Below are 72089 nucleotides of genomic sequence, written 5' to 3' on the forward strand. Positions count from 1 at the left end.
TCCTAATCAAAGGTAGCAGCAGAAATACAATTGTTCTTTTATTGTGACATACTTGTTTTAAAATTAACAATGAGGCATTGGCTTTATGAAATCTTATTGTTTGGCTAGAATTATATTCAGCAGCATAGAAGGATAATTTGTTATTGGCTTTCATTAACTGAAAACAAAATGACTAATATATTAATCCTGGTAAGTTTCACAGGCATCCAACACCTCTTTCATATTTATTAGTTGGCCCACAGCCACTATTTAATCGACTCCTCTTGTTAGATGTGAAATTAATGCAACCTTCCATATTCACAAATGCAAATATAAAAATTGACCTAGAAAATTCACTTCTAATGTAAGCAACTGGTATAATTCCTAAATTACAGAGTTAAATAGCAAACACAGATTTTAAAGTTGACTGTAACAAATGCTGAGACATAATGCATGAAATATAATACCATGTGAGTTGAAAAGCACTAAAGCAGTTGTCATCATCACTTGTAAATGAGGTTATAGTCATCTGTTTTCAACAATGTATGGTTCCATATACTTTAATACCCTGGTTTAATCTGAAAAAATACCAGATCTTCAGTTCTTCTGCATAAGGATTACCTTCCGTGCTGGGGCTCACATCTGCAATACCTGACACATGGGACCCCAACCTTAAATCTTCCAGCCATGGGCATCATTGTATTCATAAAAAGGACTGTTACTGAAATTAGTTGATAGAGCTATTACAGTGTAAAAGATTACAGTCACTTAGACAAATAAAATATCACAATGGTGCAGAAAAAAATGCTAATGGGACACACTACTGGTCTTTCATTGTCACAAAGAAAATATGACAAACAACTACAAACACCCCCCCCCCCCCCCCCACCCCCCCCCCCCCCCCCCCCCCCCATCAGCATACAAAAAAGAAGTGCAGTTGTGGTACACTAACAGCTACTAAAAATGGAATCATTTTGCAGGATAAAAAAAGCCCTGATAAATACTTGTTCCTGCTTATTTACATCAATGAAGAAAAGATATGGTGAAGGTTTATTGACTCCACAGATCCATCTTGCTGGGTATCAATAATACAGAGTTTTTATGTATTTGAAGTATGTTCTGGGTTCTCTTGATATAATTGCAATTATGTTTAAATGCTACCGGAAATCTGGAAATCCTTGAAAGTTATGTGCATCCCATCCTGGCAGCCAGGTATTCATCTTTAAACAGGTGTTTTCTATGGGTTAATTTTCTATAGAACAAGGACAGAAAAACCATAGAATGATTCCAGAACCTTTACTGATCTAATATGAGATCACTCCTATATTTGTGGGATGAGATATAAAGAACTATTCAGAGTGGTGTTTCACCAAATCCAGGTATAGACAGTTATGTTACACATTTGAGCTACTGTGATTGACAATCTTTGACAGACTTTTGAAGTTTTACTGACTTTATGTCTCAAAGAACGGTGACTTTAAAGATTATGGAAAATTTTAAGCGAAAATAACCATTAAAGAGAACTAACCCAAAAGTGTGCTACTGCCAAATTTCCATAAAAATGAAGTATAATGCTACGTTTTTGAGGTAATAAAGTTTGTTCATGTACCCTCTGAAAAATGGCACATTTTTGGTGGAATTGTACAGTATATTTTGTGATTGCAAGAATGCCAAAAAAGGAGTTCAGAAAAGTAACGGAATCAGGTAAAAGATACTGACATGTAACATCCATCCATCCATCCATTTTCCAACCCACTGAATCCGAACACAGGGTCACGGGGGTCTGCTGGAGCCAATCCCAGCCAACACAGGGCACAAGGCAGGAACCAATCCTGGGCAGGGTGCCAACCCACCGCAGGACACACACAAACACACCCACACACCAAGCACACACTAGGGCCAATTTAGAATCACCAATCCACCTAACCTGCATGTCTTTGGACTGTGGGAGGAAACCCACGCAGACACGGGGAGAACATGCAAACTCCACGCGGGGAGGACCCGGGAAGCGAACCCGGGTCTCCTAAACGCGAGGCAGCAGTGCTACCACTGTGCCACCGTGCCGCCCTGACATGTAACAGACAAAGCTTATTTACCTTTAGAACAGCATTGGTCTTAAATCACTATATTCATTATCTGCTGGGAAATGATGTAAACAACACTGCAATAAAGTTTGGGACAGCCACCCCGTATACTTGAGAATTGCCTGTAAAAAAGGCAAAGATTAAAGCAATAGGTCTTTACAGATATCTTGCCTGAAGAAGGGGTCCGAGTTGCCTCAAAAGCTTGCATATTGTAATCTTTTTAGTTAGACAATAAAATGTGTCATTTTGCTTGGCTTTTCTCTACAGATATTAGTCTAAAATATAACAGAGGTGACAGACAAAATATGGCAGTTTTAACACCGGACAGGGGAAATTATGTCATCTCGGCAGGGGCCGGAAGTGATGTCATTGGGTCGGGAACTGGATGTGATGTCATTGGGCTCAGGCGGAATTTCCCGTAGTTGGTCTGCAGAGGAAAAAGACAAAGGATTAGTGTACTCTGCCACCCCCTGCTCCAGCATAGAATTACCCTCTTTTGAGCCCTTTGGCTGCCTCCTATGCGCACGTGTATGACACTGCATAGCTTCCTTTAGTCATGGACACTATGTGATAGTCAAAATGGCATTGCCCAAGTAATAATAATAATTAAAAAAACAAACAAGAAAAACAACATATTTTATATGGTATGTAGAGCATTTTGATGTAATTTCTATTCTTTTTCTTTTTTTAACACAGGAAATCAAAATTCTGTACTTACTTAATTACAGTCCTTATTTAACAGTTTATCTTTAATTAATGTAAGCATTCTGCTTTGACAATGAGTGCCTTGGTTTTGTGGATTCTGTTATCATGATGCAGGTCCTAGTTGCTAGGGGCATGGCCTTTAGGATCACAACATGGAGGAATCATTGGTTTAAAGGTCATCTTAACAACCATTTTGCACACAAGATTATGATAAAAACACTTCATTTTTGATCTCTGGCTTTTGAAATTACATTGTTCCTTGACTTTACTTTTTGTTTAGCAATTTTGCTTTGATCATTTATCTGTTTGACTTCTGGCTTTGACTTTCACTTTGTTTTCTGAGTTGATCAATAATGAATATATATATATTCAATATATAAAATACACCGTGAATGTGTAGACATCTTTTCAGACATTTGTTCTCAAAATGCACTGAATTAAGATGGCGGATCTTACGGCTTTGAGGACTTCTGGCAGGAAGAGGCAGGTCTAGGAGGACAGACACCGGAAGTGACGTCAATCCCCCAGTCTGAAGAGGAAGGAAGAGAATGGTTTGGTGGGGTTTTACCATTACTAGAGCTCTTAAGTTGTCCCCATGCATACATGTGTGACTTAATATATGTTTGTATATGTATATACACATATATATATATGTATATATACACACGAAAATAAAAAATAAATAGAATAAAACCTAAAATAAGATGATTCTCTGCATTATTCAAAGAAAAAGACTAGATATTACACCAAATAAGATAAGATTATCAATTATTCAGGTATTCAAAGGCCTGTAATTACAATCCTTGATTTTGATTTCTTTACATTACTGGCTATATTGTATGGTATGCCACTGCATTAATGGATTAGACTAAAGATAAACTATTACAAAAACCATATACTGTATATACCATTTGAAAACCAATAGAACACACAAGTCATTTTACATTATAATGCTAAAAATTTAGCACAAGGTTACTGAGTAACTAAGATGTGAAACTTAAAAGGTGAATGTATCCTAGTTTAACCTGAAAATATACACATAAAAATGAACAAAAAAACATTATCTTAGACTAGCTGTATACCAGACTATGTATGATATTCGCATATGTATTATATGTAATGCCCTACAGTTGTGCATGGATGTTCTTCCTAGTATAATAATTATTTCTGAATACAGAAAATTATTTTAAAAAACAGATCTACAAAAGAACACAAGATTTAATAATCGTTTTGGGTCAAATCAATAAGGAGAGGTAACTTTTTAACTCATTGAACCTTGCCAAATGCAAGATTAATTGGGTAAGATTTAGTGAAGAGTCAATTGATTTAAAGTGCACACTTTCTCTGCTAAGCCAATATACATTAAAATTCCCCTGGAGCACAAATTTACTGCTCCTGTGAACGATCTATGAGTGTTAAGAAACAATTTAATGTCATTTGAAGCAGACAGGCTAACATTAAAATGTATTTTTAAAGTAACTGTTTTTTAAAGATTTATTCCTCAAACATGTTTTTCCATATAATAGTTCTGACTTCAGGAGCTTGGACTGTAACATTTTAATTCTCAGATTTATTAATTTTATCACCTTATTATAGAAGTATTGTAGCACTGCCACATAAGGAGTGTATTGAAATGTTTTACCTGTGTTTCTTGTATTGTATCTTGTCTGTCTTTTGTGTGCTTTTCGTCAATGCCAGGGGGGGCTTTCTCTCTGATTCAGGTGAAGGAGCCTTTCGCAGTTCAGGATCGGGAGTTGCAAGGCAGTGATTGATGGGACTGTCTTCATAGGCGGGATCTGGAAGGTCCAACATAAACACTGTTCCGGTTGGACAGCCAATGAAAGGTCAAGCAGCAAAATTAAAATCGGCAAGAAGGAAATGATCGGGAGAAGGAATAGTTGCTTTGTGTTGCAAGGGAGAAAGGACGGACACTATTGACGCAGAGGGAAAAAAGCATAAATGTCTTGCCTTGAATGCTGGGACAAGGTTAGTGAGATGGCCACCTTCATGCCTTTTTTCTTTCTTTCTTAAGACTGTCCCTAGGCTTTGAATTGGCAATTTCGGATGGTGAGATCGGTGACCTTTTTTTTTTACTTTCGGGATAGCGCCGTCATCCATCTTTCCTCGATCCTTCCCAATCTGATTGCCCTCGTCGCACGGTTCTCCTTCCTTCATGGACAATAACCCTTTTTGACTGAATTTGTGTAAAAATATATATATATCCGTCTCTTATGTTTTGTTTATATTTCTGTATATATATGTGCCTGTCCTGAATAGGGGCTTGAGAGTTCTGTGTATATTTATGTATATACTGTATGTGGGGTTTGTTGGGATGCCATCCATTTAAATGAATAGTGGGAATTTGGTGTGTTTAAGGGAGTGTCTATGTTATGGGATATGCATTTGCTTGAGAGGCAGTGTGACAATGCGGGTTCTGCTCCATGCTCCCGCTTCTCTTCACGGAGCCTCTTCAACCCAACAACGTCGATAATGTAACCAGCTGAGCTGGACAATGAGGACACCAAATGAAGCAAGGGGAAGGTGCAAAGTGCATACAGTGCTTTTATTAAAACGAACAAAGTTTTCAATTAAATAGTGCAGTTTTTCCAAAGTGTTCATAAATAAGTAATCCATAAAAAATAGGTAAAATCAAAATGTTTAAAACAAGAAGAGATTAAAACCCACAGTAGACATTTGGGATCACACCAGCCAACACAGTTTCTTGTCAGTCTCTTCCCAGCTCAGCTGAGGTTTGCTCAGCGGGACAGACTTCAGCCACCGAGGTCCTCACACTACTGACTCCTGTCTTGGCTGCTTCCACTGGCAACTGCCAGACCACTCGGGATCGTTTGTCCTCCTGTCTTCCTTCTTGCACTCATAGTTGTTCCTTGGATACCTAGGGTGGACTCTTCCATGATCTAACCCACTCTTCCATAGTCAATGGGCATCGATCCTTCGCCCAACATGGAACCCCTGACCGCACAGACCTCTATTTTTAAGCTAGCTGCCTTACTTGCTCGTCCACTCTCACTGCCCCAATGCTGCGCTCTCGCTTTCCAAGCCTTTTTTCCTTATTTTCTTTCCTTTGTGTTTCTGTTACCCCTCCACTTTGTGCTGGCCCATTCTTATATGGCTCCATGGGCGCAGCGCCTCAATCATGCACCACAGGAAGCTGATTAAGCTATTGAGAACATTTGCACCCTCACATGCAGGTGCGACTCACCCCAATTACTCCATCAACTCCCCGCAGCTTCACAATCACGCCCACAGAGACTGACACAGCCAAATGGATTATTTAAAAAGCCACAATTCTTTCGTAGCCACGGACCCGCTACACCACAGACAGTTAAATGGGACTTTGTTTTTTTTTTTTGCTGTTGTAGTGAGTAAAAGTGTGTAATTGTTTAGTTCAAATATATCTATGTTTGTAAAATTTTCTCTTTTTGTCTTTGCTTAATACTAAGCTTTGAGGAGAGAAGTGGCAGAACAGCCAGGTCCTATGTGTTAATATGAGCTTGACAAATTTATTCTCAATGTAGCATTTCCCTCTTTGAACTTAGGGTAATGGTTACAGTATGAATGAAAATAACTGGAAAATATCAAGGTTTCATGGTTAAAATCAGTACTTTTAATCCAGTCGAATATGAAGACAGACAGAAATAAAACAAGTTAATAGGAGGAAAACTCATGAACAGTATTTTCTTATACAGTGCTCTTCACGAAACTGGCTCAAGCCACAAATTCATAATCAAGTTCAGACAATAAATTAATGAAAATAATACAAGAACAACTGCTAAATTGAGACATGAATGGTAAATGTATCACCTAAGTATTAAAAGTAAAAGTTCAGGCTTTGCTTTGTCTGTCCATAGCCCTTTTTTTTTCTAAAAGTAACTAGCTTATTTACTTTTGATGTTGAGTCTTTGTAATAAACTCATAAGAAAGATTTTCTCCTGGCAGCTCTTCCATGCACATCATTTTATTTAAACAATGCTTCACTGTACAAATATGGAAAAAGCTTCTGCAGGTTTTCTTCCTCATTGATTTTTTTTTTTTGGTAAGTCCTTGTTTGGATTTCAACAGTTCAAATTAACTTCACTTCTTGATGTTTTTGATGTGTGGAAATTCCAAGTTGTAAATATTTATGCATCTTTTTTATAGACTTCTCTTGCTTCAAAACAATTACTTTTATTTTTAGGTCCTCAGTCAGCTGTTCTGGGGTGCTGATGTCTGTTAACATTGTGCAAAAAGTTTGGAGAGTTTAGAAAGTATTAATTGAAGACAGGAATTGTTTTCACTTTAAGAATCTCATGCATGTGCGCCTAGGGGACACTTTAAGGGATTAGGTGAAGGAGATTTACCGCCGCTCTCGAGGTTGCTACTGGATGATAGCCTGCTGTCCCATCCCCTGCATTGACGGAGCTCAGCTCGTGGGCAAAAAGTTCTCCCAGATGAAGCCAAGGCTCCTCATCTGCATGTGGGGTGCCTGGAGTTGTATATTGTAAATAATACAGTATATCATTATTTGGAATACATGCATTTCATGTGTGTTCCATGTTGACAAAGATCTGGGTAAGTGTAGAATGAAAGGAAATGCAAGAAATGCTGAACACATACCTAAAGCAGAAACTTTTTCCATGTTATACTAATAATGATGAGAAGTGTATAATGTGTGAAGACTTTAGTCCAACTATAAAATAAACACGTGCGCTTTTATTCAAGAATATAACGAAAGAAAAAAAAACATTTGATTTACATGTTGTTGTCAATGAGTCAAAAAGTCACGCTCAAATGTCAATCGATGGGTAGTTTACATGTATTCTTAAATGGTGCATAGGTAAAAACTGCTGCCTTATAATCTGAAGGTCCCGGGTTCAAGACCTGGCGCTCCGTGTTTTGAGTAGTGAGCTGCTATTATTATTTCTACAATATAATAAAAACATACATTTGATTTGATTAGCTGCAGGTGAAAGTCCCATTTTACTTATGGTGCCAAGCAGAGTTTTATTGTGGTGCAGAGCAGTTTATTAGTCGGCGAAATCGCTGTGAAGAAGCTGTCTGTTGCTACGGTCCTGCCTTTGTCCAGTCTGACAGCAGTCACGGGCGGGGGATGGGACATCAGGCTGCTTGTGCTGATCGATGCATTTACAAAACAAAAAACGCTGATGGTAGAGGTGTGAAGGAATTTAAAGTGGGCCGGGATTACGAGTTTTTTCGTAGGCTTCAGGAAGTCTAGTATTAAGAAACTATTTAGTAGTTACTTCGAGTCAGTCACAAGCTGAAATAAGGTGGGTCGCCTAAAATTTTAATATTTAGTTAATCGAAAATCGCATCGTAAGAATGATAATGTTGTAGGAACCACAACATTGTCGTGTTTATTCATAGCTCAGCGCACTTTGTTTATTTGGTAGATAGAGAAGATTCCCTGACCTATGTACGTACTGAGTACTCAGTACTGCGTTGTGTAGCAAATGATACAATTGCACATTATCATATTGTTACAAATTGTTAATAAGAGTTTTTATAATTGAAAAAATAATTTTAAAAAATGTATTTTAATAAATTAGTAATTAGTGTTTCATACAATAAATTAAAAGAATTTTTTTAATGCTTATTGCAGCAATGGATAAGTGGTTGAAAAAGAATCCAGTGAAAACTCAAGTTACTGAAAATGAAAAGGAAAAAGAAGGATCTGATGCAGACAAATCAGATAATCAAAGAAACTTTGATGAGAATCCCTCAAGTTTCCAATCATCAAAATGAAGAAAAGTAATAAGAAAATATGATTCTGAGTATCTAAAATGTGGATTTACATGAAAATGGAAAAGAAGATGATCCACGTCCACTGTGTGGTATTTGCTGAGAAATTCTTGCTAATGAAAGTATGCAACTTAAGAAATTACTTTGACATTTTGAGACAAAGTACCCCGATTTAAAATTATTTTAAAATCAAATTAAAAGAATTAAATACTTCAAAAAACATACTTTCCTATTTCACCAGCATTAATGAAAAGGCTATGCTTTTCTCATATCTCATAAGTTTGTGAATTGCACAATCTGGCTAGCCGCACACTATTGGGGAGTCATTAGTACTTCTAGCAATAAAAGACGCTGTTGGAGTTATGTTTGGGGACAAGAGCCTAAAAGAATTGAATCGATTCCACTTTCCAATAACACTGTTGGTCTTAGTATCAATGAAATGTCAGAGTGGGTAGAAAATCAGCTTATCCATAGAATTAAGGCAAAATGAATTTTTTCTTTAGAACTGGATGACACAACAGATATGCAAGGTTTGTTCAAGCTAATAGTTTTCATTCATTTTATATGGGACAATGAGCTTCATGAAGATGTATTATTTTGTGAACCAATCATTCGTGAGACTGGTGAAACAATTTTTGAAACTCTTCACACTTACATAAAATTGGAGACTGGGAAAATTATGGTGGAATATATACATATAATATGAATAAACGGTGGTGCTGAAATATGCATTCTTCAAAACTGTCCAAATGCAACATGGACTCAATGTACTATTCATAGAGAAGCATTAGTATCCAAAAATATATTGAAAAGTCTCAATACTGGTTTGACCACTGCCATAAAAATTGTCAATTTCTTCAAGAGCAAACCATTATGATCACTTTTATTTCAAAAACTGCTTACAGAAGTCCAATGGCTATTGAGAGGCAAAGTCCTGACAAGACTTGTTGAACTCCGCGAAGAAGATGCAATGTTTCTAGATGAATATAAACAAGATGAGTATACAACAGCTTTGCGCAATGTGAAATATATACTCCTGATTACTTATTTAGCACATATATTTTCAAAATTGAACAAATTAAATTTACACTTACAAGGAAAGAACAGAACTGATATATTTGCAGTACATAATAAAATCAGAGCTTCCACAAAAAAACTTCTCTTGTGGAAAAAGAATATTCAAGATTGTAAATATGACTGCTTCGAGACATCCCAAACTTTTGTCATTGAAAATGAAGCAACACCACATGACGACTTAATTTCTGTAATAATTGAACATTTGGACAGATTGAATGAAAATTTAGATTTTTATTTCAATGAAAAAATGAAACATTTTTAGCAATACACATGGACTATATATCCATTTTGACGTGATTTAGTTACCAGTATATCAACAAAGGTGGATGTGGAATTAATTGACTTGTCTGAAGATACTGCATTAGAAAGTACTTTTGTTATAGGTAAAAATTATTATAGGTTTTGGTTGGTGGTTCAAAAAATGCACCCGTTTATTGTCCCTGGCTGCAAAAGGGTATTGAAAACAGGAATGATCTGCTTGGTTTGAGTTCCAAGACTGAACTGATGAGGTTTTGGAAAAGGTTTTGTAAGCTATGAACTGGATGTGATGTCATCTGGCCTGAAGGACTAAAAGTTGATATAAAGCAGGTCATTGATACGGGTCTATCAGACCATTTTCTTCTACTTTTTAATATAGAAATAATGATAGAAAACACTCATGAGAAGCATATTGTTAAAAAACGCTTCTTTGACTCATCAGCAACTTTAAAACTTACAAACATTCTAACCAATCAGTCCGTTTATAGTGCCAACTATAATAGCGAGGAGAATGTAAATAGTAAGGTGGAAAGATTTAATACTAAAGTGAGGGCTGCTGTTGACATAGTTGCACCTGAAAAGACAGTTAAAAAATCTTCTAGCATTGTTATACCTTGGAAGACCCAAAGAGTGTCTGATTTAAAGAGAACATGCCGTAGAGCTGAGCGTAAATGGAGGAAGACTAAACTAACTATTGACTATGAGATATTAAAAGTTAAAATAACAGAATACAATAACACAGTCCGTCTTGAGAGGCGCTGCTATTTCTCTAAGATTATAAATAACAATGCTAGTAATCCCAGAGTCTTATTTTCGACAATTGATCATCTGTTAAACCCAGGTAACTCAAAGGAATGCCTCCTAAGTACTTCCAGTAAAACCTGTGAGGCTATCGCTGTATTTTTCAATCAAAAAATTAATGATATTAGAAATAACATAGTATATCTCCCCAACACTAAGGATCCCCCGAAACCCCAGTACTCCATAATAAATAAATTAGAGTCTTTCACTAGGATAGATTTACCTGATTTACATAAAATAATTTCTCAAATGAAACCATCCACCTGTGCCCTTGACCCAATACCAACAAATTTTTTCAAAGAAGTATCGGGTGTGCTTATTGATAATGTTCTTGACATAGTAAATTCGTCATTAGATACGGGGGTCTTCCCAGACTGTCTTAAGACTGCGGTAATTAAACCCCTACTTAAGAAAAATAATCTCGACCCCTCTGCTCTTGAAAATTATAGACCCATCTCTAACCTGCCTTTCTTAAGTAAAATTCTAGAGAAGGCAGTCATTATGCAGTTAAATGAGCACCTCAATAAACATGCTATTCTTGATAAATTTCAGTCAGGTTTTAGAACAAATCACAGCACAGAAACTGCACTCGTTAAAGTAGTAAATGACTTGCGGGTAAATGCAGACAGAGGCCATTTATCTGTTCTCATCCTCTTAGATTTGAGTGCCGCATTTGACACTATTGATCATAATATTCTTAAGAATCGCCTTAGTCAATGGGTGGGCCTCTCTGGCAGTGTCTTAAACTGGTTTGAATCCTACCTGGCAGGGAGAAAATTCTTTGTTAGTTGTGGTAATTATAACTCAAAGACACATGATATTCTATATGGTGTTCCACAAGGCTCTATCCTGGGTCCGCTGCTCTTCTCAATCTACATGCTTCCATTAGGTCAGATTATCTCGGGACATAACGTGAGCTACCACAGCTATGCTGATGACACACAGCTGTATTTATCAATAGCACCTGATGACCCCAAATCTCTTGATTCGCTAACACAATGTCTAACCTGTATCTCAGAATGGATGAACAGTAACTTTCTCAAATTAAATAAAGAAAAAACCGAAATCTTAGTGATTGGCAATAATGGATACAATGAGGCTATTAGAAATAAACTGGATGCATTAGGATTAAAAGTCAAATCGGAGGTAAAAAGCTTAGGGGTAACCGTTGATTGTAATCTGAATTTTAAATCGCATATTAATAAAATCACTAGGACAGCATTTTTTCACCTAAGGAACATAGCAAAAGTTAGACCTCTTATATCATCGAAAGATGCAGAGAAATTAGTTCATGCGTTTGTCTTTAGTCGGCTAGATTACTGTAATGCACTCCTCTCAGGACTACCCAAAAAAGACATCAATCGTTTGCAGTTAGTGCAGAATGCAGCTGCTAGAATCCTTACCAGGAAAAGAAAATCCGAACACATTTCTCCAGTTTTGATGTCACTACACTGGTTACCTGTGTCATTCAGAATTGACTTTAAAATTCTGCTTATGGTTTATAAAGCTTTAAATAATCTCGCCCCGTCTTATATATCGGAATGTCTGACACCTTATATTCCAAATCGCAACCTCAGATCCTCAACTGAGTGTCTCCTTAGAATTCCAAGATCAAAACTTAAAAGAAGTGGTGAGGCGGCCTTCTGCTGTTATGCACCTAAAATCTGGAATAGCCTGCCAGTAGGAATTCGCCAGGCTAATACAGTGGAGCACTTTAAAAAACTGCTGAAAACACATTACTTTAACATGGCCTTCTCATAACTTCACTGTAATTTAATCCTGACACTCTGTATATCCAATTCATTATAATAACTATTCATTCAAAATTTGTACTAACCCCTACTCTCTCTTCTGTTTCCTTTTCCGGTGTCCTATTGGTGGTGGCTTGTGCCACCACCATCTACCCAAAGCACCATGATGTTCCAACAATGATGGATGGATTAAAAGCCAGAAGTCTGTATAACCATCAGCATAAAGTGACTCCGTGAGAACCCTAACTACAAAGAGGACTATTTCATTTATGTTAGGTAGAATGCCCAAAGGGGACTGGGCGGTCTCGTGGCCTGGAACCCCTACAGATTTTATTTTTTTTCTCCAGCCTTCTGGAGTTTTTTTTTTGTTTTTTCTGTCCACCCTGGCCATCGGACCTTACTCCTTTTTATGTTAACTAAGGTTGTCTTATTTTAATTTCTTATTTGTCTTTTATTCTTCTTTTCTTCATTATGTAAAGCACTTTGAGCTACTTTTTGTATGAAAATGTGCTATATAAATAAATGTTGTTGTTGTTGTTGTTGAACCGGAAGTGACATCAGTCTGGGTGCCGAAGCTGGAAGTGATGTTATATCAGGCAGGTTTTCCTGTATTTGGCCTGTAGAGATAACAGAGGTAGGTTTAGTGCACCCCGCCATCCCCTGGCCTGGCGGGTAATTACCTCCACTTGGTCCAATCAGCTCCTTCCTAGTCTCACGTGTGTGACATAAGATAGATGTCAAAGATGTTATCAACAAAAATAGACAACAAGCTCATTCTTCACATATAACTTATTATGTTTCAATTTCAAATAAATAAATATTTGGAATACATATAATAATTGTTGTTAAAGATGAATGTACTTTCAATAAATATATAAATTTAATTCTATTTTTACTTTCTTCCTTTTATTCTTATTTTCATGTAAAAACTTACCAGTTTTTATAATGGGTCTCGGTTCATAAAAGTTTGGGAACCCCTGTAGTAGGGGAATATCAACAGAAAGGAAGGAGTACAAGAAGAGAGATACAATATGTCCAAAGGGAAAAATCAAAGGAAAGACAACAAAATATGGAGAAAAGTGGATGGAACTGGGGAATCCATACCCGGGCTCCCGATTACCGGACATTTTTCATTCCCAGGAATTAAACTGCATTAATTCCCTGGAAAATGGGAACGGCCAAGCTCACATATATAGCGTGTAAAAGTGCAAAAATCAATCTAGAAATAACAGAGTTATAGTTAAATAATTAAGGTGGCGCCATTGCTGCAGCTTGCACTTCATCAGACAACAACTTTGAACAGCAACTTGAAATTGCGATGCCACAGTCTGTTGCATCCATATTATCTGTGCCAAGAAACTTGCCATCACAGAATGATGACAAGAAACTGGATGCATCAGTAAAAGCTGAAATGGCGGTGTTTCAGAGCAACGGCAAGCGCGGGCATTGTTTAGAACAAATGTATCAGTATCTGATGATTGTGCCGCCAACTTCAGTGGAGGCAGAGCGTGCTTTCTCAGCGGCTGGCATACTCTGCATGAAGGTGCGCTCTCGCCTGGACAACCACACGCTGGACACATTGTGCTTTCTACACTCTGATTACCGCAACTAAAGATACTTGTACTTATATGACTGCATGAACTGCTTGTAGGTAAGGTTAGTCTTTTATTGGTGTCAACATATTGCAGTAGCTTTATTAAAAATAAGTGTTGGTCGTTCTAAAACCGTTCACATGTGAGATGCCCGTGTCATCCCCAGGAGCCCGGGATTCCCGGGAATGACATGCGGGATTCCCAAATTCCTGGGAATGGATTCCCCAGATGGAACATCCAGTGGACAGAAAGTGTCAAAGATGATCAGGTTCAAGTCCCTTTAGATGGCAATTAAGGGGAGCAGGATGAAATCTGTGAAGAAAATTTAATTACATTTACTTATATTTAGAACTTCAGGAACAGATTTATATTATGAAATATGGTCACTTAGGGAGAAGAAGTGGAAGAAGGAGAGAGGTCTCTGTGCCAAAATTAAATGAATAGGACGGGAGAATAAACTGAGTTATAAAATACAATAAAGGGAGTTAAAAGGATAACCATGCAAAGCAGATGAAAGAGAAATGTTCTTAACAATGATTAGACTTGTAAATAAAAGAAAAACTATAAGTAAGGAAGAGAAAACTGAGATAGTAGCGAATGGAATAAGCATTATTAAATAGGTCACTATGGGCACCAATTCCTGCAGTACACCAACATTTCTCCTTCCTTGCTCTGTGAGGTTAATTTTGCACTGGGAGAAGTGCTCCATTGCCTCCTTCAAGTGTTTAAGGAATGATTTGAGGGATTTAACTATAGCAATGGTGATGCATCCAATCGTGTCTTATCGGTTGGTCCCATGCAAGACAAATGCAATTTCTTCATGTTGTTTCAAAAACAAATTCAGCATCTTGTAATTTCAGTTCCATCTGATCTCAACAGATAGTTTGAATGACTTTTCTAATTTTCCCTGCATGTTTGAAATATGAAGTTTAAATCAGCTAGGATCCAAGCTATTTCCAGTAATTTTTCAATCACAGTGGGGGCAAACACACCTGACAGGATCACATTTAGTATATGTACAAGGCAGAAACAATTTTAGCTTGAAAATATTTGACAATAACCACCTTCTTAGTCATTGTCAGTCTATCAATCCCAAACACTCTGAGGTTTTTCAGGAGGTAACTGTGAATGTTGTCACCAGTTTATGAGGTACTGCTTGCATCAAATGGTGCTGTAAAATCACAATTGATTACAGCTGAAACTGGTTATTAATGTAGGTATTAGATACATCGACAAAAGAGGTTTTGCCATAATATTATGTCCAGATGTGTACAGCAATAGTACATTTAAAGAGAAAGTGGACCCAACAGCACCCTTAGCTGCACAGTGGAAATCCCTGATAAAATATTGTTTTTCCTTAGCGATACTTACTTTTGCTCCTTACCTAAAATGATTACATGGTACATAAGAAAAACTCCTCTATAATTTTGTAATTTTTATAAGCTCTGATATTGCTCACTAAAAATATTTGGCTCTAGAAAAAATTAATTTCTGGAGAGGTTTAGATTGGATCATAAAAAGAACAATATAAGGTCCTTGTCCACTTTAAATAGTCTGAGTAAACTTCCACTATTAGCCATTTGCAACATTTTTAAATAGTTGGTCTATTCAAAGTGACTTAAGTTACTTCAACACACACCTAATAACTGATTTTTAAATATTTCTGCTCCAGATCTCCTCCTGGTTCACTTTTGAACCTGAGATTCCTGACTTGCTGCTGCTGCTTTATACCAGAATTGCTAAGCATACATCACAGCAAGCAGAAACGCATAGGTTCAGAAGTGACTCAATTTATATGAAAGAGAGATGGGCAGTAACACTAGGTATTTTGCCCTTTAGTAGCAAAAAGAAAAAAAAATATTAATGACTGTATTTAATGTGTTTGAGAAGTTACAAGTGATTTCCTCTGGGTTTCTCATGTGCAGTACAGGTAGTATGAAGTATCACTGTATTTCATACTTTATGAAAGCACCCTAAGAAAAAATGTAAAATGTTAATAATACAATAAACACAAAAAATGTAAAGTACAAACACACATATAGCACTTTTAACTTTACATTTAAACATAATTATATTTTTAACATGAATGCTTGAGCGTCAGTTTTTGGCTAATATGACACTTCTAATATGGAGTAGAGTGAGAGGCACTTCTGCACTGCCTTTAAAACAACTGATGAAAGAAGGAATAGACTGACAGCTACTGACATACTACTTTTTTCTTCTAAAAAACATTTGGCCCTCATAATAAAGTGAGTAGACAGAGGGATCTGTAAAAGTTAAGCAAATAAGTAGTGATTTTTGTTTTTAAAGATGTTAAAGGTGAGACAGCTAAGCCAATAAATTAAAGAGTTACACACAAATGTCTTTTCTCACTTCAGTTAATTTCTTTATAGCACTCTTCACTGAGTGCAGCCTCAAATTGTTGGTTTACATTTCATTTGTAAATGGTGTGGCCAGGGGCAGGAATGCAGGTCTCAAAAATGAAAACTGGCACACCAACCGGGTCATCTTGTTTAATTTAACTGAATGGTTTAACAAAAAATGCCACTTGGCATCTAAGCTTCTCGTCCTCAGGCTTTTAACTGAGCAAAAGGTTTGGCTTTAGCCACAGGTTCAGGGTTTGTTCAGGAGCTCAATCCAGCAGGTTGATCTGGTCGCAAAAGATGCCTCCTTCCAAGCAGACCGGGATCTTATAGCTGGTTAACTATAAGGGGCAGGGCTAAGTGTCATCACTGGGTGGTTTCTTGGTATTGTGGGGAGAGAAGGAAAATGTATAGATAAATGTATGTTAGAGGATCTGTTCAAAACTTTTAAAAATAGAATAGAATAAGTATTGACATATTGTATTCTTTTTTTTTTTTATAGATTTGCTCTTGTTGTCTATCTTCTCTTTCTCTAGGGCAAGGGTTGAATTATTGTTTGTTAAATTTGATATGATTGTATGGAATGTTATTTTCTTCAAATAATACCAATAAAATAAAGATAAAAGAAAAACAAAAATGTTAGCAACAGCACCACCTCTTGTCCTGGTGGGTTATCACATACCTTAATCGAGCTCATGAGGAGATCCTCCAACGCACATGCGTGACAATGGTTAATTAATTAGGAAAGTAACTTTGTTTATTTCTTATTCAATGTTATAAAATGTCAGACGGTTTTGGGGAGTTTATTACACTTTTATGATTTTTTTAATGTTTTGATATTATACTAGAATTGAAATAGCTTTATTTAAAGTCAAACTGTTTATTTGAACAGACTGAGCTGCTACTTTTAGATCACCACCATTAATTAAATGAATTGATACAAATAGATTAATTAGAGTTTAGTAATAGTGAAAGAGAAAATCTTGCCACAAGGGATGCACAAACCAGTGTGTTTCTTCATGCCAGTTCCAAGCCCGGATAAATGGGGAGGGTTACGTCAGGAAGGGCATCCAGTGTAAAATTTGGCCAGATCAATATGCAGACAATAATACAAATTTCCTTACCGGATCGGTCAAGGCCCGGGTTAACAATAGCCGCCACCGGTACTGTTAGGCAACAGGGTGCTGGCAGAAATTGGGCTACTGTTGGCTGAAGAAGGAGAAAAAGAGGAGGGAGATATGTACGGAGGGAGGAGGAGAGGAGGAAGGTAAACCGAGTGGAATTGAGGGTAGGAACTTTGAATGTTGGCAGTATAACTGGTAATGGGAGAGAGTTAGCCGATATTTTGGAGAGAAGGAAGACTGATATATTGTGCGTGCAAGAGACTAAGTTGAAGGGAAGTAAGGCCAGGTGGATCGAAGGTGGATTCAAATTGTTCTATCATGGTGTGGATTTAAGGAGAAATGAGGTAGGGGTTATTCTGAAGGAACAATATGCCAAGATGTGTTTTGGAGGTGAAAAGTGTCAGACAGAGTAATGATTGTGAAGCTGGAAATTGGAGGTGTGATGATGAATGTTGTTAGTACATATGCCCCACAAGTTGGGTGTGCAATGGATAAGAAAGAAGATTTCTGGAATGAGTTGGATGAAGTGATGGACATTGTACCCAAGGAACAGAAAGTGGTAATTGGTAGCAGATTTGAAGAAGGTCAGATTATAGTGGATTTTGTGAAAAGGATGGTTATGGCTGTGGTGAATACATATTTTAAGAAAAGGGAGGAGCATAGGGTGACATACGATGCACACAGGTAGATTATATCCTATGCAGAAGAGTCAATCTGAAGGAGGTTGAAGACTACAAAGTGGTAGCAGGGGAAAGTATAGTTAGGTAGCATAGAGTGGTGGTCAGTAGGATGATGTTGGAGATCAAGAAGAGGAGGAAAGTGACAGCAGAGCCAAGGATCAATTGGTGTAAGTTGAAAAAGGAAGACTGCAAAGCTGAGTTTAGGGAGGAGGTAAGACAGGCTCTGGGTGGCAGTGAAGAATTACCAGACAGCTGAGAACTACAGCAGAAGTAGTAAGAGTGACAACAAGAAGGGTGCTTGGCGTGACAACTGGACAGAGGAAGAAGGAAAAGGAAACCTGGTGGTGGAATAGGGAAATACAGGAGAATATACAGAGGAAAAGGATGGCAAAGAAGAAGTGGGATAGTCAGAGAGATGCAGAAAATAGACAAGAGTAGCCTACAAGGAGATAAGGCGAAAGGTGAAGAGAGAGGTGGCAAAGGCTAAAGAAAAGGCACATAATGAATTGTATGAGAGGTTGGACTCTAAGGAGGGAGAAAAGGACCAGTGTACTGATTGGCTAGAGAGAGAACATGCTTGGAAAGATGTGCAGCAGGTTAGGGTTAGGTAATTTGTGACAAATGGGAATCAGCAAGAGTGAAAGGGAAGGTCTACAGGACGGTAGTGAGACCAGCTATGTTATATGGGTTTTAGACGGTGGCACTGCCCAGAAAGCAGGAGACAGAGCTGGAGGTAGCAGAGTTAAAGATGCTAAGATTTGGACTGGACTGGGTGTGACAAGGATGGACAGGATTAGAAATGTTTACATTAGAGGGTTAGTTCAGGTTGGACAGTTGGGAGACAAAGTCAGAGGGGTAAGATTTCATTGGTTTGGACATGTGCAGACGAGAGATGCTGGATATACTGGGAATAGGAGGCTAAGGATAGAGCTGCCAGGCAAAAGTAAAAGAGGAGGGCCTAAGAGAAGGTTTATGGATGTAGTGAAAGAGGATATGCAGGTGATGGGTGTAACAGAGAAAGATGCAAGAGGATAGGAAGAGATGGAAAAAGATGATCCGCTGTGGCAACCCCTAATGGAAGCAGCCAAAAGAAAACGAAGAAGTAATTGTGAAAGAGAAAAACAATCAGATGAGGATCTGGTTCAGTAGCTACTCAACATTTAAATATCTGTATCGTTATCAGAAAGTAATAAGTGGCATCGTGCCATCTCTAATGTGTGCACAGTATAATGAGATTCCCATATTTCAAATAGTGCAGTCAAAAAAGTTGACTTCATTAACTGAGTGAAAAATCTGTTTTTGATTATGAAAGGTACTCTATTTTGTCATTTTTGATCAGATGATTTGCTTATAATCAAAGAAAGTTTAAGGTAAATATTATGACCAATTCTGTCATAAAAATGAAGAATTTGGGTACTGATTAACTAAATATTAAGATTAGTATGGCCTATTCTGTAATATTTGCACTCATCTTGACTCACTTACTGTACTTTATTTTTAAAGGTTTATACTTACAAAATTTGTTTGGCTTACAAACCTTATGAAGCATCAATTCATTTTTTTGAAGTGTTATGATGTTTTTAATTGATTATTTAGAACTCCAATGATAAAGTAAAACTATAAAAAAAAGTAAAATGATAATAGCTAGCATAACATTTGGCAGATTCTTTTTTTTCGCCTTTGCTCCTTTCCATAATAAGACATTGGAGAATTTTGCACATTCAAGCATACTGTTCACCGAAGCATTTGACTAGACATAATACATTCTACAGTGTTTATTTCCCAATCTGAGAAAAAAATCATACGGTTGTAAAGATAAGGTTTGAAACCTTCACAGTTTGTTTTGTCAAATTTTATATGGTTGTGACTATCATGACATGCAGAAGGAATATGCGCATAATGAGTGCTGAACTAAAAATGCCATAAATAATGGGTGTTATAAAATTTAGTTCTAAATATTCCATAGTTTAGTTACTGATATATTGACCTGAATTCCACTCACTTTTACAAATACTGATAGGGAACTTTGAAATATAATTTGGGGCTATTTATCTAAAAATCCTTTATTGTATTATTTTTAAATACATTAAAATATTTAATATGTCATGATGAAAAGTGTACCATTATAAAAGACATTAACAATGAAAACGTCTAAACATTAATGACTGAGCCAAGTGCTATCTTTATAGGAATAATATACTGTATATATAATATGCAGTATATATATATATATATATATATATATATATATATATATATATATATATATATATATATATATATAATTACACATTAAAAACATTAAAAACCTGAGGAACATATGTGTCTGTCATGTGTTTATATAAAAACTAGAACAGCAAATGTGATAATAAGAAGTATTTACCCAAATAAAGGTAAAGCGACATTGCATGTTAATGAATAATTTAAATAAAGCATTTATTTGGAAACACATATATTATAAGTTGCACTCTTTATTGTATTACAGGACTAAAAATGTCTTTGTTGCAAAGCTGTGCCAATTTTGAAGGTGAAAAATAAGTTTCATGGGTTACAGCTACTTTAAATTAGAATGTTTTTCTCTTGCTAAGATCTCACACCCTGCCCTTCTGTCAAAGGGTGTTTTATTTATTTCTTGATTATGCTGTTAAACGAAAGTTGCTTGTAAATGAATTAAAACCCAGATACCCAAAGGTCACGCTGACACAGACAAATACTGAAAACCACATTACACAATTAAAAGAAGGTTGCCATTATCAACTACTTAATAAACTCATAAGGAATAAGATCACCATACTGTGTATTCTACTCTGTCATCGATGCCTGAGAATCAAAAAGCATACATTTGTTTTAATACAGGAAAGACAATGAAAGGTAAAAGGATTCCACCCTCCTTATTTTATGGCAGCATTTATCCATCATTTGATAGGTGTGGGCGGAATTATTATCTACAACACAATAGAGCTGCTTGTCATTTTATTTCACCCTGAACTTATTAAAAGTTGACTCAGCCAAGAAATATTAATATGTAAAGATGGTACAAAATGAGTAAGGCCTCCGTGGCCTGGAGAACAAACCAAAATTGTTTAAGCTATGCTGTAAATGAAAGAGCATATTTTGTGAGACCTGATGTGTACAAGGCTCTAATTTTCAAATGAAAATCCATCATTTTCTTTTCACTTTTTTCTGTTGTGGATCTGCTTAGCAACATGCTGGGATATGCTGACTGGGCTTCTGTATCCCAAGCAGCCTCCTCCAGTCCTTCCTGGTGAACACCCAAACATACCCAAGACAGTTGAGTGACATAATCTCTCCAATATGTACCAGGTTTGTTCCTAGATCTTGTCTTTGTGCACAGTGCCTTTTATATTTCTTTAGGAAGGCAATCAGGAGGCATCCTAGCTACACACCCATGGCTACTCTTGATCCCAAGAAGCAGCAATTCTACTTTGAGGTCCTCTTGTATTGCGGAGCTTCTTATCCTGATCTGAGGAGTGAGTCCAGCAGCAGCAATCTACCCATAACTCATGACTGTAGGTGAGGATGGTGAAGTAAAATGGCTAGTAAATCAACAGCTTTATCCACAGACTTAGCTCTGACTTAACCACATTGGAGTAGTGAAGTTCCACCGGTACAGCTGCTCACTCAAAAATACTTGTGTAAGGATAAAGTGTTTCTATACCCTTTCACTGCCAGAATGGAATCTACATTGCTCCTCTTTATTCAGAGATTCCGTGGGTTTTTTCATGGAGAATGAGAAGTGAGATTCCTTTGTAACTGAAACATACTCTCTTCTACAACTACTTAAAATGTAGACAGTTACCTCAGTCAGTACCAAATACTGTTCATACCTAATATACAATATTGACATCCTCCACAACACCTAGTGATTTCAGCATTTCAGGTCATATTTTATCCACTCCTCTGTCTTTGTCCACTACAGTATTCTTTAACCACTGCAACAACCGCAACAACTTTAATTACAGAAATGGCCTTAATCAAAACCAATACATCTGCCACTGCCTCCTCTAAAGTGGGTATATGAATTGGGTTTATGAGTTCCCCAAAGAGCTCTTTCCACTTTTCAGCAATGTCCCTACGTTAACTCCTTATTTTCCCACCTTTGCTGAGAAAAGTTGGAGCAACATTCCATTTACTCTTTCTGTGCCAGAACCTCTTTGAGGTCTCCACAGCTCACCAAATTCAACCCCCACATAGCGCTTCGCTGTAATCAACACCACAGCTATCTTTATTCAAATTAACAATTGGATGCTGCCTAAATCTTGCATCTGCTTCTGCTACTGAAATCTTAAGCATGATCTATTTAGACTCTACATCCCAGAATTTCCTTAAATGGGAGCTCTTTCTGAAGTGGGAGATAAAATCATTCTGAACAGAAGCATTGCACGAAATGTTTTTGGTGCACCCTTACTGTCCATTTGTATCTTCCAGGTCTATTAGGTGAATGTTCCATAAATCCCTGTCAGCTCATCACTAAGTAGTGATCAAAAACACTCTTTTCCCAAGTGTACAGAATCAGATTGGATGACATAACTATAAAATGTATCCCTGAACTGTGGCCCAAGGTACTCACAAGTAACCAGGGGCCTCATGCATAATGCCGTGTTTAGAATTCGCACTATAACGTGACGTAAGCACAAAAGCCAAAATGTGCTTATGCACAGAAAAATCCAGAAGCAGGAATCTGTGCATTTGCCAACTTCCACATTCTTCCGCTACATAAATCCCGCTCAGCATGGAAATAAACGCACGTGCACGCGCTTGCTGTCCCGCCCCAACTCCTCCCAGAATTATGCCTCTTTGAATATGCAAATCAATATAAATAGCCCTTAAGCCCAGCGTTCTGTGAAAAGGCAATGGCAAAAGGAAAAATAGAAGAATTTCAGCAAATACCAAATGGAGGCAAAGAAAAACGTACTATTTGTTGGTTTAAACTGTTATGTAAGCAACAAAAGGAAGTTGATCGAGTAACATAGCGTGTCGGAGAAACTTGAAAGCTCAAGTTCACAAAGTTGCACAGTGCCCGAAATAAAAAAGTTGTCACATATCAAAGTCGGCGTGAAAAGGCGACTCGTAGCCCAACGTCTGAGTGTCATATGAAAGCTTATTAGTGTACAAATGAAAAAAAAGGCACACAGTGTGAAAAAAACACGAAATGTCAACTTTAATCTCGAAATTTCCACTTTAATCACGTAGTTTATTTTGTCATTAAAGCAGAACATCATAAACTTCATCTTAAAATCGTTTAATTTACTAGTTTCTCAAATCCCATCATAACTAAAGTAGCACGTTAAATGCTTTGTTGTGTATTTGATCTTATATGTGCCCTATGTGCCTGAATCACTATGTGCTCTTCATCCGACTGGACACAGAATCCATTACGTTCACAATATTACAGCTCTCCGAGTAATTAAAATACTGAGAAGTATACGTGATATCATTTTCATGATGATATGAGTTAAAGCATGTTATTAAACATGGGAACACGGTGGTGCAGTGATTGTTCATGTCTTACAGCAAGATGCTTGCTGTGCCATGCGCAACCTTCAATGAAATGCCTTATTACAGAAGTACTGTCTTTTTCAAATGTACTAACCCCCAATTCCTGTCCTTACTTTTCTTTCTCCAAATACCCAATCTTCACACAATCAGCTCTGTAATAGACGTTAAGCCATCTGTAAGCTTAGAACGCAGATTCTTCAAAACTTTTAAGAAACATCGAAATATCTTCGTAATGTTTAATTATTCTATCCATCTATCCTTCCAGTGTCGTGCCAGCCACAGCATGAAAACAGCACGAGGCAGGAACAAACCGTGAACAAAGCTCAAGCTCGCTAGCGCTGCGGCACCGTGTAGTTAAAGTTAAAGTTTTATCTGTATAATATAATCAACATATTTTGCTGCATTTCATCATAAAATTATATCGTCATCCTATGTAAATATGCGCTTTATAAAGTGGCTCAGGTTGTGCAATATTATAACTGTATCATAAGTACAATTACAAGCATCTTAACTTAACTTGCAAGTACAAACAGTTCTACAAGGAGCACTTGATGGACTGATTGAGTGCGTGTATAGTTCTTGGGATGAAACTGTTTGTGAACCGCGAGGTCCAAATAGGAAAGGCTGTGAAGCGTTGGTCGGATGAGAGCAGCTCAAATAGAGAATGGCTGAGGCAGCGAGTGCTTGATGCTGTATACCGATAATTCTCTTTCCAATCACTGTAGATCTGTGATTCACACTCAGATACAGTGATATAAATACTCCGAGTGGTGCAGTGCGAGTAATATGGAAAAAGATGATCCGCTGTGGCAACCACTAACGGGAGCAGCTGACAGAAGAAGAAGAAGGTGCAGTGAGAGTAACAATGCTAAAGCAGTTATGGTATTTAGAATAGTTTGACCATTCTGTGGACCATTATATTGTTACAGGTTAATTACAATCAGATGTATTAAATTTATGAACGATATGCGGTTAATTTCAGTGTATTTGATAAAGCTGCCGTCGTGGATGTGAATCTAAGAAAGGGTAACCACACAGGAACAGACGCTGGGTGCCGCCAGTCTGCAAAACCGAGCAGAGAACTTGCGTACGACAGGGTATGAGGTACCTTGGAAAAGTGCGTGGCTTTACGCCAAGTGTAGGTTTTATACATCGTGATTTGAACATGGAAACGTTCTTATGCAACATTTCTGTGCGTACGCACCGTTTATACATGAGGCCCCAGATGTTCAAATATGGTTCTCATTATGAGCAATCCATGACTAGCACAAAAATCCAGTGACAATCCCAATTCAGATTAGGCAGATTGGCCCTCCCAGCCACACTCGTCCACCAGATTAATGCACAGGTTAAGGTCAGGGGCCTAAGAGAGTAGAGTTCGTATGGCTATGATATAAAAATCATGAATTCTCTTATAACCAAATATCCAACATTTAGAAGCACAGCATATGATAAAAAATCCAACTAAATTATTGTCATTAGGACAAGGAGTTACACAGTCAGCAGGAAATCATAACTAACGAAAGGAAAATCACTGATTAGGCACAAATTGCATATTTAATAAACAAGTGCAAAAATCCTCACACAGTTGGTGACAACCTTGTTCATTCAGGTGTTGTTGCAATGAGTAAAGTCAAGCAAGGTGATAAGTTTGCTTGCCAGCTTGAAAAAACTCATTTTTGTGACTTGGTTGCAGGATGCATTGTTGGCCTGGTACAAGACATTAAGGGTCAGTTGATTAAACATGTCTTGCATATTAAAAAAATTGCACTATACATGGATGAATCAGTTGATACAAGTGAGTCTGCTCAGGTTCTTGTATTTGTGAAATACTGATTTGATAAATTTTGATTTAAACAGTTGTTAAAATAAGTAATGTGTGGGAGAAGTTATGTTCCCTATTTTGGAATTGTTTTAGGAAACAGGCTGAATGCGTTAATCCAAGCCGTAACCTCCAGGTATTGCAATCATTTCCATGTGACTTTTGAAGTCCCCCAGCAAGACACAGAGTTAATAAATAGATGGTACCTTTCAAGCAACAGATTAAATGTCTCTAAAAAGACACAATACTCCAACTGTACTGCACCCAGTAGAGGGCTAGTGACTGAGAACTTTGCTTACAAATCCAGTGTTGTACATAAAGGTGAGTATAACTACAACTAATTGGTACTTTCTATCATTCCAAATGACTCCCAGATCCTTCCCCACCACTGAAGTTATGCTCAAGAGTCCCTTTCTGTTTTCATGGATAGGTATGCCTGGTATATTCTGCTTATGTGCTCTGCCTCAGAACAAAAAGGGCAGAGAAAAAAAATGTTTTAAGGACCAGGGTGAAGCTTAAAGGTCAAAAATACCATGGAAAGCAAAACAAAATTAAAAGAACAATGCCCAATACTTCACTCAAAACTCAAGGTCTAAATATAAAAATTCTAAGCTTTAAGTTTTAATAACCTGCCAACTAACACCATGAGAGTTATCTTTGGTTTAGAATCCAGAACCTTAGATTCCAGGAAGTGTACTATGCTACCTTTTAAACTTCCAGGAAGTGATGTCATAACATGGTATCATATGCAGTCGTGTGATAGCAATAGGGATGCTGTATCATGAAGAAGATGGCTCCAAATCAAAACAACCCAACAAAATGGTGGCAACTGCGATAAATGAAATGGCAACCAAAATTCATAAAGTCATAACAGAATCAGAATAACGAAAATAATAGAGGTAATATGTTTATTATGTACAGAACTTAAATAATCAAAATAAAATATACAAATACTCAAAATCATCTTGTCTGTTGCACTTGTGGCATTGCATTTGACCTTCAATCTTTGGCTTGTGAGTCAGAAAGTGGCTCCACACGGTCTTATTTAGACTGCATGGATAACCCAAGTACCTAACCATTGTAGACTAATCATAACACTAGCATTTTCTGTTTCACTATCTTTTCTGATTTCTTTTTGCAATTTAAATTACTTAATATAGTCCACCTTGACCATTTCATGTTGTAAGTTCAATGGACAGGAAACATTCACTGTTCAGTTGATACCATTATCATATCTGCTAACTTACGTTTCATTCCACCAATTTGTTGATCATACACTTCTATAGATTCTAGTTATTCAGACAATAACCAATCAATTTTTATTACAGTCGGGTGTGGATGAAGTAGAAATACAAGTCTCACATTAATCCAATACTAGCATCATAAAGTAGGGGAAGAATGTTGCACTAACCATAAAGCCCTATGCAAAAACTGTGAGATGCTTCAGAAACCACATCATGAAGTGGGCAGGTTTCAAAAATTAATGCCACTGTGTTCTTGAGGTATGCAGACCTGGATGATCAGGGCACCACTGGTTTACATCAATTCTGTTGAAACAATTAACTTTATCTCATTTTTGTACTTGTTACATTTTCTTACATTGTTTTTTATATGTAAACTAAATTGTAATGATAATAACATTTTATGTTATGTATTTTAATGTTTTTATTGTTGTTCATACCAATTTTTTAAATAATAGGATTTTAACATTACAGGGTTCATTTTCTAAAGTAACATACTTCCTTGATTATTCCTAGTTCAGCAGTTATTAATAGATTTTTGTTAATAGTTAGAATTTTCCATAATAGGAAACAAGTAAAAGTAAAATGAGTAAATTAAATATTAGAATGTTGTTTACTGCTGAGTAGTCAATATTTCCGAAAACAATATGTGGTGTAAACGCTGTGACAGGCTCTAGCACTAGATGGAAACATGGAGCTAACAACAAAGTCTTTACTCTGGAATCTTAAAGGAATTCCTTTGCTTACTAGTCTCCATGAAAAGAGATGTGAGTCCATGGCTAAATATAAACTATCACCTAGAGAGCAAACAAAAACAAATGCCACAATGCTGGAAAAAGGCAAAATATTTAAGTACAGCTGCAAAAGACATTAAAACAGTCATAGAAATTGTTATGCAGAAACACAAACATAGATGGAAAAATGTGACATAAAAACTGATGAGAAAGAAGTGGAATCTGACCAATTAAAAAAATAAAAAACTTTTAAAGAGCAGACAAGCTTATATTTTGCAGGCCTACTTTATATAGTGGACACAAAACTAGACCAGGAGACCACTTCCTGTGATATTATACACTGACTTTCTGGACCTTGTGACCATGTCTTCATGTGATGTAACTATGCCTCCATGACAACACACAAACCTATCAAATTTAGTTTTGAATTCTCTACAGTTCTAATTTGTTGTTATCCAACCATATTACTTTATTGCCATATCTAAATCGGAACTTGATGATGAACTCAAATCTGCTTTTACTTTAAAATAGACGTGTGATGGGAAAAGGGGTTCGAACATATTCTTGCATGTCTTCCCTAAGGTTTTGAATGTTATATTCCCAAGAATAGCCCAATTGAAACTTTATGGAGCAGATTTATGGTGGATTTTATCCTATTAAGCACACCAGCTGTCTTCCAGCTAAAATGATCCTACATGATTGTCCTACATCATGTTTTCTGTTGCAGCCAATTAGATATCACCTTAGCCTTGTTTCAATTGAATGCACCTTATTATCTAAACAAGTTTAGGGCACTTGCTTGACACTGTAGGAAATGACTGAAGGATCTCTGTTTCATGTCCACCCAAGAACACCAAATAAATGTAGGAAATGGTGTACACATGTGAAAAAAAATAGTTTGATGTTAACCTATCAGTTAATTAATAATCAGTTTTGCAAGTAATGAATTAAATAATTTGTTAAGGCACCCACTTTATTTTCCTTACCTTTCTGTGTAGGCGGTGGTCTCCAGTTGTTACTCTTATATCAAGGTAAATGAAGCACACTCATTTTAAAGAACAAAATTAGGGATGGGAATCGAAAACCGGTTCTTGTTGAGAACCGGTTCCCACTGTTTCAGTTCCTTGGAATTGTTTGCCATTTTTGCAAACGATTCCCCTATCAATTCCAGTCGCCTCGAATGACGTCACTGCGTTGCGTAGCGTCATTTACCCAGCAGGAAACATGGCGCCTAAGCGGCACAAATGCTCAAAAGTTTGGTTATACTGTACTTTACGAGAAAGGATGACAACAGGGCAACTTGCAATACTTGCAAAGTAGATATTTCATCAAAGGGAGGAAACACTACGAATATGCAAAAGCATTTGCAGACAAAACACGCGATAACCTTAAATGAATGTTGTGTTTTTGATCCGCTCCGGACTAGTGAATCTCAACCCAGCAGGAGCGGTAACGTTTGCAGGTCCTCTCCAGTTAATACGGCAGGTAACTAATCAACTGACATTGCATATTATGTTAGCACGATTTGCCTTATTGCAAACCTGCTATTACTGTGCATTGCATTTAGATGACCATGACGAGAGAGACAGACAGAGTCTGGCTGTCTCAGATGCTGGCAGTTTTCGCTGCAGTCTACCGGTAGCTTCTCCTTTCACAGAGGCGGGGAAAAGTAAAATGACACAGGCCAGGATAGACGAATGTCACCGAGCAGTGACTAAGTTTGTGGTAAAAGGCTTGCACCCATTTGCCACAGTAGATGCCCCCGATTTTCGGTAAGTGAATGTGTTTAATTGTAGGCTAAGTCAGGGAATGTCAAATTTGCGTGTTCTCCTCTTACCAGATGTTTCTTCCATTTCCATTTCTGAGCTGAAACGTGTTGAAGGCAGCCGTCACTGCAGATGGATGGGCAAGTTTTAGTCAAGATCATTACCTCACAGTAACGCTGCATTATGTCAGGAATGGCCAGGCTCAAGAAAAAGTCCTCAAAACCAAACCAGTGTACCAGGCACAGACAGGGACAGCTGTAGCAGAGGAGACTGATGAGATCTTGGAGGAGTATGGTATCAAAGACAAGGTTGTGGCAGCCACTGCTGATAATGTGGCCAACATGGATGTAGCTGTCAAAATAGTTGATGGTTGCAGAATTGCACTGTGCACAGTTCCATTGGACTTGAGTTGATTGTATTTGTTGCTGGCTGATGTAGTTTTATTTTTGAGTGCTCAGCTCATATATACTTTTAAAAAGGAGAGTGTAAATGTTACTGGACATTCTTGTGTAATTGCCACAGAATAATTTATGTTATACTTTGTTATTGCTACAGAAGAATATTTATTTTATTATTATTTTACATTTACACATTTTTTTCTGGGGACCCCGTGGCACCCCATCGAGGAGCCGTAGGCTGTGGATCTCTTAAGATCTCACTGTTGGGTTTGTAAGGTCATGCTACTCCTAAATTTCTATCTTGTTCAAAGATAAGATATAAAACAAAGTTCTAAGTTAATTGACCTGTGTGTTCTCCTTTTTTAAAAATAAGAATCGATAGGAGAATCGATAAAGAATCGAATTGTTAAACAGAATCGAAAATGGAATCGGAATCGTGAAAATCTTATCAATTGCCATCCCTAAACAAAATAATTAATTTTTTTGATAAACACAAGAATTATAGAAATATATCAAGTGAAAATATACTGACATAGAAGAATAGACACAAAATAGACAAACATAAGACACAGAAGAGGCTAGCTACTGTATATACTGGCTACTTAGAGTTCTAATTTATCTTGGTACAGAGTTTTACAAGACCAAGCCTTCAAGAATGAAGTCTGAGGCTAAGTGAAGTTGTTTGTTGCTGTTCGAGGTTCAAGTGGCGAACTCTTTTTGTGCTGGAGTGCCCAAGTCTCATTGGCTACATGTTTCTTTGTCCATGGTGCAGTGTGATGTTTTCCTCAATTCACTGTTAGGCTCTTTACTGTGTCCTCTGCAACCTTGTGGGAAAAAATATTATTCTGTCTACCACAAAGGTATAGGGGCTGAAGTTTCCTTCTTGAAGTAATGCTGCTTTTCAACCTACTCAGCCTGTGCTCAGAACCTGGCACAGAGCTTGGCTTGGCACAGTAGATCTTTGTGCTAGTTAGTCCATCTAACTCCAATGCTCTATGGAGAGAGGCTTCCAGGTCCACAGAGAGTGGCTGTTTTCACACGCCAAAGAAAGTGATTTCTCAGTTTTCAGCTCCTCAAAGAAAAGAAGAGATGAATGCAGCTAGTTTTTAAAAGAAAGGTGTAACCACAGGTGTTTTGATCAAAGTCACTTCCAGTTGTGGATCCAGTGCCTGCTTATAGGTGCTTATTTTGTCTATCACATCAGCCAGACTTCAGTTTGCTGTTACAAGCCTAAAATGAAAGTCCATTTAGGTGCCTTTTTGTCAGAAGGAGTCTCTCTAGAGGTGTGAGTTCAACTTTGATTTACAACTTTGTTATTAGATGAAGTATAGAGCTAACCAAAGTATTAACAAAGCAGCAGTTCAGCGATTCATTGTGCCACTAAAAGCCTGGCAAAATAAGCAATGCCCAATTTGTCCTACAGCACACAGTCATTAAATCAATTTCTTTGTTATTTTTGACTCAGTGCTTTTTTGTCTATTTTATCATGACTCCAGCTTTTTGCAACTTAACTTTATTTATCTAATCCAATACATGTTTGAACGTCTTACCATACTGACCTTTTTAAAGCTGGCCATCTGTTATATCTTTAGCTTTCCAGCTTACATTATCAAATTGACCTTTAAATAACACCACAAGTGACTGTCATCTTTCTTTGCCCACATTCATCCTCCAAGTCAAGTCAAGTGGCTTTATTGTCATACCATCCGTACAGAGCATTGCAGCATACAGTGGCATGAAATAACATTCCCCAGGACCACAGTGCATACACATAAACACAGGACAAGTACAAGACAGGTAAAGAAGTATACAGTACTATAATAGATAAATAATTAATAATAAATAATAGGTAACTGAATATATAGTAATAATCCAAAATAGATAGTAATAAATAATAAAAATAAAACTAATAATAAAAAACAACAGCTTTAACAAGTGTAACAAATGAACTGCATGTAAATTCAGTACTAGGGGTAGATCTGAGAGCAGGGGGACAGAACATAGTTCAGAGTCCAGATAGCCAAGAGGCACAAGCTGTTGCAGAAGCTGGCAGTACAGATTCAGAGACTACCATACCTTCTGCCAGATGGAAATGGGACAATAGACCACGGGAGAGGTGGGAACAGTCCTTCACAATGCTGTAAACCTTGCCAATACAACACTTAGAAGAATGTATTCAATGGAGGGCAGAAAGGACCCAACAATGATGCATCCCTGTAGAATGTGGGGACAATGGGTGGGAGGTAGTCTTGCCTTTTTCAGCTGCTGAAGGAAGTGAAGACACGGCTCTACCTTCTTGGCTGTGGAGGTGGTGTTAATCGACCAAGTAAGGTCAGCTGCCAGGTGCACACCAAAGAATCTGGTGCTTTTGACCAATTTTACCACGGATCCCTTGATGTTCAGTGAGGTGTGGACAGCAAGAGACTTTCTGAAATCAACAATCAACCTCTTTCATCTTGTTCACATTAAAAGACAAGATTTTTGCACTTGCACCAGTCTGCAAATCATTTTATCTACTTTCTTAAGCTGCCTAATCTCCTTTGCTGATGAGACTGACCAACATTGTGTCATCTGCAAACTTAAAGATGGTGTTAGAGCTGTAATCAGGTGTATAATCATGAGTCAGCAGAGTGAACAGAAGTGGATTAAGCACACAGCCCTGGGGGGCACTAGTACTCAGAGTGATGGTACTGGACATGGTGTTTACAACCTGGACTGTCTGGGGTCTCTCTTTCAGGAAGTCCACTAGGCTTGTGTACATTTGTATGCTTTATCTGAAACATTTTTTTATTCTCTATTCTGCCGTTTGTTTCCCTCCATCCTAGTACTATGTAGTCTAATTTATGCTAACTAGAGCCCTACACTTCAGTACAGCAGTTCTTTTTGTAGAACTCTGGGTAGAAGTGGGGCATAAACCTAGATACAAAGGAAGTTTTATGTGGGTCCTGAAAATCAAACCCAAATCCACCGCTGCAGTTAGTACTGAAAACTACCTGAACCCACTACTGTTAGTATGTAAAACCACCCATGCACACTGAAGTTTGTAGTCATACACACTTCATAGCACACTTGTATAACAGACAAAACAGCAATACTCAGTGAATTCTGGATGGTTGTGCGCAAATATACAATATCTCTGCTGCTTCATGTAAATTTTCATTATTATTGCATTATATCCCTTGAATCAACTGTTTTTATTCATAGTTATTATTAACTTAATGTAAATTGTAAAAAGTGCAGTAACTTCTAAAAACAAACATAGGAGGAAATTACTGAATAATATGACAACTGTTTCTATAAGCTGCTCTATTTCAGGGGTGTATGTGTTTTAAACTAATAACCTTAATATTTGCATTCATAAAACATTTTTCAATCATATATAATGATGATGAATGTGGAGAAAAGAAAAATGCACCTTTATAAAAATGAAAACTGGATTCTATACTAAGTAAATGTTATAAGCGTCTACAGTCTTCTGCTGACACCACAGAGGGATTTCATATCTTTAGATAGAACTTGATCTGTGATCTACCCTTTTTTCTCATCATTTATTTAATTAAAATGGGAATATCAGGTATTGAGACTTCAAATCCCTTGACAGATATAAGTTTAACACGTTTGAAATGGAAAGTTCTGACACCTTTTAGCAATCACTCCCTAAACACAGAAGCCTCTTCCTGACAACAATGATTGATGCCTGAGAGGCAAGAAGTGATCACTGCATGTAGCAAATGCTTTGCTATTCTTGTGTCTATATTGAGACTTGTTCTGCACTCATTTCTTCCATGTAATTAGCTGCTGAATGTGTCTATCCAAGGGCAAGATCCTTCAGTGCTCCCACGAAAAGTATTCATGCTGAGTCTAATTACAGGGGCATGATTTCATAAGGAAATCTAGATATAAAATAAATAATACAGAAAGTTACATTTAGTGTTTGCTCAATTCAGAAAATAAGCAGCATTTCAAATAAGTTGGATTTAGGCCTAAATCTTTGACAAACATTTGGTACAGGAAAATGTCATAATGTTCAAAAAAAAAAAAACAATAATCACAAGAAAGATTACAATCAAATTAAATAAGGCTCTCTGTAAGCAGCTTAAGACCAGTAAACGTAAGAACTGAAAGCTGAAATCAAAAGATGCTTGGTTAAATCTGATATATTATCACCATTATCTGACAACATTGATTATGGTACTAAAAATCAATTCTAAAAGTAAGCACAAAGTAAAAGTAATCTTAATGGTTTTAGAATTCCATCACATGCAAATATGTAACATTTATTTAGTCCTCCGTGTATCTGCTTAAACTGTTATTTTAGTCAATAATGAAAAGTTTTACATTATATAATTAAACATTAAAACATTGCCTTAAATATTGAAGCTATTATTTTGATTCTTTTTAGATTGTTTCTGCATGTCAGCCAAATTGAGAAAGGTAAAATCAAGTATTACTAAATTCATTCTTTATTGTCTCACTAAACCTGTAGTTCATTATACCTACACAGCAAGCTTATTTTTCTTCATTCCTTGTATGAGACAATGTTAGAAATCTTCTTAAATCTTAAACAGGACATATGCAGATACACATGGTAGTTAGTAGAGTATTTTGAAGTTAAGTGACAGTGGTGCAGACAGGCATCACAGTGTCTATGAGTGAGAAATCACTAGGCTTCAAGGAGGGAACAGCAGCTGTCAATTACATGGGTAGCAGTGTATTTATTTTAAATAGTTGAACTACCCTTGGACAACCTAAAATTACTTGATGCAAAGAAGAATCAACAGCCATAAAAGAAAGGAATTCAGTAAGATAAGTTCCAATATATAATTTTAGGGATACATGAAACAATGCCAGTCTAAACTAAATTCTATCCACTGCCTTTGTTCTTATGTTCTAGTGAATTTTTTATACCTACTTTAAACTGGTTGACAAAATATGAGATCAAAAATTTCCATAGCTGCAACCACTATAATCAATGTTCTTTCTTTCAATGGAATTTCATTAACTTTTGAATAGTCTAGAACTTTTTGGTGAATATTAACGCTGAGATCTCAGTGGCGCATTCATTAAAAAAATCACAGTGTTTAATAACCATTTCCCTAGAGTTTTGGACATTTGGATATAAAGTTGTTGATTCCTCTGCATCTGATGTAAGATCAAGGTAAATTTTAATATCCCTTAATGGAAAATGTAATCAATGTTGTGCAATAAACAATAGCAAAACATAAGCCAGACAATGGGTGAAAATTTGGCATTGTAGGATTTCATCAAGCTCTGTTAAACCAAAGTCTTCAAACATGGTAACTTATCTGTTGATATTTGATCAGTTGCAGTGGAATTATGCACCGCTTTAATCTGCATTTAAGAATAATTTTATCTTGAGCATACATTTCCAAAAAATACAAATTTTCAGCTCAAACTCTAGAACAATTTTCTGATTTAATTTTCACTAACACATACACGGATATTATAGAACTGAGTGATAAGCCTTACAAATTCTGCATCCTTGGTTCATATCCTACTGCCAGTTGCTGTTTATATGAATTTGGTGTCTGTGTGGGATTTAGGTAGTCTTTCCACATCCACTCCTATGTGTAGGTTTTGGCTTAGATTTTTTTTTAATCTGTTAATTTTATTCTTATGAATTCATGGAGCGCAAAGATAGCAAAGTTTCTGATATAACTGTCTTCAATGAGCATCAAGAATGGCAAATACTGAAAAACACTTAACATTAAAATGTTCATAAAAATACTAATTTACTCAAAAACGTTCATAATAAACATGTCAGTTATCCAGTCATATGGTCACAATGTTCATCATAAATACATTGTGTATTAAAATATTGTAGTGCTTGAAAGTGAAGCACATTCAAGCCAAATAGAGCATTTGAATTGTCTCTTGATCAGTGAATGGGGTGAGGCAGATATAATATTTTTTCACAGACATTTCAGTGTTGTTTATACTGGATAGATATCCCATTTTTAGTGCCTGGTGTTAAACTTCACCATTTTGCTAGATGATTTCCTAATGCAGGACAGTCATAAGCATGCAACACAATGCTTTGATGTGACTGAGCTGTAGGAGGCCTTATTTGCTATACCGAAGCATGGGAATTACAGCCAGATGTACAGTTACATTCTGTTCCTTGTGGATCATTCATTGTCTGAATAGCCCTTAAGGGACTTGGAGGAGGCATCTGTGTTTAAGCTATTTTATGTGTGCACTGAAAAGCCACATTCTGTTCAGCAAGAGATTATCAATGCTTTAATTAGTGCCAAATCATCATCCGCTAGAAGAATCCTCCCAAGTACCAGAAGACTAATAGTTTTTACAATCAATTGGTTTGTTGTCATTTCAGCCCCATACAGACTCACTAGCACATCATGTAGACTGACAAAATTATAGCAGTTTCAAAAGAATGTTCTACTTTTTGGGAACTGCTATTTTAAACAAGAAAAGTAATGCCACAAAATGTTTGATGTTAAAGAGATATTCAGGAAAAGGCAGCCCTCTCCCTCATTCATTTATGGTACTGTGATTGAAAATTACTCATCAGAAGTTTAGAGCCAAACTGAGCCTACTCTCCCTGTCTCGCTTGTTTTCAAATACAAATACTCAATCTCAATTGCTCCACTTGATTATTTAAGGGATCTGAGGAATGATGCTTCTTATGGTGATTTTCTTTGAGATTTTGTCGATGTTTATAGCTTTATCTTCTCAGGCAGTTCTCAAAGAAAGTTTACTATTTTATACCCTTTTTTCCATTTTTTACCTGCTCTTTGGTTTTTCTGATTTCAAAAATTTATTTTCTCTTAGTCATTTTCTATTAGTTCCCTTCTCCCTTCAAGTGTTTTTAATGCACAACACCTATATTGCCAGTCTGTACCACGTAAAGAATTATCTGTAATGGTGGTGTCCCATCTTTGATCCAAAATTAGATCAAGTCCACATGTTAATGCTGCTTCAGTTAAACTTTACAATGCCTCATCATCTCCTTAAAAACAGCCTTCTCAAACAATTGTGAAACCTCCTGCTCTTACTAAGAAATTATTTGACTTTCTTTATCTTATGCGGGCCCTCTTTGCTCTCATATACAGTAAACAAAACATTTATAGCGACTCTTGTATAATAGTCAACCAATGCAAAAACTAGTCAAAATAAAAAGTTGCAAAATATTGCTGCTGTTGTAAAAATTCCCCCAAAAGATAAATCACTAGGGGGAAAATAAAGAAGAGTGCAGAAGGGTTAAATGTATCATAAATCATAAAAGACAGCCAATTCAATAACATTCATAAGTTGTTAGAACAGATATATTTAGAGGAAGATATTGCTGATAAATGTAAAATCGATGCACCCTCAAGATACAAGGTGAAGACTTTAGGCACAATTTAGAAGGTTTTTACTTTAAGCCACACTTTTCCACTAAAACATATTTATGTACTGCAAGGAAGAATTTATACATGGTCCTCTGCAGATCAAAAACACTAAACGAAAAATAATGAGCGCATTGATTTAAAAAAGTCTGTAATGTTCCCACACTAGTAACACAATGAAAAATTATTCTGTGAGACCAGAATATGTATTTTTATTTCTTCCACTTTTATATTAATACATTAATGACATTGCATTTGAAAATACTTTATATTTTTATTATATTGTAAACAACAGGGTGCTTTTAGGTCAGTCTCTGCAAATTTAAACAGGTTTTCCTATAAAAAGGAACATACTGTATAGGCACAAAAGGGCTCCATGGGGGTCAGGGGCAGCTGCAGGGCTATGCCCTACAGATGTTATCGGTATATGAGAATACTTTAGGGGGTTTCTTTCCATTTGTTTTATATATGTTTATGTGTGTGCACTGAATTAATTATGAATGTCTCTTATATCCTCTCAGCGGCAAACTCACAGCCAGTAGTCTTAGAAGGAGCATCTCAGCACTGTCAGCATCAAAGGCTAGCAGTAAAACAGCAGCAGACCTACAGTCAGCAGCACTGCCTGCAAAAGACAATCAGTAGTTGCAAACTACAGCAAAAACATAAAGCTAACTGCTTCAATCAAAACAGGAAGAGACTAAGAACAATCGGTCTTTCTTTTATATCCATTTACATTAGGTAAAGATAAGTTATAAATTAGCAAAACTGCAACAAAACAAAAAACATACCTAATAGTATATTAAAATACGGTATCTAAGTGAGGTCTTTATTTTGATTGTTAGCAGAGGGTTGGACTTCAGGTAGAAGAAGGTTATTATAAAATAAGATTACATGATACCAAAGGCTTATACATTTTTGGTTGCTTCTCTCTCACAATTTTGTGTCATCCTTTTTTTCTGTTTTGTAATTCCTATTTAGTCACATTTTGTATTTTACAGAATACAAAAATCTGAAATCATCATAATATTGACTTTAGTATCCCCTTCTGTACAAAATTGTAAGCTATAGTAAAAGGTTATTAATTGTAAATTCATAGTTGTTTCACAACAACATCTCCAAGTAAATTGTTTATTCCCTTCATATCACCAGTTTTTTAGTCAAAATAATTCAAATTCAATAAATAGCTATCCAGATTTTTACATTCAACAAAGCTGGATGAACACACCTTAGTTTTGCTGTTTCTTACATTATTTAAAGAATAACTGAGAAACAAAATTAATTATTTTGCTTAGTTTACTAAGAAAAAGAATGAATTCTGTTTTGAAAGAAACACAAGAAGGTATGTTCTTGTCATTTTTATTGGAAAAGCTTACAGTTGCTGAAGGGGGGATCCATTGTTAGACTTTGTGATCGTTTCAAAGAGCACTCGCTTGGACCATAGCAAATTTAGAAGCAATACGAATTAGAGAAAAGAATGGTTATGTGTGTTTAAGTATGTGTTGTTTGAACTGCACATGAAAAGCATATGGAAGTTTGATTATATGAAACAAGCTTGAGCATCTGTAGTACTAATACTAAGTTTGAAAAGTACATCTAGTGGGAAGGAAATCTATATGGCTTTGTTTGAGGAATTACAGTAAGTACTATATTCAAGCTTTTCAGATAGTTTAGCCTTTAACATTCTCTCTGTGGCTTTTTTCCTAGCTGTTGTTTCACCTAGCAGATTCCTCATAAAGTAAAATAAATGAATAGTTTAACAACCAAAAAGAAAAAACAGCTTTTTTTCTCTTGAGCAAAATCATGACACTCACAGCATAAAATATCTTTTCAAAAGAAGATATTTTTGGTCATAAAAAGACAAGGTGAAACAGTTGAAACTGTAAAAAAAGTCAGATTTCAACCTGACAAGACACCAAAAGATGCTAACAACAAAAGATTTGAAAAAATTACAATTTCAAAAATTTATGAAGTTTCATCAAAATAACATCAGCAGGAAAAAGAAGAGAGAGAGAGATGTGTAGTTTTTGTTGCCTTGGGCAAATTTCTAGCATTGGACAAAATTCAGGTTGAAGTGGTTGACTCCCCAAAGCTCTGATGTGCTTTATTCAGAATGCTCTGCCTTGCTGCTTGCTTGTTCACTGTGTACAAATTCAGGACTGAGGACAATTAAAACATTTAATTAGACATGCTTTTGGTTTATAAAATGTAATAAATAAAAATAGAACACATTAAATTTTTCACATGATGAATTCCATAAGAAGGGAGGAAAAAACAATTCTATATTGAAAATAGTTGCTTACTTAATCATTGATATGTCTTTATATATATCATTATTTTAGGAAAAAAGCTTTGTGATTAATTTTAGTTATCTCTAAATGAAAAAAGGTATACTTCTTTTTTCCTCTGTGACAAAATGTGCAACTATGCTTTATTCTTTGCACGTAGTAAAGGGTAAAACTACACAGACGTTCTTTCTCTCGGAGAAATACAAGTATTCAAGGTGAAATCTCTGAATATTTATAAAGAATCTTAAGTTATTATCATTGCTCAGCTTCCATTTTAACTTCTTACACTTTACTAAATACTAAATAAGCATAGTCTTGCTATTAATTCACAAAATTAACTATAACTTACAAATGTTTCTATTTAGTTATATTCTGAAATCTCATCTAACATAAGGAAATATTAAGATAAATTCTTCTATAACAAAATTCCAAGAATCTGCAACAATTAAAGGGAAACGATTAATGAGTTTAAATTCATGATTTAACATGTATTAGCAACACTTTCTAAAAGACCAAAGTGATTTTGTTAAGCTAGAGCTCTACTTTAACATGTTGCTCATTATCTAAAACAAAAGTACGTTGACTTCAGCAAAATTACTCATTCAAATAAACAGCAAATGTAGGGTTTTTTTTTTAAATTGTTATATTATGCTTTGTTAATACTATTTTGACGTGCAGGCAGCTTGTGATGCACTGTGTGGGAGCAGCAACAAATGCTGTAGGTGATGCGACTAGGTGAACTGCTTCTGCTCTGAGAGGGGTGGACACGCCTCTTAGTAGACAAATGACAGGAGAAGTTAGGAGAAAAAGGAAGGTGTGGTGGAAGGAAGTTTTTAGTAGGGAGTCAGGAGACAATAAGCAGGAGTGTTTGCAATATAGAGGAAAAAAGAATGTAAGAGGCAGGAGATTAACTGATTGGTAGGGAAAGCTTTCTTTTATTGTTTTGGAGGTGTGCTCCTTAACTCAGATAACGGCGTATAAGACATTGCACTGTTTGTTACAGAACAAAGACTCCAAGTAAAATGCAAAAAACTTTACCTCTGAGTTGTATTTGCTTATTATGCTGGATGTAACAATATTATATGAATTAATTAATTTTATTAAAACTATATTATTTTTTGTTAATACAGTTTTGTTTAGGGTGGCATGGTGGCACAGTGGTAGCGCTGCTGCCTCGTAGTAAGGAGACCTGGGTTCACTTCCCGGGTCCTCCCTGCGTGGAGTTTGCATGTTCTCCCTGTGTCTGCGTGGGTTTCCTCCCATGGTCCAAAGACATGTAGGTTAGGTGCATGTGCCTTGCGGTGGGCTGGCGCCCTGCTCAGGGTTTGTTTCCTGCCTTGCATCCTGTGTTGGCTGGGATTGGCTCCGGCAGACCACCGTGACCCTGTGGTTAGGATATAGCAGGATGGATGGATGACTGACAGTTTTGTTTTGTAAATAAATGCGACTATTCTTTTTTTTTTTGTTCTTTATTTCGCCTTATACAATTTCTTGTATTAGGAATTTGTTAGTAAGTATACCCCTTGGGGTCAGAGCGCAGGGTCAGCCATAGCGCCCCTGGAGCAATTACAGGTTAAGGGTCTTGCTCAAGGGCCCAGCAGAGTAGGATCTCTTTTGGCAGTGACGGGGATTCGAACTGGCAACCTTCTGGATGCCAGCACAGATCCTTAGCCTCAGAGCCATCACTCCGCCCCAAATTCTGTAAACTAATCTGCTGTGTATCATTTTTAAAGTAGCTGTTCTGTTATCCGTCATGGCATTAGTCCCGACCCCTGATGAATAATCAAGGTTTTACTGTATGTATGTACTGTATATATATATATATATATATATATATATATATATATATATATATAAAACAGGCACTTGGATAGCAATCACAGATTAAGGCCTTTTAAACAGTTTAAACAGATTTTGATTACCAAGTCATGTACATACAGATGCTGGAAGTGAGTTTTGCCTTCCTATTTTAAAGATTCATTTCTTTTTATGGAGAACGTTGGTATTTTGGATTGCACAATATTAGACAATATCCGTGTACTGCATTTTGTTTTCTTACTAAGAATAAACAGAGGTTCAGTAGAATTTGCCACTAGTAGTAGTAGTAACCAGTCTTAGTATTGGACACAACTTACCTCCACTTCAGTTATGGACAACTGGCATATTGCAGCATTCTGCAAATTCAGTTTGTCAAGAATTGCTTGAATCCCACAAACACAATTATGATGTACTGACCTTTTTGGTCGCACGTCTGATTATACAAATTTTTTTGATGATGGTTTGGAACTTGCATTTGTTTATCAGTTGGAAAATTATTTGCAAAATTTTTGTTGATTCATCATCTGATGATGGTAATCATGGAATTCAACACTATCTAACCTCATGTGATTTTCTGGAAATAATTACAGTTCTAGTAGTGATTCACCATAAGTACAAACAAGTCAAAAATAATGCTACATTTGTTAAAAGGATTTACATTAATAATGTATCATTAAAAACTAAAGTACCTGCAGTTTTGTTATAACAGGTTATTATGTACATGCTTGATAAAATGATGAATGTCACACTACTAAATTTAGTATTTTATTATTACAATTTGTTTGTATAAGTAAAAGCTTTAAATACCAATGAGAACAATGTTTTGAGTATTCTTTTTCTTGTGATAAATAAAAAACACACAATTTGCGCCACCACCACCTGATCAGGCACCATGCAGCCACCTGTGATGATGGAAATAAGATGGTCTCAGCTGTCTATGAGACCAACTTCATCAAATCCTATCATATGAAGCCTGAAAACAAAGTTATCAACATTTATGTTAGGCAGACTTCCCAGTGGGGGCTGGGTGGTGTTTTGGCCTTGGAGCCCCTTCAAATTTAGTTTTTTCTCCAACCTAACTGGAGGTTTTTTTCTGTCCTCCTGGCCTAATCTTAATTGTTTTTTTCATGTAAGTTTCTCTTTGATGTCTTGTAAAGCACTTTTAGGCAGAGTGGTGTCTCTGAGGCTAGGGATCTGCACTGGCAATCGGAAGGTTGCTGGTTTGAATCCTGTAAATCCTAATAGTGACTCTGCTCTGTTGGGCCCTTAAGCAAGGCCCTTAACCTGCAATTGCTGAGCGCTTTGAGTAGTGAGAAAAGCACTATATAAATGCAAAGAATTATTATTATTATTATTACTTTGAGCAACATTTGTTTGTATGAACATGTGGTATATAAATAAATGTTGTTGTTGTATCTGGCCTCAATGCAATTCATTTAAATTAGTAGCCCTGAAAACTGTTGTTCAAGTTTCCATATCAAACATTTCACTTTTTCTTCCTTCTGTACTATATATTTCCACAAACCATCTCAACAGCCTCTTTGTATTCTACTGTAGCTATGTCACCTGCACTTCAGAACAGGTAATTTACCTGAAGCTAAGTATATTCAGGTCTGGCCAGTACTTGGATGGAATACCAAATAGTAAAAACTTTGATTGCTGCTGGAAGAGGTTTTAGAGAGGCCAGATACTATGTACCCTGTAGTTTGTGTGTTGATCCCTATGCCCCGGTGCAATGATGATGACACTGTGCCGTAAAAAAAACCTTTCCATAACACAGAAAATAATCTTTTCCATAATAAAAAAACAGCAAAAGTGAAGTACAGTCTACTAAATAACTTTACCTTTCACTTTACTTATGCACTGTGATGAATGTAACAATAAGGTGTTTACCAATCCATCCATTATCCAACCCGCTATATCCTAACTACAGGGTCACGGGAGTCTGCTGGCGCCAATCCCAGCCAAAGGCAGGAAACAAACCCCTGGCAGGACGATAAGGTGTTTCACATGCACCTAAATAACAAGTCCTTAAGTAGTGCTAATACAGAAAACAACGAAAAGTTATATTTCTAGTAAACTTAAAAAGTTGTCAATGCCTGATTCTTTAACAATACAAAATTAATTACTTTCAAATGTGTGAACCATAATTAAAAACACAGTGCAACTGTTCTTTTTGTGAGTAAAATATTTTGACATGTTCAATAATGTACAGGTACCATAAAAACCACAAAAGATTGTTTTATTGCTTCATGTTGAATGTTTGAAATATACATCGTTGTCATTAAGCCCATTCCAAACCCTGGGGAATTTTTAATACCAAAAGTCATATTATTTTTAAAGTAGGTATAACTGTTGGTTAGAGGAATTCTAAGTATTTAGTCGCAGGTATTTGCCAAAGGGAATTTGGAATTGCAGTCTAAGAATTCCAAAGATGGCTCTGGAAAGAAACCAAGAGGAGGAACCAAATCACTTCCTGGTGCAAAAATAAATATTTCCTCTTGTGTCACTGCATCAACACAAACTGAAAGTAAGAAAAAGTTAGTTTAGTCAGCACAGATTTTTAGCAGTTAATTTACATTTTCACATTTCACAACCAATGGTAGGCTAGGAAACTTACTTAGTAATAAAAGAAAAACAGTACTGTGCAAACATTCTGCGTCGAATCATTCTCCAAGGGGATATGCTACAAACTTACAGCTTCATTTTTCATTATACACAGAATTTGGGGAAAAACAAAGTTGTATCTTAATAATCCAAGTATATACCTTGAAGCTTCACAGGTGAAAGTACCATTTACTGTCATATTTAAATTTCATTATTAAATCACATGACGCAGTAAAACATCAAAAATTGGATTACAGATAAGAAAGCAACTTTAAAGCTATATAAGAATGGCAGTTATAAATACTAATACTTTTTAAAATTTAAACAGTATAAACCAGTACAATTACAAAATGCCATATATATTGTAAATAATAAACTCTATAACACCTTTTCACATATATTTATGTTTAATTAGATATATCAATGATGTTAAAACTGGTTTGTTACAAAACAATATTAATATATTAAGCATTACCACACCATGGCATTGTATATTGAAATTAAAGCAATCACATACTTACAAAGATAAAAACTGTCTTTCAATTTTTTGTTCTTCAGTTATTTCTCCTTCAGAGTTTGATGGCTAAAATAAAACAAAAAGTCATATGTAAAAAGATTTCAATTTATCAAAAAAAGAGTATTTGACTATCTTTGTTTTAAAATATTCAAAACATTTCTCAGGTACTAACTAAAGTGAAATTCAAAATACAAACAAGTGCATATTTGTAACATTAATTTGTTACAGGAACAATTTCCAAATATAAACTGATGTCAAATATAAAACAGTCTTTAAAATACAAACTTATGGATACCTGAGGGAAAGTCAACAGTGTTGTATCTGGCCTTGTATATATTGATTTATGGTGAAATATCTTTATTATCACAAACCCATTTAAAGTTTGCTGACTTGTCTTCTTTTTTCTTCTTCTGTTGGATTCTGTCCGCTCCTTCTGCGTACCTGTAGGTGATGCATTTCAACTTTATAAAAATGTAAAATCACAAGTGTGTTATTCCTTTTTTTCCTAATAATTTTAAAGATGTTGTGCAACTCTTATTTTAAGTTAAATTCTGATTTCCCCAATATAGACTGCTGCGCAATGATCACATCTTAATATATGCAATTTGCTGTATTAAGGAAATAATGGTGAGTAAGTAACTTCCTTCCTAACAATACATTTTCCATTTCTGAGACGTTTTGTAAAATCAAAATGTTTAGCATGAAATGGGTTGACTTATCTGAGTGTTATTCAATATATCTTTGAAGTTTCTGTTTTTATGGTAAGCTAAAACCAATTTGTAGTTTCTTAGTACACCATTCGGTTCCTGTATTCTCTTAAAGTTTGTTTTAATAATCATATTACACTTCTGCCATAAATTTGTTATATATTGTTATTATTGGTGTGTTTTTTTCATCTTGGATCTGTTTGGGTTGTTTAAAGAGTTTAAGAGTCCTTCTCAGGAAGCTTCTGGTGTAGCCTCTTGTTTTTATCCATTCAAATTCTACTTAATCCGAGTAATTGGGATTCTCCTAAACATCTATATGTATGTTTTGGATCAAAGTTTTCTGTATGTAATAATGAATTGAGAATCTTTATCCTTAAAAAATACTATAATTGCTAAATTGTATTATTTTTTTGTATAAAGTTGTGTCAAGATAGTTAACTTGTCTATAGTTCAGTGTTGCAATTAATTTGATATTAGGCCAAAAGTCATTAGATTTCTGCAGTTTGTCTATAGTGCTTCTACTCTATAGCCTGTGCATACCTGTAAAATCCTTCTGAAACTCGACAGAACATCTTTCTCAGATTATATGCCCGGGACTACACTTCTTCTTCAGGTGTCTGATATTGCCTAGAGGCGTGCACAGTTGATGTCGATCACGCAACTGATTCCTGTATCATTTGTTCCAGTACACTTGGCCAACAACGAGGTCTACACGCATTTGTAATAGTATTTATGAAGTCATCATTTTCAATTAAATTTCTTACAACCTGCCTTGTGGTGTATTATCCATTACAAAATACAAAAATGATCAATTCTGATTTTATTTTTTGTATAACACTCTTGAGAAACTTCTATCACAGTTGATTAGTCTTGTTATGAATGTTCCATAATGTGCCCATAGAAAAAGTGAATATATTGTGCAAAAATGATGAGTCATGCAAGATATTAGAAGATTAATTGAATATTTTTTAAATATTTTTTAATAACTTTAGGTTCCCTTATTTCATTTCACTGTTTTACAACCCCACAGGGTTTACTAAACTTGTGCTCGAGTTGTTTCACTCCATATTTTCAGGAATGACTTTATATATTCCAACTGTGACTTTATATATTCAGGAATGACTTTACTGTATATATTCAGACATGACTTTATTCCAACACTGACTTTATATACTCAAGTTTTGACTTGATATTTTCAGTAACAAATTGATATATTCCAACTCTGAGGAATGACTTTATATATTCAAGCTTTGACTTTATATATTCAGACTGTCACTTTATATGCTGTATTCAGGAATGACTTAAATCAGGCTTTGACTTTGTATATTCAGACTGTGACTTTTTATATTTAGGAAGAACTTTATATATTTAGGAATGACTTTCTATATTCTAACGCTGACTTTATATAATCAGGCTTTGACTTTGACTAAATTGTCTCTCTTAACATCTAAATTGGATTACTACTTTTATAAGATGCCATAATAAATTTGATTATGAAAGTAATGACAAATTTCTAATCTGTTCTATTTTATCCTTTTCCTTCTCTTCCGTTTTTTTCCACTTATATGTGGGGTTGATATGTTTGATCAATCTTCTACATACAGCTTGGTCCTGAACTTCTCTCCAGTCAAACAATTGTCCTTAAGTTTTCTTTAACATTATTCATCCTCCTCTGCTTCTGTATTCCCCACATTCTGGTCCCCAGTTCTTCCATTTCCATCTTTTGATGCACATATTCAATGTCTCTCCTCATCACATATCTCTCCTACTTTTGCTGAACCTCTTATTATCTCATTTCTTATTATGTCCTTTTTTTTTATTTCACACATCCACCTCAGCAATTTCATTTCTGCCACATCCAACTTTGTGTCCCACACTCCTTTTTCTGCATTTATCTTAAAGCTCCATACATCATACATGTGCAAAAGTTCACTGATGACACTGCTATCGTGGGCTGCATCAGGAGTGGGCTGGAGGATGAGTATAGGGACCTAATCAATGACTTTGTTAAATGGTGCCACTCAAACCACCTACAACTGAACACCAAAAAAAAAAACCAAAAAAAAAAAACCAGCAAAACCAAGGAGTTGGTGGTGGATTTTAGGAGGCCCAGACCCCTCATAGACCCCATGATCATCAAAGGTGACTGTGTGCAGATGGTGCAGACCTATAAATATCTGGGAGTGCAGCTGGATGATAAATTAGACTGGACTGCCAATACTGATGCGCTGTGCAAGAAATGACAGGGCCGACTATACTTCCTTAGAAGGCTGGCGTCCTTCAACATCTGTAATAAGATGCTGCAGGTGTTCTATCAGACAGTTGTGGCGAGCGCCCTCTTCTACGCGGTGGTGTGCTGGGGAGGCAGCATTAAGAGGAAAGATGCCTCACGCCTGGGCAAACTGGTGAGGAAGGCAGGCTCTATTGTTGGCATGGAGCTGGACAGTTTAACATCTGTGGCAGAGCGAAGGGTGCTCAGTAGGCTCCTATCAATTATGGAGAATCCACTGCATCCACTAAACAGTGTCATCTCCAGACAGAAGAGCAGCTTCAGCGACAGACTGCTGTCACTGTCCTGCTCCACTGACAGATTGAGGAGATCGTTCCTCCCCCAAACTATGCGACTCTTCAATTCCACCCGGGGGTGTAAACGTTAACATTTAACATTATACAAAGTTATTGCCTGTTTTTTCACCTGCATTATTATCATTCTTTAATTTAATATTATTTATTGTATCATTATGCTGCTGCAGGAGAATGTGAATTTCCCATTGGGATTAATAAAGTATCTATCTATCTATCTATCTATCTATCTATCTATCTATCTATCTATCTATCTATCTATCTATCTATCTATCTATCTATCTATCTATCTATCTATCTATCTATCTATCTATCTATCTATCTACATCACTGCTGGTCTTATAGCTGTTTTAAAACCATATCTCATGTTTCAGTCAGGACTGAAAAATCTCATTTTTATTTTGTTTTAATGTTAATTTTGTTAATAATTTAGTTTCTACATGTCAAAGTATATTTTGCTATGTCCCTTGCGTTTTGTGGGTGGTCCCCCAAGAGGTGGGTCTACCTGCCCATTACTGCAAGGGACTACCCTCAGCCTTTGAACTCACCGTCCCATGCATTTTACTGAATGCACTGGTGGTACCGTGAGTTTCTCTAGTGTGATGTTGTGTGCTTTTGTGAGTTACTGGATTTTTAACTTCTATGCTCTTTTTTACTACCATCCTTACTAGATTTGTGATTTTGGGACTTTGGGAAACATTTATTGGGAGTCAGGCTTGCTCCAACATTTTAAAAGTGAGAGCTGGTGCCAGAATTTTAGAATATCACAAGCAGAATTTAAAAAGATGAGTGATGTCTTCTGCATGCTCATCCTTCCACGATCCATTGTGATGAAAGCTCCTGTGACACTGGAGAAGACAGTTGCAGTTCGTACTATACAAGCTAACAAGCATGGAATCTCAAGGAAGACGTATCTTCAGCAACCAAAAACCATGCTATAGATGCAAGTCATTATTAATTATTTTGAAAAGAAAACTGAGCTCCAAAGTTGGCACACACATACCTGTCATTGTACTGCCTTCAATCCATACTGATTACTTCATCTGCAAGGGGTGGAATTTTGTATTGCTACTAGAATATATAGATTCAGATTTCAGGTTTCTTGAATTTAATGTACAGTAGGATGGCTGGGATGTGCCATGATACTTTAAAATAGTTTGAGTGTCCGTGTCTCCCTCAGAAGCTTGAAAACGGCACATTCTTTCTTGAAAATACTTGACGTATAAATGGAGTGGACATTCCTGTTTTCATTGTGGCTGACTCTGCCTACAGTCTCATGAAAATGTGATAAAGCCCTTTTCAGAGGGCACAGCAAATGGTCTTCAAGTGAAACACTGAACATATATGTTTGAGAGACTTAAAAGCAGGTGGTGTATTCTGATGAAAAAAATAAACTCCAAGTTAGCCAATGTAAAATGCTGTAACTGGTTGTTGTCTCCATTGTATTACACAACTCTCAAATTTAAGAAGATGGTTATGAGTAACCACAGTACCATATGGCTTATCCAGATGCTCCTCAAAACCAGCTCCAGCAATTGAACCAGGCAGAAGACATATGTCAAGCTTTAGTATCATTTACTGCACACCTGCCTTAAATGCCAGTTCAAGCCAGGTTATCAAAACAAATGAAAATATGCCTTATGTAAGCCAGGCAGAAGACATCAAACTTTATTCAGTACTTGTCATAGGAAAAAATGCCACTTCGAGTCACAAAAAACCTGGTTTAATATGTAAACTATGTGTTATTTTAAAAAATAAATGTTTTGTTTAGGAAAAAGTAAATATACTGTAAAAAAGTCCTACTTGTCTCTTTATAAAATAATTCATAACAAAAATTTTAGATCAACTGTCTCATTAAATAATTTTAACAAACGTATTTTTAGGCCTAATTATATATTTGTAATAATTATCAACAAAATTAAAACTTGTCAGGCCTATGTTTGGGTCTCTTCTTAAAAATTCTTAAATATTTATTAGGCTTACTTGTCTCCATAATAAAATACTTAACAAAAAACATCATTACAGCATTCCAATAGACCATAGTGGCAAAGAATTGTCAGGCACCAAACAAAGTCACCTTGTTAATCATAATCCTACCCCTAACCTTTACTGCTCTTCATCTGCATTTTTTTGATTATTCAAACTGAGAGGCATGAGGAGGATGATCCTTGTAATGAGGCAAAGGGGTTGCAGTGGGTGCAGAGGGACTTGCCGGACATGTCCAAGCAATTAGATACAGGGCAACAGTGAAATGATGGGGGTGCTGAATAATTTGGAGCAGAATTAGATGTGGATCTGAGGCACTGAAGCAGTCATAATCTTAGCTCTCTATTCTCCCTTGCCTGCCTCTTGTCTCCCTCCATCTGGGCGATCTCAAACTCCAGCCACCTTCTCTTAAGCTCCATCCTATTTTTTCATGTCTTTTTACCAGTTAAGCCTTTCTTTTCTCATATGTATGTGAAGTGCTCTAGTCATAATTAAGGAAGCAATCACAGTTTTTATCCAAAGCCTTCAGAAGTTTTCCTCCCTTTATGCTTGTGTTCCATCCCGCCAATACTATTTGAGATGTTTCCTGACTATCTTGATATTGGTACATTGACTCTTGTTCCCACTGTCTGAGGAGCTCCTATCTTTAAGGGATTCAGTGGTAAGGGGTGGCACATTGGGGTCTGTGAAAAAATAGACCCCAAAAAAATACAGAAACATGAAATATACAATGTACAAATACTGAAAAGGTCTGGGCAAATCCCCTGCATACTCATACATTTCTGCAAGTAGATTATCACATCAATAATGTAAGGTACAATGTATAAAGCAAATGTTTATGTTTAATGAATAATAATGACAGCCTACAAAATAAGAAGCTAACCTTTATAATTTTCATCTGGCATGAACACACAGTGAAACCTATTTCCAAAAATAGACTACATATTTAAATTTAAAAGATAGAAAAACAATATGATGCATATTACCTTCATCCTCTGAACTGCAATTGTCTTTGTGGTTCTCTCCCAGATCCATATTTGGGCAAATACCTATAAAGAGGTGACAAAAATGTGTTTAACATACTAAAGAAATAGTGGCATTAATTAAAACACACAAACAAACACTTCATCCCTTCAGTGCAATGGTTAGTCAGCCTGATACTAAAGCTACCCAGTAATATGCACGCACACATACATCTTGCATTACTTTAAGGTAAATTCATAATTGGAGAGCTAGAAACTAACACTAATGTCACCCAGTTTATAAGCTGTGGCTAGTAAGTGGATAGCCATCATTAACTAGGTAGTTCGCTAGCTGCTAACATTTTTGATGATTTGAATTATAATAGTACTTACCCAAAAATTCATCTGTCTCCTCAAAGTAAGGACTCTGCAAAGGGTCCACACCACTTCATTTGTTGTGTTTATTTTAGTCCCTGCACTTTTCGTTTCAGATACTTGATATGTTCTCTGCATTTTGTCCAAACTCCTTCATAGAAGGACATTTTTCTGGCACAACTCTTTAAATATCCACACCCAAACCAAATGGTTATACACCATTTGCTCAAACTGGGTTTGTTAGTCCTGTTCACAACACACCGAAGGCAAGGCACAGAGTTTTCATCCTGCTCCGGTTGTGGTACTTCCTTACATTTGTTGCCATCATGATTCTTTTTTTGTTATGTCAAGGTGCGAACGTTATGTAGCCACAGTACATGCATCTATTATGAGATAAAGGCATTGTGTAACTGTAGAACACCTACCTACCTCTTTAGTTTTTCAAGACATATCTTTTCATATGCAAGTCCATGGTAAAAAAATGCCAATGTTGACAATAACTTTACATATAGGTATATGTCCTGAAAGCTTATCCAGTTCAAATTGGGCTTTACAGATGATTGAGCAAATTTCTGATACGTATGCATTAATGTCATGTACAGGCTACTGTTTTGTGTGTTTTGAGTGGCCACTATATGAGTAAGGATAAAGTACTACATAGTTAATGCCTGAAGCCATTTACCATGTTTAAAAAAATACATATATATTTTATAGAAAAAAACTGGCAATAAAATTACAGTGCAAATGTTTCTGGAATAATGATACAGTTTCATGTGAACCATAAATGTTATATAAAAAATGAAATGTTAACATAATTTGTGTGTAAAAATAATCAGTTTTGTATTGCAAATTACAGGATAATTTTATCTAAGCTGTATGGCAAAAGTATGAACTATTATAACTTTCTTGTAAAAAATAACAGTATGATGCTTTAGAAATTACAGTAATATTATCGAGCTGTTCATTTTAGAGCAAAAGAATAAAAAGTTCTGCAAAATTTACCTATTAAAGTTATCACAGTTTTCTATTGCAAATTACAGTATAATCTCAATTGAGCTGTATGTTCTTAGGAAAAAGTGTGAAGCATTTTCAGAAGTTTTTCATTAAAATAACAGTATAATGCTCTATGAAGTAGAGTAATACTTTAATGCTTTGCAAATTTTACAGCAAAAAAATAAAATGCTTGTGAAAATTACAGTTTCGTAAATTACAGTACAATTTCAAATCAGTTGCATGTTGTACAGGTAAAACTTTAAATGTTATACAAAACTTTACTTAAAGGCAAAAATAAGTCATGTTATTAGTTTTACTAATCCACATTGGTATACATGAATATGCACAAAAAAGTGGATTTGACAAATGATCAAGCAAAATAATAAGACCAATAATAATAAACTAATATTTTTAAACTGATATCAGAAAAATTGCTGCAACCATATAATATAAAATTGTAGTAATATAAAATTTTACATATTTACTGTTTAAAAAAATTATCATTATTTACATAATAGCCTATTCTTTGTGAGATTTTAAATCATTCAAATCAGGTTGTTTATTATGGAGACCGTTAAGTGACAAAGATATTGAAAAAAAATTAGATGGGGAGAAAATCACATGGGAGAAAAAAAATATTGGTGGAAGCAATTGGAGTTGGTGGAAAATCAATATGATACAATTTTGCATTCTCCCATAAAAGTTCTTCCAGTCTAACATGGGGTGCATGAAGTTTGAAGATACTACAAGATGATATGCGAGCAAACTCACATGACAACTTGATCAAAATATGTAGCATAAACATACTCACAGCATCTGCCGTAAGAATGACTGACACTGTGGCACTAAAGCTGATACGCAATCATCTTCAGTTATTACTTTCCAGCAGACCAAAGCAGGGCTAGGTGTGGATGACTTGCAATCACACTCTCTGTTATTCCCACAGTAGTGTTTCAGTCACCTTGATGTGTTGTGATAATATCTATAAAAGAGCACAAACAATCATAAAGGTTTGGGGTTTTTGGCCCTGTATACTGTAAGGTAAATAGGTCAGTGTTATTTTTCAAAGTTACAACAGACACATGAGGGTTGGCAGGTGGACAATTTGGTGGACACAGGTTCCTCCCTGTGTGGATAGTGCTATGAGTACTGAGAAAAGCGCTATATAAATGTAATGAATTAATATTTTTATTATTGAGGTGGGAACGGAAGTGAAGCGATGAGATGCTGGGAAAAATTGTGGTGGTGGATGGGAAAATGAGAAAACAAAGAAAAAGGTTAGTACCCCGCCACTGTCCCCTGGCATGACTTGTCGGGTCCTTAAGCTGCTCCCTATGCACTCGTGTGTGACAAATCAACTACTGTGATTACGAGTTACCGGCACCCCCAGTCTGCCAGAAGGTATTTGGAACATCCGAACATCATAGAAAGGGCAGAGATGAAGGTGGTAATGTAGTCATTTATAATGTGCTGGTCTAAATAAATAAATTCTTACACACAATAGACAGTAATGTAGGGTGTAACAGGAAGCTGTCCAGTGTTTCTTTTGAGCAAGGCATGTTTCCTCCACTAAATGAAACATGTTATATTCAAAATATGCAAGCAGAAGCAGTACCATGTCTTTGATGTTTTCCAATATGCCACCTAACTCTCCTTTGGCCATCTGCACCCATATTAAAACCTGTTGTTACACTGATGTCTTTCAAGAAGTCTATGAGTCTTCTTGGGTTTTTTTTCAACACTGGTGAGAAAGATATCCAGTCGAATTCCAATAAGTCGAATAGTTATAACAACCTTCTGAAACAAAATTGGCCAATATTCGAAGAGTTTCACCACTGCATTGCCCTTGTTAATGTCTGTTTGCTATGAATAGTATGTTGAATGTTTGTCTCTTTGCAATTCATCTGCATTCCATTTTGCTTCCTCATGCATTCTCTTCATCTTTTGCTGTGTCGCTTTTTGTTTTTCTGCCATTTTAGTTAGCGGCATGAGTTGTAATTCCCACAGGATGCACCCATATATGGAACTTTGTCTGTATCACACTCAGCAGATGGAGGATCCCTCTTAATTTTTGGAACAGTTGATCTCTTCACATTGTATATTCGAGCCTGGATCTATTTTACTGAGGAATGGTATCCAGTACTAATAACATCACCTTCAATTATGTCTTGCAGGGATTTTGGATATTTTCCAACCATTGCCTTTGCCATGTCAGTTGTGTTTCTCTTGCTTGGAGATGGACACACCTATATCATTTCTTTAACTGCAATCTGTAAGATTTCCCATCTTTATCTTGGAGCTGGTTGTTCTCCTCTTTCTAAATTGTGGATCAAAACTTCAGGTAGCTTTAGCCATTGCATTTTAAAACTGTCAGTCCAACTTGTGTTAACAACAGTGAAGCCATGACTAGGAGAAGGAGAGGAACTGGAGAATGTGCCTGGCAATGAAGAAACTCTCAGACCTGCAGATGGTTCACTGCTTTTTCTGTGGCCTAACAAATAAAACAAATGTAGAATTAAGTAATTTAATTACATATACAGTACACCTACCACCTGCAGTTTGTAACCAACTCTGATGTGGCACATTATTGCCAACAACCCAACCTGCCTAATTCAGTAGGACTGTTGGCAGTTGTAGTATCTATAGCAGAACTCTCTAATGCCTTGAAGTGTAGCATTTTCTCTGCTGGATCACACCTATTTCAGCTTGTTAGCTAATTATCAAAAAACAGATGAGTTTAAAGAAGAGTTGGAAAGTAAGGAAAACACTCATCTGTATAGGCAGGTGAGGTCTGGGTCCTGTCTTACAAAGCACATTCAACACAGTCAGCGTCACAAAATCTAAAAAATCAAATCTTGGTTAACTCTTTTCATGACAGTGACTGGTTTATGAAGCAGGTTCCTGGTCTATGGGTATTAATTCTAACCCTGTGTTCGCAACTCTTACTAATACCAACTAAATGGTTAGTTTGTCTTAGTTTTGACTCTTTGGGATTAAACAAATTTAAATTCAATTATTGACATTGGTAGAACTACACACACTTACTTGTCTGTGTTCAAGAGTTCACCAATTTTCTTGCTTGGAAAATTGACCCCAAGTGAATTCAAGGTGTCCTCAAATGAATTTCTAATGTGGTAATACTTCAGTAATGGCACATTGTAAGGTGTTTGGCAATGGCTGCATGTCAGCTTTAGAAAAAAGTTTAAAGAAGATTCGGCTATAGTCTGATAAATCTTTCATAACAAAAGGATGAGACAGTCAGAACAAATTCATCATATGAGAGATTCTTTGTGCTTCATATAAAACTGGTCACAAAGTATTAGGGCAAACACATGCCCACTTGGAAACTGTCATGCATATTTTTTGCCTACTATTGATGACATCTTTTTTTAAATACAAATTTTCAAGTCGTCGCTCTGTTTTCTTGAACACAACTATTTATGTAAATAACCATTTTTGTTTTCAAATTATTGCTATTGGCTGTATTTCGGAAGACTTAGAAACTGTCATTCAGCTAATAATTTATAGAAAGTGTCATTCTGCTAATAATTTATAGTTTTACCCAAAATGAAATGTTTGCCATTATCTGCTTATCATCCTTCTGTGATTGGCTTATTTGTTTTTTATAAAATAAAAAAATCAGAAATATAGCAAAAACTGGCCACCATCTACTTACCTTTTTCTTTTGCTAATGAAGGATGTTACAAGTTTGACTGGCAGAACAGATTGAGGATGCCAGAAGAATGGATTAAATTAATCTTAGTTTAGCAGGAGCTCTGTTTCCATTGAAGTCCTGGTCCAGAATGAACACCTCCTTCCTGTTTTTATGGTGTCTGAGTTGGAAGGTGCAGAGTCTTCTTTGAGCCTTCTGGGCAGTGCTAGGCACCATCCTCGAACTGCGGTGGAGAAAGAAGAAGTGGTCAGCGACAGCGTTCCCTCTTGTCTGCAAGTGGTACTACTTACCATTTCAAAGCCTGGAAGGTGGTCCCCTGGCAGATATGCATGAAAAAGGATAAGTAGATAACTGCAAAACATTCATTTTGGGCTTACTAATAATCTTAACGCTTCTTACCTGGCTTTTTACTTAACTGATTAACAGGATACACCCAAAGGCTCGCACACAGATTCCCATGGATTGGGTTCCTTAACACTAGCCTGAAGAATACAGTAAAGTGGAGTCGCATAATCTATCAGCCTTAGAAATTTGGTTTATGACAATATGCTGTACTCTACTGGGATCACCTTGAATCACTCATCCTGTAACACAGCAACTGATAGAATTCGATCAAATCATCAATATGCAAGCAACTTATCATTACACCCTGACTTTTCATAATGTATAAATGCAGCTTTTGCAGGATTCAGCCATAAACACCCTTGCCAAAATATAAACCTCAGAGTCATTTTTGACAAAAATTAGCACAAGTTCACCAAACTCCAAAACATCATAATTCTTGATGATTTAAAACTGAACCTTTTTGTACATATACAGTACATATTCATGGAAACCTTTGCATTTGACAAATCGTCTACCTGCATTTTTTAAAGTTTCAACATAAATCACACAGTAAAATGGAGAGGAAATTTTTACTTCCAAAACTAATGGGCAAAAGGATCCTGAAATGCTTGATGCCTCTTATGGAGTGTAAAACACGGATTTTTAAAGTTTTTCAAACGAAGGACACATCTTTTAAAACAACTGTTGTTGCTCTCAAATTGCATTATCCAAATTCTAATAAGAAGGACAAATTTCTTATCATTCCAAGATGCAGAGATTTTAGGAGTACAGATGAAATTACATCTTTAAGCTGAAGTGTCACTTGCTAAGCAGTGTCTTCAGGCTCAGCAGTTCAATTCCCAATTAAAACTGGTAAGAGCCTTAGTAAAACCCAGTTTTGATTGGAATGACCTGTAATTCTGGACTAACTTCACCTGGCTTAGTGAAGGCATCAGTACCACTATATTAAAGCTGAGACCATTTTTTGTTCTCAATCAAGTACCTCAAGTGCAAACAAGCATCATAAGAAAGAATGCCTTCAAAAATCTCATGGCCAAAACAGCGTGGCATAGCAGGCTGGTAAACAGTGTAGTACAGTAAAGAATTGAAATCTGATTTGAATTTTCTCCTTTGAACTTGCTCATCTTGCAATAAATCAAATGCATAATTGTAACTGTCGATAGTTCTCTGTGGCACAGTTATATTGGGGTCACCAACCCAAACTTCAATTTTGGTAATAAAACAGTATCTGCTAAAGAACTCTCACTGAAATTCTCAGTAACCCCCTATACAATGGGAGCCCAGATTATCTGCAACAATGCAATACACAGTTCCATTAATGACTGCATCTTCAGAAACAGCAATGTCATTAAAAATAAGACTTTCAGATCACTTACCAACTAAGGAAAAAAAAAAACTTTCTATGGCCAAAATCTTTAAAATACTTCTCTCTACATAGCAACACAAGCTTTATATGATCTACATTAGTTCAAAAATTAGGAGGTGAATTAAAAAGAGAGTGGTACATGGCTAGCACTTTGTTCTTCTTTCTTTTCCTCAATGGATTCACCACTTCAAATGCAACTTGTTATAAAATGGATTTTGCACATGAAAGGTAATCCTGGAAGAACCTGTTGGACTTAAATATCTTACCATCACCAATATCACAGAGAATATCTGCAGGAAGGGCTTACTGAGATATTCTCTCAGGCCTGAGCTCTAGTAAGCATTTCAGTGTTTTTTTCACTGGTACATAATAAGCACATTTCTTTATTCCCCTCTCATCTCTTCCTAGAAACACTTTCTGGGTTCTGTATAGTCCAACAATTTCTTAAACGACTGTGTTCTTGAATGTAAGGTTCTCATAGGTCATGAATGGCATGATGAGAATAGGTCACCTGTACCTGTATCTAAAATTTTTGAAACAACTTCATCTAATAATGAAAGGTCAGCTTTATTCAAGGAATTTCATTTATTCAGTCTATATGTCTCTCCTAACTTGTGCATTTTCTGTATCTCTTCCACTATATTCTGGGTTGTTAATATAGGTAAAATAAACTGCACTTGAGGTTTCATGTAAAATAGCCATTTACAGTATTTCTAAGATACAAGTTATTCATTTTTTTCTGAAAGCTGCATGGTCATGCCTTCTAAATCTTTCTCACTTGCAGATGCAAAAGAATCTGTGGAGTCAGCTTCAGTTCTGCCACTAAATGGCACCTGAGACCACAAAGGTCTGTGCGCATCAATTATGTGACCTACTGAGCAATGTCTGGGCTTTCTAGGCATATGCACTAAATGAAGATTTAACAGTGAAGACACTTCAACACCTTTCCATTGGATAGTTTACAGTCTGGCCCCCAACAACATGCTCCTTAAGATGACCTAGAAGACTTGATAAATCATGGAACTCTCTCACATAATGAATTACAGCATTTTAAAACTACTGTTTTGCTACTAACTATTAAAAAAACAGTATAAAAATTGTGTCTGTAAGTGATCTGATCTTAGGGAAAAGGGTGTATCACATATGATAAATCTGTTAAAGTTATTTCTGGTTTCCATAGACATGTGCTTATTTTGGGTGGCGCAATGGTAGTGCTTCTGCCTCACAATCCCGGGTTCACGTTCTGGGTCCTCCCTGCTTGGAGTTTGTTTGTTCTCCCCATGTCTTTGTAGGTTTCCTCTCGCAGTCCAAAGATATGCAGGTTAGGTAGATTGGCTTTGCTGAAGTGGCCCTAATGTGTGCTTGTACTGTATGTGTTCACCCTGTGATGTACAGTAGTGGTGCCTTGTCTAGGGATTAATCCTGCCTTGCACCCTGTGCTAGCTGGGATAGGTTCCAGCCCCCCAGTGACTCTGGTCAGGATTAAGCAGCCATAGAAAATAGTATGATATGTGGTCAAGTTGAGCAAAATACTATAATATATTAACAGAAAAAAACATTTAATTTGACAAAGTAAATCTATAAATTGTAAGTTTGGTCTATTTATTCAAGAGATTTCCCATTTAAATAAGTTCACATTTACAGACTTTAGATAAACAAACTGTACTGAAAATTGTGGTTGCTTCATTTCTGTTATTAGATATGACATTACTTAGCAAATCATCACATTTCATTAAAATACTAAAACTAGTGTTAACTTTTTATTGCAATGTTTTCAGACTTTGTAGGGTATTTTAACAAGTGCCTCTGTAGTGTGTTCTACATTAAAGACTGGCTGCAGTTCCCTCACAAACATTCCTCCTAGGCTTCCTATAATTTCTATAGTTCTGCAATTGTAATAAAGTGGTGGCTGGCTCAAGTCTTAAATTCACTGCAGACAAATCCTGAGGGTATGTGCAACTAACTTTCAAATAAAAACCAGACAAATGCTGCCTAATAAACAAACATAAATACCAGCTAAATACTGACTTCAATTTGTCTTTAGTTCAGGACATCTGCAAATTGGTCAGCACATTATGACAAATGTTGAAAGATGAATGACAGTACAAAAAGACTACTGAAAGGGTAGCTCTCTGGATGTTCAAACTGTTCTCTATACAGCCTACAGTTAATCCAAAATGCTGCTGCAAGAATTATTACAAGAACAAGAAAATATGAACACATAACTCCAGTTCTTAAATCCTTACACTGGCTCCCGGTTAAGTTTTGGGCAGATTTCAAAATCCTCCTTTTAACATATAAAACATTAAATGGCCAAGGTCTGGCTTACTTGTCTAAACTTATCATGACTTACAAACCTGAGCGCACATTAAGATCTCAAGATGCCAGTCTGCTTAGGATTCCAAGGATTAATAAAATAACAATGGGAGGTCGAGCTTTTAGTTACAGGGCCCCTAAACTGTGGAATGGTCTGCCTGCTACTATAAGAGATGCCCCTTCGGTCTCAGCTTTTAAATCCTGGCTGAAGACTCACTACTTCAGTTTAGCATATCCTGACTCCAGCTGCTGATTAACTGTACATACTGCATCTCTGTTGTTAGTCATTAGCACTAAAACATAAGTAACATGATAGTTATAATTTGATACTAACCCTCACCTATTCTGTTTCTTTTCTCGGTACTCAAATGTGGCATTTGGTGCCATGGCCCACCTGCCAAGTTGTTTTGCTTGCCTAAGGTGAAGTCATCCCTGATGGAGGATCGCAGGAATCGTGGGAAATAGGGGTCCTTTCATCAGATTGGCTGGCCCAGCACTGTTTCAGCCGTGGAATGGCCAAATGGGGGAGGCAGCTTGATGGATGAGGTCTCCAGGACTCTAAACAAATCCAAAACATATTATGTGATATCATCTACTGTTAAATTCTGCTACATCTAAAATTTTTATTTGTATACTGTATTGAGGATTTGTTATGTTCTGTGTATTGTATTGTATTGTATTGTATTGTATTGTATTGACCCCCTTCATTTTGACACCCACTGCTCGCCCAACCTATCTGGAAAGGGGGTCTCTCTTTGAACTGCCTTTCCCAAAGTTTCTTCCATTTTTCCCTACTAGGTTTTTTTGGGAGTTTTTCCTTGTCTTCTTAGAGAGTCAAGGCTGGGGGGCTGTCAAGAGGCAGGGCCTGTTAAAGCCCATTGCGGCACTTCTTGTGTGATTTTGGGCTATACAAAAATAAATTGTATTGTATTGTATTAAACCCACCAACGTGTTAGGAGGCTTACAGTGTTAGCCCTTGAATTATATTGACTAGCTTAATATATCCATCCATCCATCCATTGTCCAACCCGCTGAATCCGAACACAGGGTCACGGGGGTCTGCTGGAGCCAATCCCAGCCAACACAGGGCACAAGGCAGGAAACAATCCTGGGCAGGGTGCCAACCCACCGCAGGACACACACAAACACACCCACACACCAAGCACACACTAGGGCCAATTTAGAATCGCCAATCCACCTAACCTGCATGTCTTTGGAATGTGGGAGGAAACCGGAGCGCCCGGAGGAAACCCACGCAGACACGGGGAGAACATGCAAACTCCACGCAGGGAGGACCCGGGAATCGAACCCAGGTCCCCAGATCTCCCAACTGCGAGGCAGCAGCGCTACCCACTGCGCCACCGTGCCGCCCTAGCTTAATATAATAATTAATTAATATTAACTTAATAATAAGTATGATGAATGTGTCTAAACATTTACAGATGATTCCAGTTTACAATATCCTTACTAGTATATGCAAATAATGCAATATCACCATTCAATCAATGCAAGGTGTCAGTTTTTCCAGATAGGGATTATGGAGAAAATTTTTTTTGCATGCCTGGAGCAAATGCAAAGAGTATAATCATCAAGTCACTGATGGTGGTGAACAACAGTTTTTGTACAGTTTTAACCTAAGTTTTAATGTAAGCTCATAATGTAAGCCCATAAGAGATGCTTATACTTTGAATAAAATTAGCCTTTAGCAATTCAAAGTGTACAGCTGCAATCCAGTTGAATTAACTGTTTAATTTTACTTTGCCATGTCTGTTTCTCCTATGGTAACCCAATTTGAGTATTATTATTATTACTTTTGAAATATTATCTAAGTTGTAGCCTATGATGTTTTGAGCCCTTACCCCCTAATGTTTATGATGGTTGGTGCTAATGTATATTGACGTGTCTGTTTTAAGTCTTAAGAGTTCATACTGCATAAGTGTAATTAAAACTGACAGATGCCTTTTACCTTGCAGGACTCAGTTTGAAACAGCCAAGGTATTTTGAGAAGCGTGCAGGAGGAATGACGGCAGGGTTTAGTTTCACAATCAGTTTCACCTTATACACGTGTATTGTTTTTATAATGAATATTTTGTTTTTTATTATTTTAAAGGTAATGTTTTTCAATGTTTCACATTATTTCCAAAAATATATATTATTTATTTATTTTTTGTCAGATGTTACAAGAACACACTGTATCGTAAATTCTTTATAGCAATATGTATTGAATGTGAATCAAGTGTTTCGGCAAAAATGGTTCTTGCCTCAGGTGGCATTATTTGACATGCTGGCCCTGAGTAGGATGTTATATGGATAAGGATTATGTGTCTGTTCAGATGGATGGGCTTGCGCAAGTCAATCGGAATGAAATTGCGCCAGATGGAGGCACCTAGTTTGATGGACTGAAATTCATGAAATTTGAAATCGCCTGAGGCTGCAACACTGCAAACTTTAAAGGTATTCTTCATACATGTACCATTTTCCATTGCTTCAAAGTTAGACCTGGAAAATCATACAATGATATTTGTGTGAGGAAAACATGGAGTGGGTAAGAAAATAAAATGGAGGAACCCAAAGCTTTTTATTTTATGATAGAAGTGAATTCATTCTGCCTTGAATTAGATGTTTAAATGTTAGTTTGTTTAAGTGGCACAGATGTGTACTATAGAAGTTTGCATACTGTAAAAGTTTTTAATTTTTACTAAACTTCATTTGGGGAAAAAAGTCATTGCAATTATGTATTTTTCAGTGTGTTAAGGCTTTAAAAGAAATGCAGTTGATTAAAATAAAAAATTTGTTTTTGTATTGTGATGTATTGGATGAATTTCACTCTCAAAAGTGAATTATGCCAAAATATTCACAATTTGCCTTTTAAATATTTATAATACTGATTTAATCATTGTAAACTTACCTGATCTGAAACCTAAAATTCATATCCCTGTAACAAAAACATTGAGTGAAACAAAGAATTTTCTCCAGGGACAGATATGAATTCAAAAATGTTAGAGTATCAACTGTAGTACAATATTTCAAGACATTACACGTTGTAAGTACTCACAGCTGTCTTTGCCAGAAGAAGCAGTGACACATTTTACACTTCCATATACATAATGAGTGTTATCTGTCCCCTGAACACGTAGAGGCGTAGACAGGTTGTCAATAAATCCAAGGTCCAACATCCTTGAAATGTTCTGTCGGCTTTGATTAGTTTCTGGACTAACTTCAGTTCTTTTAAAGGGGAGCTAAATTCTAAGGGGAAAATTCAGTTGTGATAGCACAATCAACATTCATGGTAGTAACTCTTGACAACTATAGAGGAGGGGGTTCAGGATGATAAAGTGTTGAAAAAAAAAGTATCTGTGTGACAGCCAGTCTAAATAGGATTCACAGTGTGGCTGTCAAGTGAGTACACACAGTGGCTTTAGAGATTAAAATCTTTTTCTTTAATATTTACTTTATAGACAGTTCATTTACATTTGTTTCTAGGACAAACTGATTTAAAACCACAAATAAGCTCAAATAAGAAAACCATTCACACTGAGTATTTAAAAGTGTAGGGCTCTTCACATCACCTGGTGAAGGACTGAGATTGCCAGATGTTTACTAATTTCAGTAGCCCAAAGCTATTAAAAGGCATCGTAAACCTTGAGCATGGATTACTGGGGGATTGGCATGTGGCACACACTGTTAAATCACACTTCCAATGAGGCGGAGAATGTTTTAGATTATTTGACACTGCCTGGTAGAGTGCATTCTAATTCCTAGGGTAATAAAAAAAATGGTGCTAAGAAAAATAAATTAGTAAATTCAAACTCTGTTGGGTGTTTGTCAAAATGATCTTAAAAAAACAAGCTCTTACTAAGCATAACATTATATAGCACTATATACAATAGGTATTTTTTTTTGTTTTGATCAAATTCATAATGTAAAACAAAGCAGTCCCTTTAACATAAGGCTATACAGTATATAAGATAACTTTTTCAGACCTGCTCAATTGAGTTCCAGGCAGGGTGAACTTAGAATAGAACACCAGATTATCATGTAACCTTATACATGTTACAAAAGTTTGGATATTCATACATCTTACTTTGTCCCTGACTGTCTAAAGACTGCAGTTGTTAAATCCCTGCTAAAAAAAAAAATAATCTCGACTTCTCTGTCTTCGACAACTCTAGACCAATTTCTAACCATTCCTTCGTAATAAAATTCTAGAAAATAAGGTTTTTAAGCAGCTAATTCACTATTTGATTAAACATTCTATTCTTGACAAGATTCAGACAGGTTTTAGAACAAATCATTGTACAGAAACTGCAGAGGTTAACGTAGTAAATGATTTGTGGATTACAGTAATGCAGACAGAGGCCATATATCTATTCTTGTATCTAAAACTTGAGTTCAGTATTCTTATAAATTGCCTTAGACAATGAGTGGGATTCTCTGGCAGTCTCTAAATATATATTCCCATATTTAACAGGTAGAAAATTATTTGTTAGTTGTGGTGATTGTACTTCAGCGATCCATGACATTATACTTCAGAGATCCATGACATTATATATGGTGTACCACAAAGATCTATTCTGATTCCATTGCTCTTTTCAATCTACATGCTTCCATTAGGCCAGATTATCTGAAAAAACAAGGTGAGCTACCAGTGCTATGCAGTTGACACACAGATTTATTTATCGATAGCACCTGATGACCTTGATGTTTTTGGCTCTCTGATCCAATGTCTTCGCAATATTTCTGACTGAATGAGTAATAACTTCTTAAAGTAAATAAGGAGAAACCAGAAACCTTAGTGACTGGTAAATATAGAAATAGCAAGGGTATTAGACATAAACTTGATCCCTTTGGTTTAAATGTCAAAGCAGAGTTAAAGAATTTAGGGGTAATCATTGACTCTGACCTAAACGTGAAACCATATATTAACCAGATTACTAAGACTGCATTTTTTCATGTTATTTACCAAGCACCAAGATGTGTTAGGAGACACAAAATTGTAACCGGAAGGATAACATGAATAAAATTGTACTTCACAAAAAAATTACAACAAAAGCAAAATAATGAAGACTACCATAAAACCTTTGTATTGTAGTTTGTTTTCCAGACTAGTGATAGGGTTTGTCGGGTTTTTTTTAATGTATGTGCTCTTTCTTTGAGCTGCTACAAATTACTGTTAACCCAGGGACGCATTTTGCCAAAATGTACTTTTTATCTGCCTTCTGAATACCCATTATGGAAATTAAGATAAGAACAATAGGTTTTAAAAAGGATGACTATTATTTTACATATTTCATATCCATTTGGGAAAATGTCCAAGAATGCAGCTGACGGAAAATGTATGAGTTACCAGCAATCACCACCTAACTGCTATCGCATATCTGCCTAACCCATCATTACAATTCCTTAGTTGTCTTGGATCCATGAGAAGTAAGAAAGTTAACCACCCAGAAGGAACAGTTGATGAAGTGGTATTTATTATAAATCAGAATAGATACATCCGACATTTGGGTTGTTAAAATTAGTGCCTTGGTTTTGTGAAGTAAAGGTTTAAAGAAACACTAGGTTTAAACCAAATTATTTAGTTTAAATATTCTGTTCTCCTCCCATTTTTGTTTTATTTTTTATATTTATACCTGTACCTTTAAATGTGTTTTTCACTATGTATCTGAAGGGAATCTGCAATATATATTACTTGAATGCTTATGAACTCCTGAATTAAGTCTTTCATGTTCTTAGAAATACAGTATATTAAGGCTGTTAAAAAGTTGAATCATTCTGAGGAAACTGAGCTTATCAATAAGACTTGACTTCAAAGACAGTTTACTCACTAGTCTTTGCCTGTATTCTGGGTCACCACTGAGTAACCATTAAAGGAGATACAGACTATTATAAATGGAATTGATATATTATGCATACAGAAAAATAAACTATAAGTTTGAAAATATTTTTTATTTTGCATTGTAGCCTAATCTAAAAAAATCTTGCAAAGATGAATTCTATCATGCCTTTATTAGGAAATTATTTTTTTAAAACAGCTCTTTTCCGCAAAAGGAGAGGAGTGAAAAACGCTGAAAATGAATTAATAAACAAATATTGGTATTATGCAAACAGCATGCTACTGAGTCAACAGAAATTTTAACACCTTCAGGGAATAACTAAAGAAAACTGTTGTTAAAAAGCCTATACGTAACCTATCACTAATCTGAAAATCAAGCTGTAAAGACAACACATAAGAGAAATAAGGGACAAAGTTAATTAATCAAAAATTACAAAATCACTCTGCAACTTTATAATAAAAAGAGAAACAACTATGTAAAAGTATTAAAAAATGTGTAAAACATATCCAATAAACGGAAAGTTCTACCATGCTTTCATGGCTAATAAGACCATGTGACACTGTTCCATGACATGACATGACAACCATTAAACTACACCTTTGTACACTTTAATGAAGTGAGGGCCATTTTGGATATCTGAACCAATGTAAGATCACTACAATAATGGCCAATAATACAAAATGAATAATAAATATAATTAAAAAACTAAGTCACAAATAAAAAGCATAAAATGCACCGAACCGACTCTGGAACATAACAGACCACAAAAGGATTGAGCTGTAGCACACATTAAAAGAAACTAAATTTGTTATTAACTGAAGATTTTATTTTTTATGAACAAACTGTTCTGTCCATCATGTTGCAATGGTTAAATTATTGTTTCGGAGTATTAATTATTCAGTTGGACGTATTAGTTAAAAGTTTCTCACAGTTGAAGAAACCTATTCTGCACATGTGACAGCACTGACCCTATAAACCTATTCTTGTTTTCACAATGGGTGAAGAAAAAATACATATTGCTTCTAGATTATTAATTTAATTTTGGGAGCAACGCTACTTGAGTACCTGAGTTACTAGAAAAATATGTTGTTAATTTACTGCGGTGTCATGTGAGGCAAATGAACAGAATAAGCAACCAGAAGATGTAGACAGAAGCCTAGCTAAGTTCAAAACCAGAAAATCAGTCCTATCTCTTGTCAGTTCTACTCAGAGGCCAAACCTTGTAATCAAAATACCAGGGAACTAAATCATTTTACTGCAGTCACTAAACAAAGTGCAGTCTCAAAGATTTGAAGATTCTATCTTTATTCAGTGGCATAGGTGTAGTCATATCCAGCATACTCCCAGTGTCTTGGGATAGCAACAACATAGCAACTATACATCAAAATCCAACAAAATGATTACACTCATAATATACAACAATATTGTCATGATGCTAAATAATTCTAGTCGATACCAAAACACTGTATTGGTGAAAGTGAACATTAGATTAAGGCTTCTCCTATGTTAAAAACCATAAATAGAACCCAACACCAATCTAGAAATAGGCAGAACAAAATTAAGAATATAAACGAAAAATAAATCAAATCATAACAGTCAAATTCCAATAAATTATCCATCCATCCATTTTCCAACCCGCTGAATCCGAACACAGGGTCACAGGGGTCTTCTGGAGCCAATCCCAGCCAACACAGGGCACAAGGCAGGAACCAATCCCGGGCAGGGTGCCAACCCACTGCAGCCAATAAATTATTACAATTCAAATTACACTAATTGTTGGGGATACCAAACTTGTTTATAGTGATGAATAGAGATCAAATCCAAAATCTTTTTAAACTTCAAGCACCTAATAGCAAAAAAAAAAAAAACACAGGCAGGCCAAGCGTCTCATGTATAACGCTGTGTGTAGAATTGTGTGAATGCACAAAAAAATTCAGACAAATAAAATTGTGTGTAAGCAAAATTTCGGTCACTTTCCCTTCATAAATTCTAATCAACATGAATTTTAACACACATGCACGTGGCTACAGCCCCACCCCGATTCCTCCCAGAATTTTGCACGTATTAGACATGTGGGGACAATGTGGTGCAGCAGTAGCGATGAGCTGACACCCTGTCCAGGGATTGTTCCTGCCTCCCATTAGATGCCTGCTGTGATGTGTGCATCCCTGGATGATATAATTTATTGCAGCAGTACTATATTTGTCAAATGTACCAACCTCCAATTCCTGTCCATCTCTTTTCTTTCTCTACATACCCAATCACCACACAATAAACATCTGTAATAAATGAAAAACCAGCTGCAATGAAAAATCTTTGTTATACATGTTTAATTATTCCGTCCATCCATCCAGGGTCGTGCCAGTCCCAGCAGCATAGAGCGTGAGGCAGGAACAATCCCTGGACGGGGCACCAGTTCATCGCTACCGCTGCTCCACCGTGCCCCCACATTTAATTATTAACAGTATACATTATTTAAATGCAGTTAACAATTTATTTGTAAAACATAATATACATACTTTAATGCATTTCATCATAAAAATGATATAAAGTATACATCCTAGTATTCTAACAGCACACAGGTTCTAGAGGACAGCTCTTGGAAATCTAAATCAACTTACATTAGAAGCCAGTCATCATCATCTGTAAATTTGCTTCTATTGAATTGAATTGAATTGAATTCCTTTATTGTCATTGTATGGTACAATGAGATTCAATATGTAGCTCCTCCATAAACTCATTTTCCTATAAAATAATAATAAAGAAAAAAATATGATAAATTTACAAAAAATTTATAGTGCAGATGGTACAAATGGCTCATAAAGTAGCTCAGGTTGTGCAATATTATAGTTGTAGTGCAAGTTTACAGTAAGGTAATTGTAATTATAAATACAAATTCTACTGGGAGCACTTGATAAACTGATTGAGTGTGTTTGTAGCTCTTGGGATAAAGCTGTTTCTGAGCATCAAGGTCCATGCAGGAAAAGCTCTGAAGCATTTGCCAGATTGGAGAAGTTCAAATAGACTGTGCACATGGGTGAGTGGAATCCATGCAGATGCTGATGGCTTTCCTGAGGCAGTGTGGGTTATAAATGTCCTTCAGGGCTGGAAGCTGTATCCTCTGCTGTAAGCTGTAATCATTTGCGCTCTACACACAGCCTTTGCAGCTGTGATACCACATACACACCCATACAATAAACAAGTTAAAATACTCTCAATGGTGCACTAAGAGTAACAATGCTAAAGCAGCTATGGTATTTGGTATGGTTTGGTCATTCCATGCATCATTACATTATTACAGAATGATTACAATCAAATGCCTTAAATTTGTAAATGATATGGAATTAATTTTGTTGTATTTCATAAAGTCCACATCATGGATGTGAATCTAACAGTAGCACTGCTTTGACGCAGGGTGCCGGCAGTTTACAAAACCAAGCAGAAAAGTGCGTACGCATGGTGTGAGACTACTGTGAAAATGTGAATGGCTTTATGCCAACTTTAGTTTTTATACATCTCGAAGTGAGCATGGAAACAGGAATATGCAACATTTTTGTATGCACACACCGCTTATACATGAGGCCCCAGGATCTATCTATCTATCTATCTATCTATCTATCTATCTATCTATCTATCTATCTATCTATCTATCTATCTATCTATCTATCTATCTAAAGTAAATATTACATTTTTATTTAGCTCATTAGAGATCTTTCCAATACGCTTGTTTTAATTTCTCATTACTTTTTTCCAAAGTTTACTGTTCCTAATGTTTCTCTCAGTTTATTGTAGAAAAGAGATTGCTGCCAGTCATAATAGTAGCTGATTGCATTGCTGTGTAAGAGATGAGCAGAAGACATCTGCATAACTGCATATGGAGTGCCTTGGTATATATAGACAAAATCTGTCAGAAATATCTTCAGATGCTTTCTTGTAATATTTTCAAACAGTCATTTAACAATACATTAAAATGATTTATCTCATGATTAACTTGTTAGTATTGACAAACAAGCTTTATGACCCAATCAGAAATAATTGCCATATTTACATATAATTAATATCCATCCATCCATCCATCCATTATCCAACTCGCTATATCCTAACACAGGGTCGCGGGGGTCTGCTGGAGCCAATCCCAGCCAACACAGAGCGCAAGGCAGGAACAAATCCTGGGCAGGGTGCCAGCCCACCGTAGGACACACACACACCCACACACCAAGCACACACTAGGGACAATTTAGGATTGCCAATGCACCTAACCTGCATGTCTTTGGACTGTGGGAGGAAACCGGAGCACCCGGTGGAAACCCACGCAGACACGGGGAGAACATGCAAACTCCACGCAGGGAGGACCTGGGAAGCGAACCCAGGTCTCCTTTCTGCGAGGCAGCAACACTACACTGTGCTGCCTCATAATTAATATATATATAATAAATAATTGCCATATTCAGCATAAACAAACCAAGACTCATTGCCCAAGACTCATTGCCTTTTATAGTTTACAGTGGATTTCAGAATTAACATTTTGAGTATAACATTAAATCATCAGACATTAGAAGCAGAAGTATGGGCTATTTCTGGTCATTTCCTGAGATAGTCAATATTTGTCAATCATAAGGAACATTTTGGATTGGTCCCACAGTATCATTGGCAAGCTTTTTCTAAGGAGTACGAATGGGTAACAGATGTGACAGAGAAACATTTGTGCTGGCAGTCTTATGTTGCTGGCAAGTTGTACATTATTTTATAGGAGTTTCCACTCGAGAGACCATGTCAAGCCACCAGTGTAAATCTCTGAGTCTGTGTTTTGTAAAATCCCTTGATGAGTAGCATGTCCAAGATGAATCATTTTAGACTATAATTCTAGTGGTTCAATGACATAGAGAGTGCCAAAAATAACAAGACATACTGCATTGCCAACTTAGTCAGAATTCCGAAAATATGTTACAATAGCAGGGTCATGTAATTTCAGACTAAAAGGCCATCTTTTGTCAATGTCACTTTTAGCATTTTGTAAAGCAATGTATGCAACATAAGTTCTATGTTCTGTTGTTCTATGATAATTTCAGACACTAGTGTGACTATATCTATGTCATTATGGCACTATCGCAAACAAGTGCCAAGTAAGATAAGCAAGTAGTCTTATTCTCAATACTCAAAAGTCCAATATTATCTATATATCACTTGACATTATCCTGTCTTGCCAGTATTGGGAAACATTCACTGGAATGCACTTGGAGTTGATGATGTACCATAGGGTACATTTGTGAACTGAAAAAGACCACAAAGCATAAGAAATACATTATTGTCTCTGCTGTTCTCTTGTAGACAGACCTACTCAATAGTCAAGACTTTCAAAGATTAATGGGAGAATCTATTCCAACTTCTCAACACTACAAGAAAGCATTTTCAATGTGTAGTAAAATGTTGATACAAGTCACCAGTTTAGATAGATAGATAGATAGATAGATAGATAGATAGATAGATAGATAGATAGATAGATAGATAGATAGATAGATAGATAGATAGATAGATAGATAGATAGATAGATAGATAGATAGATAGATAGATACTTTATTAATCCCCAAGGGGAAATTCACAGTTTGAATTGGGTCCTCAGTGATCTGCCTAATTGTGTTTTTTTAAATAATAACTAAATGTGACCTCCTAGTAGAAGGCATCTTCTCTATAATGCCTTCAGTTTTAAGTATTTTAACTTGTCAAAGACAGAAAATGCTAAATGATGGAGTTTTCTGATGGACCATCGTAATATTTTGGTGGAAGTAAACTTTACGTATAAATCCTTTAATCTTGGTCTTGTTGCTATAGTCATGGATATAAATTTAGTTGACATTGCATTTTTGGCTGAATTTATTCATTTCCTACGAAATCTCTAAACAAGAGGTCCACATCTAGACAGGCTATACCATGCATACAATGTACAGTGTAACGTCTGTGTGATTCTTAGCCTTGGCAAGAAAACATTAATAGATACGACCAGACATATAGGTTTCTGTATAAGAGTCATTAGGTGCACATTTGGCTCTGCAAGTTATGCATGTCTGATGCCATGTCTGCAAGTAAATATGTTCAAATCAGTTTATCATCCCACACATTGTAGTCATCATTCACAAAAGGTTCTTCCACTGTTATACACCTTATAGTAGCAGCAGTGCTAAGAGCATTGAAGTCAAGCACAGTAACTTGCATTTAGTTGTAGCACATTGAACAACTTCAGAAATTCAGAACACTGTCAGCATTTAAACTATTGTACTGTATTTAGGTGTTTTGTTCTATTAACAATGTGCATTTAAGATTCACTACTGTAGCATGCTATATTCTGAGTCTATGATGGGGACTCACCTACTTGTATACATTAAATATATCCTTCTGTGTTGACTTTCAAGTGCTTTCTAACCTAGTTTTTACAATGTTAAAGATTTTTTTATTAGCAGCAACAGTGTTAACATCAGCAACTTCATCTTCAATTTGTCAAGCAATATCAGTCACCATAAGGTCTCTTTCTAGAAGTAGACACTAAATGTACTTGTCCTCTTTATTATTCAGTATCTGATCATATCATCTACTAGTGCTGCAAAATCAGAATTAGCATGGAACTTGTGCAAAGCAGCAATGTACAGAAAAACTGACTTTGACTGTTTCGATGTTCATTGATAAATGTATTTCTTTCTGT

At 36.1% G+C, this 72089-nt stretch overlaps 1 pseudogene; it reads left to right on the forward strand.

Moving 5' to 3' along the window:
* Positions 1-8390: 8390 nt before the first annotated feature.
* On the forward strand, positions 8391-37667 carry LOC127527978 (zinc finger BED domain-containing protein 5-like; annotated as a pseudogene).
* Positions 37668-72089: the final 34422 nt, after the last annotated feature.

This window comes from Erpetoichthys calabaricus, chromosome 1 (genome assembly GCF_900747795.2).
Source record: "Erpetoichthys calabaricus chromosome 1, fErpCal1.3, whole genome shotgun sequence".
Taxonomy (NCBI): Eukaryota; Metazoa; Chordata; class Cladistia; order Polypteriformes; family Polypteridae; genus Erpetoichthys; species Erpetoichthys calabaricus.